Source organism: Ambystoma mexicanum, chromosome 12 (assembly GCF_040938575.1).
Source record: "Ambystoma mexicanum isolate Mex_15411 chromosome 12, UKY_AmexF1_1, whole genome shotgun sequence".
NCBI classification, from domain to species: Eukaryota; Metazoa; Chordata; class Amphibia; order Caudata; family Ambystomatidae; genus Ambystoma; species Ambystoma mexicanum.
In genome coordinates this window covers 1,093,125,141-1,093,197,229 of record NC_090936.1, presented here as the reverse complement: position 1 = coordinate 1,093,197,229, position 72,089 = coordinate 1,093,125,141, and the positions used below count along the sequence as shown (strand labels likewise).

The window sequence follows — 72,089 nt, the reverse complement described above, 5'->3', positions numbered from 1 at the left end:
GTTAAGGGTCACTAGGGTCCACGTTGGAATGACACTGGTATTGCTGCTGGTCTCCCAAGCTAAGCAGCCCGCAACATTACCCTGCGGACGCAGTCACTGCCCATGTTCTTTATGTGTTTTACTTTTTTTGGCGGGGGGGGGGGGTCATCTGCCGTTGAGTTAGAGTTTCTGGCGTGAAGGGGGTGTTTTACGTTCGAGGTGCGTACACGATTTTTTGTGTCTTGCTGCAGAGACGTACTGTATTGGGTTGCCCATTCTCTCTGAGCACAAATTGCTGTCCCACTATTCTATCAGTATGTCGAGGCCCTTGGGGGGTTAACCACTAAATGTAATGTCTTTGAATATAAGGGGGGGTTACCAACAGTAATACATTTCGATTGGTAATTACCCATGCTAAATTGCATAAAGTGAATGTGTTATGCCTACAAGAAACTCACATCCCAAGGGACGGCACGCGCCCACTGGCTAAAGGCTGGGGGTGCATAGATATGGGTGTTTCTTTTCATCACTGTCTCAAGGGGTGGCAATTTACATTCATCATTCCTTAAAATTTCATTTACATGAAAGAATATGTGACACTGAGGGTCGATATGTGTTCCTCGCTGGTGAATTCCTTGTTTCCAAAATCTTGTTTATCAATATTTATGCTCCTAATGTCGACTGACCAGATTTTTTCCAGAACTGTGCAGCCATGTGCAGCCATGCTTCATAAATTGCCTACATATGAAGTGGTATGGGTGGGTGATTCTAACGTGGCACTGTCCCTGGATTTAGATTGGTCACCAGCAACACAAATGACGCTTCCTAAAGCTGCCGCCACCTGAGGCGATATAGGTGACTCACTTGAATTGGTAGATATTTGGAGACATATGCCGGTAAAATAGCTCAGCAGGTTGAGCGCTCACTGCTGCGACCTGAGCGTGATCTGCAGGTCGCAAGTTCGAATCCTGGCAAGGTCAACTCAGCCTTTCATCCTTCCGAGGTCGATAAATGAGTACCTATTTCGGTTGGGTGATATTGTATGTAAATATGTGCTCTGTAAAGCGCTTTGGATTAAGGTGCTATATATAAATAACACATTATCATTATATGCACCCAGACATAAGGGTATTCTCGTTTTACTCTAGCGCCTATTGCAGGTCTTCCAGGGTTGATTATATCCTGTTGCCTACCCCCCTTGCCGGGCAGACACAGTTCACTGGAATACTGCCAAGGACACTCTCCGACCACTGGCCTCCATTTCCATCCCATATGCAGCACCACATCCCTTGGTGGCACTTCTGCCCCACACCCTTTAAGACACAGTGTTCCGGGCAAGTATTCAGGAAGATATTCTTGAATATTTTCTCACTAACACCGACTGGGTCCCCGACTATAGAACGGTTTGGGAAGCTTTTAAGGTTTTCATTAGGGGCTGTTGTATCTCCAGAGAGGAGGGTGTTTTCAAGTCAGTGAGGATGACCCTACGTCGTCTACAAACAGAAATCAAAGAGAACATAAACAGATGCTGCGTAAGGGCCCACAGGTTGAAAAGACACTGACTGACAAGAGACGCGCACACCTCGAAACCTCAGATAGAGAGGACATATATCTTTGGGACCGGATCCTGGTGACAAAATATGCAGAGGGTCGGCAGACCCAGCCACACTCTGGCCTGGGCAATAGGTAAGGATAGGGGACAAAGTGGGATACTTGAGGTTACTGACCCAAAGGGGAAGCCAGTGTGTGACTTCAAGGATATCAACAAGCTATTTCGGGATTACTAGAATAAATTATACTCATCCCAACAAACGTTCTCACTAGAGGAAATCCAGTTGTATATCGACAGAGTAGCCTTTGGTTGGTTGAATCCCTCCATCGCTGACCTGCTGAATTGACCTCCCACGTAGAAGAGATTTGTATGGTAATACCGGACCTTCCGAGTGGTAAAGCCACCAGCAAGGATGGCATCTCGGCAGAATTCTACAAAAAATACGCCAATATCCTCGACCCACATCTCTGTCGCATGTATGAATTCTCTGTGTCTGCTGGCCTTCTCCCAAAATCCACCAGGACAGCGGTAGTTACACTCCTACTTAAACGTAATAAAGATCCTCGATACTGTATGTCATATAGGGCCCTGTTGCTTATAAACACGGATAATAAAATACAACATACTAGCCAAATTACTAGCTAATAGACTTCTTCCCCATATGAGCGCCTTTGTTTTTCCGGATCACGCCAGGTTTATCCTAGGGAGATCTGCACATAATAACCTCAGACGACTCTTTTCTATGTTATAGCGTTAAAGAGGACGTCCCTATTGTAGTGGCAGCCCTTGATGCTGAGAAGGTCTTTGACTCAGTCGAGTGGCCTTTTCTGTTTGAAGTCCTGTGCAGATCTGGACTTGGCCTCCACTATATCCAATGGATTTGTCTACTATATCCCCAGGCCATGATATTGACAAATCAGCCAGTCTTCAAAAGTATTTTCCTTTCCCGGGGCATAAGACAGGGTTGCCCCTTCTCCCCCATTCTATTCGCTTTAACGGTCGAACCTTTAGCTTGCACTATAAGGGAGTTTCACTCACACAGGGGGTAAAGATCCATTCACGCATCTGAACCATTTCACTCTATGCAGAGGATATGCTACTGTATGTTAAGAACCCCAGACAAAACCTACAGCCCTTGGTGCAGGAAATATCCTTATTTGGTGGATTCACCGGGTTAAGAATTAACTGGTCCAAGTCCGAAATCCTGCCACTGACTCTGACTGTACATCACACGATGTCGTTACTGAACTCCGCAGGTGCCCCGGGGGTATGAGGTACTTGGGTATTACGTTCTACACCTTCCCATCTAAGCACTTTACGGAAAATTACCTAGCAGCCCTGGAACAGCTGGAATATAGAGTTGGGGTCTGGATCTGTCACCCCCTGTCCCAGGCTGCAAGACTAGCCTTGGCCAAGATGGTAGTGGTCACAAAGATGCTTTACATCTTCAACAATGTGCCCTTGATCCCCCTTCCTGGTACTGGAAGCGTGTCCGTTTGCTGCTATCTCGGTTTGTGTGGGTGGGAGCTCAGGTGCAAATTGCACTGGACACCTTGACGCTACCCTATGCCGCCAGCAGTTTTGACTATCCTGATCTATTCTGATACTTTCTTGCTGCCCAGATTCAGTATGGCGTCTGGTATTGGTATCCCTCGACAGAGATGCTGCATATTAAACTAGAAAGAGCAGTAGCTTGGCCTAACGACCTGAAAGGTATGTATGGGGAACACCCAAACGCAATCCCAAGGGGGCGATACAAACCATCGATGTGACACGCTGGGCATGGGACCAGATTGGTGGCGGATCTGGTGTAAAAGTACATTGTCTTTCTGGCTTTGCCCTGTACTCGGTGCACGGAGTCCCTCTCACTTAAGAGGGGATCTTCAAGACACAGTTAGAGAAACTGGACATCCATTGCTTGGGGGACATGGTACAAGTCGGCAAATTCGTACAATGGGACATTGTGAAGGCCGGAGCACTTAGAACACTGTGACTATACTGCTTTACTTTAGATCAGAGGTCTTCAAACTGTGAGGCACGCCCCCCCAAGGGGGCCCGGCCGCATCCCACAGCATGAAATGTAAAAATATATATATATTTTTTTTAGATTGGAGGAAATGGGAAGGGGCAGGTCACATGGTCAGACTGGACCATAAAACGGTCTTAGACACCAATGAAAAAAATGGCCAGCAGTTGCAAATGGATATTCAGTCCTTCAGTCACAGACTGTTTGAATAGTACCCAAGGGGTTGTTTTTTGTTCAAATGTAAACAAATTGTGATGTTTAAAGAATATTTAGTCATCAACAATGGTCAAAACTACTAGCTGCATAGTGAAGTAAGTCCTCAAACTGGCCCACATTAGCCAAAAAAGTGGAACATTTTGACTGGCCTACACTAGCATTTTGCATTTTTGGTACAGTCATCGCCCTATTGCCCTATAGGCCAGTCCAAGCCTGCCGACTCATCCATAATGGGTGAAGGGGCGTCCACCCACTGGCCACCTCACCCATTATGGAGGAGCCGAGGAGCCAGCCCAGTGAAACACTGAGCACTCCCTCAGCTGCTTTTTCCAGCTGAGGGAGTGCTCCTGGGCTGGCTGAACTGTCAAAGGGAAACACTGTTTGCCTTTGACAGTTCATTTCCCCAGCCGCACATGATCACTGAGCTATGCAACGCTGGGGGTGTTTTGCTTCGCCAGCCTTGCATAGCTCATTGGAAATGCTGTCTGGGGCACTGCATGTATGTGTGTGCAAGGGGGGCTCCTGCGCCTCCTCGCACATATGGGCAGAGCAACCTGGAGCGGGGCATTTTAGCAACCACGCGCAGGCCACTGCAGAAGGTACGTTTATGGTGATTTATTTTTTATTTAAATGTGTATGGATGTGTTTATGCTTGTGTAATGGGACTGTGGTGGGAGCAGGATGGGCGGCAGCACTGGGATAGTGGTGGGAGTAGGGTGGGGAGAGCCCAGGGTCTGTACTGGGAGTAGGGTGCGGTGACGGCATGCAAAAGTTCATAGCGATTTCTACATACTGTCCATCTGGCACTTTTAGGGGGGCCCGGCCTGCCCAAACTTTGCTCAGGGGGGGCCCAGGCCAAAAAGGTTTGAACACCACTGCTTTAGATTGAGGGAAACACTCCAAGGTCTGTGGGAGGGGTTCCCTATGACACCAACTCCCTCTCCCTTGGCCCAATATGTGACAAATCCCCCCAAACTCACCAGCCTCCTCTCAGCACTGTACAAACTTAACACGTCACTACGGCCTTCCCCACCGGTTCCGTGCAGAGCCAGATGGGATAGGGCGCTGGACATGCTCCCGTCTGATACCCAGTGGCATCAGATCTGTAACTTGACCCGTGCTATATCCATGAACACCCCATTCCGACTCACACAGTTTAAATAGCTACATCAGTCCTACCACACCCCTGCACAACTTCATACATTTTACCCAGATAGAGAGGCCTTATGGCCATGGTGTAAGGTTGACCCATCTTTATATATGCATATGGTATGGCACTGTAGACATGCAGAGACTTTTTGGGAAGGGTGTGTATGAAACCATGAGTAAAATGATCCCAGACAGTCCACAGGACTCACCTGTGGCTTGGATGCTGGTACTCTTTGAACTCCCAGTTAAGAAGGAAAGGTAAATGTTGGCCATGGCATCTGTGGTAGCCAGAGCATTAATAGCAAATGCATGGTAAAGGACAAGATCACCTACAGAGAAGGAATGGATGCATAGGCTGAAAATGTGTGGAAGCCGGGAAACCCCTTACCTTTCATCCCCCCCCCCCCCCCCGAATCACGACCAGCGCACTCTTGGGCCCCACTCCGGTCATATATCCTCATGGTCAAGTCCCTCCCCTCATTGTGATATGTCACACCTGGACTGACAGGATCGACTAGTCACGAGGCAAATTGTAAAAAGCCCTAACAACTCTTCCCATTGAGTCTAAATGTGTGTTTCTCAGAGATTCTACTCGCACTTATACGCTTTGCACAACTGTACCTGCACCTGTTGTTGTGGGTTTTGGGGGGAAGGGTTACGTGGGGGGGGGGGCATAGGGCTACTCAATTTGTTGTTTGGTTAAAATTGCAGAAAAACCTGAATAAAAAGAGACTTTAAAATAAGAAAGGGCTGCCTGCTGCGTGTGAGAGCTGGGGCGTAATGTTGTTGCACCTTTGATGGGCCCAGCCCCACCTTTTGTGGTAATAATGCCAGTGAGCCCCAGCTCCCCTGCTTTCTCCAGCCCACCCCCCCTTAGGCGAGGGGGGGCTCTCATTAGGGTGCCACGCCACCTAACGAGAGCCCCGCTCAATTTATCATCCCACTTAAAGCACTGCGTGTACCTCCTGCTTATTCTGTCATGATTGTCGCCTGCCAATGGGTTCTGTCACCTGGGGTTTCATGGAGAACATCCAGCGGAGTGTTCTCTGATTGCTGGGGGTGGAGGGTGGCTCAAAGTCTAATCTGCTTTGGCTTTAAAGCCAGAGTTCTGTTCACCTACCTGAAAAGCTAGGATCGCGTAGATATAGAACGGTTGCCAACCCAAGCAGAAGGAGGCGAACTGGGACCACTCCTAACCTCACCATGCACTACCATCACCCTGGCAATCCGAGGAGGGAGAAACGTGTGTGTTCTAAGCTCTGGCAATGTCCAGCAGAGGCTAAAGTGTACAACCCAAGGTCACAGTCTTGGCAAGGAGCTGCTGTGCTCCATCAACGTTCAAGCTCTACACCCTGGAAGGAGGCAGCTGTGTTGGTCTGTCCCTCCTCTGAGAGCAGTGCCCTGTGACTGGCATCTGTTTCATTGGGAGTTCCCAAGCGTTTTCTACGGATACTCATAGTGTTATGGGAGACTAGATGACCTCAGGGACTTTGGTTGGGATCTTCTGGGAGTTATATGCATAATCAAGCCTTTCCCAGCCTTCTCTTCCTGAGACGCAGTTACCGTCTCCAGTTGACATATTTTTAGGTATTCGTGTTGACGCTCGAGACCCAAGCAAGAGAGAGAAACAGCAGAAGGACAGTATTTCCATTCCGCAAATGCTCCATGCACCAAGTACCCCCTTTATAAACTGAGGGTCAAATGCACAGATCTGCAGCTGCATGCACTATTATTATTATTATATTATTATCATTGTATTTATTGAATGCGGACCTAGCTTCGAGAAGCAACGGAGCGGTAACAACGGAACAGATACATAGCGGGGGAGGATACAGAGGGGGACAGAGGAGGGGTACAGCTGTGCCCGGTGGCGGGGAAGAGAGCGGCGGGCGGCCTCTAGCGAGTCAGGTGGCGTGAGGGGCAACGTGATGGCCTAATGTCAAGGATGCCTCCACTGCAGTGCTGGAGTCAGAAGATTGCAAGGGGGTTATCACTCCCCCCCCGTCTTTGTCCCCCCCTTATGCCCAGTGTGCTCCCAAGCTGCCGGCTGGAGTCCCATTATTCGCCCCCACTCCGGCACCAAAAGCTGCCTCCGCTACTGCTCATCTGCACGGATCTGGGGTTTGACTTCATTGTCACCAGCTCGCTGCCCAGCACTTAGCCTCTCATCCTTCTGAAGTTGGTAAAGCAAGTACCATTTAGTTGGATACAGTAAATATTTGTTATTTTTCTTCGGTGCCAAGGTACCAGCTGCAGGTGAACGTGCACTCCTACTTATGCGCCAGTTATGTTATATATCCTTTGCGGGTTAAGCGTGCTAGTCTGTGCAAAAAACTGATAAGAGAACTCCAAGTGCATTTTTTTATGAAACTTGCCCATAGTCCTCCCTCAGGACTACATCTCATTTCTGGACTCGATCCTTTAATTAAGAGCTGCGGCTAGGCTGAGGGCGTCAGTACACCCGGCTGCAGGACCAGGGTGGCAGAGTCCAAGCCTGATCTGAGCCCCTTGAGTGGTGGGAATATGTCAGTGGCACGTGCTTCTGAAAACAAGAAGACATGCACTGTGTGTTCCATTGGGTGTTTTCTTGTTTGGGCAGGCCAGCTCCCTCATTAGTCTGTGTGATCTGTGCCCTAATTTCCTCCAGCATTGATGTGTAGAAATGGGATAGGTCTTTGAAGAGATCTTGGCTTTGTTGCTAGTGATGTGATAAATATCTACAGCAATTTGAACAGCTCCCTTGGATTTTTTTTTCACAGAATGTGTTATTCAATCGAAGAAGGGATTTCTTGGCATTCAAGATTGTTTTGCGGTGCGTGGATCTGGCGTGTTTGAGTTGAAGATGTGCTTGGAGTTTGCTGGCTTCCCTTGAGGTCATTTCCAGCATGAGCGTCTTTTTAGCTTGCAAAGGTTTCTGAAAAACTGTTTTTTGTGGGGACTGCCTTTGCCCCTCTGTAGTCGTGCACAGGATCCCACAGTGCGGACTATGCCGTGAGCTAGGACTTTTCTAGTGTTTCTGAATCTTCGTTGGGTTGTGATAGATTTTCTTTTAAAGAATCCTCGAATTGTCTCAATATCAGTTTATCACAGGATTTTAAGCAGGTGTTTTATTTCTGCATCTTAATTCCAAGTGCAGGTCCAGGGATCGAAATTGGGATTTGTTGACCAGGAGTAGGAGCTACCTCTGGGCAACCAGGAGCTTGTAGCTAGTGCACAGGAAATGTAACTTTGCGGCAAATGCAAACTCTACCTTTTGTTCATTCTGGCAATTTCGAACCCTGTAGGGGATTGAATGTGTTAATGAATTCTTGGATAAGGCCAATGGAGCTATTCTCTGCTCTTACACTGGATTCGGGGAGCAGGAGCGAGGCAGGACTGAGGTGTGGGACAGTGCAAATGCTTCCCTCTTTCTTTTCCCAGAACTGCTCTGGAGCTGCAGCTTGTAGAGTCGCCAGATGTGCCTAGCGAGTCCAATACAATGGCCTCATGACCTACACACCAACCTCCATGTCATTCCGGAGATGTTCATCCAGTCCTGCTTTTTCCTTCTGCAGAAAGGCTTGCCTTGTGCGGGATGAGTTGGGCAGAGACAGGTAGGGTTTGAGGGTATGCTTCGGGATGACCAGGACGGGTTCATCTTGGCAATGCTGGAGGAACATACAAAGGGAGGATTGTTCACAGTGTCATTTTGGTGACCCTCAACAGAAGCATTTCGCTTTACCAGCATTTTACTGCCAAATGTGTACTTTCCAAAATCTCCATTAATACTCTTCCAAAAACATTTAAATATTGCCACATTGCGTATTTACTCAAAACATCACATTGTTCCATGTGATAGCCTCGCCAACAAGTTTCTGCGCCTGCACATTGCAGCGTCAATAGTTTTTCCTCTCAATCTCTTTATTTACGAGGGGGTCACCCTAATAGACCCTCACGTTCTAGCCACGTTGGATTGCAGGCCCCGCAACACATCCCTGCATTTTGTTTTACTTCCCGTGCTGCTCCTTTTCTTTTGTGCAGCAGCATGCAGTCCTCCAGGGACTCTGTGCAGCATGCAGTCCTCCAGGGACACTGTGCAGCATGAAGTCTTCCAGGCACTCTGTGCAGCATGCAGTCCTCCAGGGACACTGTGCAGCATGAAGTCTTCCAGGGACTCTGTGCAGCATGAAGTCCTCAGGGGACTCTGTGCAGCATGCAGTCCTACAGGGACTCTGTGCAGCATGAGGTCCTCCAGGGACTCTGTGCAGCATGCAGTCCTACAGGGACTCTGTGCAGCATGCAGTCCTACAGGGACTCTGTGCAGCATGAGGTCCTCCAGGGACTTTGTGCAGCATGAAGTCCTCCAGGGACTTTGTGCAGCATGAAGTCCTCCAGGGACTCTGTGCAGTATGAAGTCCTCCAGGGACTTTGTGCAGCATGAAGTCCTCCAGGGGCTCTGTGCAGCATGCAGTCCTCAGGGGACTCTGTGCAGCATGCAGTCCTCCAGGCACTCTGTGCAGCATGCAGTCCTCCAGGGACTCTGTGCAGCATGCCGTCCTCCAGGGACACTGTGCAGCATGAAGTCCTCCAGGGACTCTGTGCAGCATGCAGTCCTCCAGGGACAGTGTGCAGCATGCAGTCCTCCAGGGACTCTGTGCAGCATGCAGTCCTCCTGGGACTCTCTGCAGTATGCAGTCCTCTGGGGACTCTGTGCAGCATGCAGTCCTCCATGGACTCTGTGCAGCATGAAGTCCTCCAGGGACTCTGTGCAGCATGCAGTCCTCCAGGGACCCTGTGCAGCATGAGGTCCTCCAGGGACCCTGTGCAGCATGAGGTCCTCCAGGCACTCTGTGCAGCATGCAGTCCTCCTGAGACTCTGTGCAGCATGAAGTCCTCCAGGCACTCTGTGCAGCATGCAGTCCTCAGGGGACTCTGTGCAGCATGAATTCCTCCAGGAACTCTGTGCAGCATGCAGTCCTCCATGCACTCTGTGTAGCATGCAGTCCTTCAGGGATTCTGTGCAGCATGCCGTCCTCCAGGGACACTTTGCAGCATGAAGTCCTCCAGGCACTCTGTGCAGCATGCAGTCCTCCAGGGACACTGTGCAGCATGAAGTCCTCCAGGGACTCTGTGCAGCATGCAATCCTCCAGGGACACTCTGCAGCATGAAGTCCTCCAGGGACTCTGTGCAGCATGCAGTCCTCCAGGGACTCTGTGCAGCATGCAGTTCTCAGGGGACTCTGTGCAGCATGCAGTCCTCCAGGGACACTGTGCAGCATGCAGTCCTTCAGGGATTCTGTGCAGAATGCCGTCCTCCAGGGACTCTGTGCAGCATGCAGTCCTCAGGGACTCTGGACAGCATGCAGTCCTCCAGGGACTCTGCGCAGCATGCCGTCCTCTAGGGACTCTGTGCAGTATGCAGTCCTCCAGGCACTCTGTGCAGCATGCAGTCCTCCGGGGACTCTGTGCAGCATGCAGTCCTCAGGGACTCTGTGCAGCATGCAGTCCTCCGGGGACTCTGTGCAGCATGCAGTCCTCAGGGACTCTGTGCAGCATGCGGTCCTCCGGGACTCTGTGCAGCATGCGGTCCTCCAGGGACTCTGTGCAGCATGCCATCCTCCAGGGACTCTGTGCAGCATGCAGTCCTCCAGGCACTCTGTGCAGCATGTGGTCCTCCGGGGACTCTGTGCAGCATGCAGTCCTCAGGGACTCTGTGCAGCATGCAGTCCTCCAGGGACTCTGTGCAGCATGCAGTCCTCCGGGGACCCTGTGCAAGATGCGGTCCCCCAGGGACTCTGTGCAGCATGCAGTCCTCCGGGACTCTGTGCAGCATGCGGTCCTCCAGGGACTCTGTGCAGCATGTCGTCTTCCAGGGACTCTGTGCAGCATGCAGTCCTCCAGGCACTCTGTGCAGCATGCGGTCTTCCTGGGACTCTATGCAGCATGCAGTCCTCCGGGGACCCTGTGCAGCATGCGGTCCCCCAGGGACTCTGTGCAGCATGTAGTCCTCCAGGGACTCTGTGTAGCATGCAGTCCTCCATGGACTCTGTGCAGCATTCGGTCCTCCAGGGACTCTGTGCAGCATGCAGTCCTCCGGGACTCTGTGCAGCATGCGGTCCTCCAGGGACTCTGTGCAGCATGCCGTCCTCCAGGGACTCTGTGCAGCATGCAGTCCTCCAGGCACTCTGTGCAGCATGCGGTCCTCCGGGGACTCTGTGCAGCATGCAGTCCTCAGGGACTCTGTGCAGCATGCAGTCCTCCAGGGACTCTGTGCAGCATGCAGTCCTCCAGGGACTCTGTGCAGCATGCAGTCCTCCAGGCACTCTGTGCAGCATGCGGTCCCCCAGGGACTCTATGCAGCATGCAATCCTCCGGGACTCTGTGCAGCATGCGGTCCTCCAGGGACTCTGTGCAACATGCCGTCCTCCGGGGACTCTGTGCAGCATGCAGTCCTCCAGGCACTCTGTGCAGCATGCGGTCCTCCGGGGACTCTGTGCAGCATGCAGTCCTCAGGGACTCTGTGCAGCATGAAGTCCTCCAGGGACTCTGTGCAGCATGCAGTCCTCCGGGGACCCTGTGCAGCATGCGGTCCCCCAGGGACTCTGTGCAGCATGCAGTCCTCCGGAGACTCTGTGCAGCATGCAGTCCCCCAGGGACTCTGTGCAGCATGCAGTCCTCCAGGGTCTCTGTGCAGCATGCAGTCCTCCAGGGACTCTGTGCAGCATGAAGGCCTGCGGGGTCTCTGTGCAGCATGAGGTCCTCCAGGGTCTCTGTGCAGCATGCAGTCCCCCAGGGACTCTGTGCAGCATGCAGTCCTCCGGGGACCCTGTGCAGCATGCGGTCCCCCAGGGACTCTGTGCAGCATGCGGTCCTCCGGAGACTCTGTGCAGCATGCAGTCCCCCAGGGACTCTTTTCAGCATGCAGTCCTCCAGGGTCTCTGTGCAGCATGCAGTCCTCCAAGGACTCTGTGCAGCATGAAGGCCTGCAGGGTCTCTGTGCAGCATGAAGTCCTCCAGGGTCTCCGTGCAGCATGCAGTCCTCCAGGGACTCTGTGCAGCATGCAGGCACTCTGTGCTTTGCTTCTCTTCGCCAGTGTTCCCCCCATTTCCCCCACACCATTCCTATGCCCTGCCCCAACCCACATCCGTGTCTCTCCCCTCTGCGCCTTATTCTGATACTTGGCTACCATCTTGACCGCTGACGCCCTTTTAAGTTGAGAGGCCAGGAGTGATGCAGGAGAGGGTTTCACAGAGAGGGCGGCTGTGACCAATGATGGATGCGACACTGATGCCCTTTGTCCAATCTTTCTCACTGCCAATACATGTGCACTGTGATTTTCACATATTATATATCACAGTGGATGCATGTCTGCACTTTGTCACATTCACTTCGCCAGCACTCACTTTGCCACATTTACTTTGCCACATTTACTTTGCCAGCCATTTACTTTGTCAGCACTCACTTTGCCACATTTACTTTGCCACATTTACTTTGCCAGCCATTTACTTTGTCAGCACTCACTTTGCCACATTTACTTTGCCACATTTACTTTGCCAGCCATTTACTTTGTCAGCATTCACTTTGCCACATTTATTTTGCCAGCCATTTACTTTGCCAGCCATTTACTTTGTCAGCATTCACTTTGGCACATTTACTTTGCCGCATTTACTTTGCCAGCCATTTACTTTGTCAGCATTCACTTTGCCACATTTACTTTGCCAGCCATTTACTTTGCCAGCACTCACTTTGCCACATTTACTTTGCCAGCCATTTACTTTGTCAGCATTCACCTTGCCACATTTACTTTGCCAGCCATTTACTTTGTCAGTATTCACTTTGCCACATTTACTTTGCCAGCCATTTACTTTATCAGCATTCACTTTGCTACATTTAGTTTGCCAGCCATTTACTTTGCCACATTTACTTTACCAGCCATTTGCTTTGCCAGCATTCACTTCACCAGCACTCACTTTGCCACATTCACTTTGCCAGTCATTTACTATGTCAGCACTCACTTTGCCACATTTACTTTGCCAGCCATTTACTCTGCCACATTTACTTTGCCAGCCATTTACTTTGCCAAATTTACTTTGCCAGCCATTTGCTTTGCCAGCATTCACTTCGCCAGCACTCACTTGGCCACATTTACTTTGCCAGCCATTTGCTTTGCCAGCATTCACTTCGCCAGCACTCACTTGGCAACATTTACTTTGCCAGCCATTTGCTTTGCCAGCATTCACTTCGCCAGCACTCACTTGGCCACATTTACTTTGCCAGCCATTTGCTTTGCCAGCATTCACTTCGCCAGCACTCACTTGGCAACATTTACTTTGCCAGCCATTTGCTTTGCCAGCATTCACTTCGCCAGCACTCACTTGGCCAGATTTACTTTGCCAGCCATTTGCTTTGCCACATTTACTTTGCCAGCCATTTGCTTTGCCAGCATTCACTTCGCCAGCACTCACTTGGCCACATTTACTTTGCCAGCCATTTGCTTTGCCAGCATTCACTTCGCCAGCACTCACTTGGCCAGATTTACTTTGCCAGCCATTTGCTTTGCCACATTTACTTTGCCAGCCATTTGCTTTGCCAGCATTCACTTCGCCAGCACTCACTTGGCCACATTTACTTTGCCAGCCATTTGCTTTGCCAGCATTCACTTTGCCAGCACTCACTTGGCCACATTTACTTTGCCAGCCATTTGCTTTGCCAGCATTCACTTCGCCAGCACTCACTTGGCCTGATTTACTTTACCAGCCATTTGCTTTGCCACATTTACTTTGCCAGCCATTTGCTTTGCAAGCATTCACTTCGCCAGCACTCATTTGGCCACATTTACTTTGCCAGCCATTTGCTTTGCCAGCATTCACTTTGCCAGCACTCACTTGGCCACATTTACTTTGCCAGCCATTTGCTTTGGCAGCATTCACTTCGCCAGCACTCACTTGGCCTGATTTACTTTACCAGCCATTTGCTTTGCCACATTTACTTTGCCAGCCATTTGCTTTGCCACATTTACTTTGCCAGCCATTTGCTTTGCCAGCATTCACTTCGCCAGCACTCACTTGGCCACATTTACTTTGTCAGCCATTTGCTTTGCCAGCATTCACTTTGCCAGCACTCACTTGGCCACATTTACTTTGCCAGCCATTTGCTTTGCCAGCATTCACTTCGCCAGCACTCACTTGGCAACATTTACTTTGCCAGCCATTTGCTTTGCCAGCATTCACTTCGCCAGCACTCACTTGGCAACATTTACTTTGCCAGCCATTTGCTTTGCCAGCATTCACTTCGCCAGCACTCACTTGGCCACATTTACTTTGCCAGCCATTTACTTTGCCAAATTTACTTTGCCAGCCATTTGCTTTGCCAGCATTCACTTCGCCAGCACTCACTTGGCCACATTTACTTTGCCAGCCATTTGCTTTGCCAGCATTCACTTTGCCAGCACTCACTTGGCAACATTTACTTTGCCAGCCATTTGCTTTGCCAGCATTCACTTCGCCAGCACTCACTTGGCCACATTTACTTTGCCAGCCATTTGCTTTGCCAGCATTCACTTCGCCAGCACTCACTTGGCAACATTTACTTTGCCAGCCATTTGCTTTGCCAGCATTCACTTCGCCAGCACTCACTTGGCCAGATTTACTTTGCCAGCCATTTGCTTTGCCACATTTACTTTGCCAGCCATTTGCTTTGCCAGCATTCACTTCGCCAGCACTCACTTGGCCACATTTACTTTGCCAGCCATTTGCTTTGCCAGCATTCACTTCGCCAGCACTCACTTGGCCAGATTTACTTTGCCAGCCATTTGCTTTGCCACATTTACTTTGCCAGCCATTTGCTTTGCCAGCATTCACTTCGCCAGCACTCACTTGGCCACATTTACTTTGCCAGCCATTTGCTTTGCCAGCATTCACTTTGCCAGCACTCACTTGGCCACATTTACTTTGCCAGCCATTTGCTTTGCCAGCATTCACTTCGCCAGCACTCACTTGGCCTGATTTACTTTACCAGCCATTTGCTTTGCCACATTTACTTTGCCAGCCATTTGCTTTGCCAGCATTCACTTCGCCAGCACTCACTTGGCCACATTTACTTTGCCAGCCATTTGCTTTGCCAGCATTCACTTTGCCAGCACTCACTTGGCCACATTTACTTTGCCAGCCATTTGCTTTGCCAGCATTCACTTCGCCAGCACTCACTTGGCCTGATTTACTTTACCAGCCATTTGCTTTGCCACATTTACTTTGCCAGCCATTTGCTTTGCCAGCATTCACTTCGCCAGCACTCACTTGGCCACATTTACTTTGCCAGCCATTTGCTTTGCCAGCATTCACTTTGCCAGCACTCACTTGGCCACATTTACTTTGCCAGCCATTTGCTTTGCCAGCATTCACTTCGCCAGCACTCACTTGGCCAGATTTACTTTGCCAGCCATTTGCTTTGCCACATTTACTTTGCCAGCCATTTGCTTTGCCAGCATTCACTTCGCCAGCACTCACTTGGCCACATTTACTTTGCCAGCCATTTGCTTTGCCAGCATTCACTTTGCCAGCACTCACTTGGCCACATTTACTTTGCCAGCCATTTGCTTTGCCAGCATTCACTTCGCCAGCACTCACTTGGCCTGATTTACTTTACCAGCCATTTGCTTTGCCACATTTACTTTGCCAGCCATTTGCTTTGCCAGCATTCACTTCGCCAGCACTCACTTGGCCACATTTACTTTGCCAGCCATTTGCTTTGCCAGCATTCACTTTGCCAGCACTCACTTGGCCTGATTTACTTTACCAGCCATTTGCTTTGCCACATTTACTTTGCCAGCCATTTGCTTTGCCACATTTACTTTGCCAGCCATTTGCTTTGCCAGCATTCACTTTGCCAGCACTCACTTGGCCACATTTACTTTGCCAGCCATTTGCTTTGCCAGCATTCACTTCGCCAGATGTTTACTTTGTCATTGCAGAGAGAGCGACGCCCTGCACCCTCCTTCTCTTCTACACCACGTTCTTCTCCTCGTTACTCTTTGACCCCAAACCTAACCTTAGATCCATCACCACGTCCATAGCTATCTTCACAGTGTGAAGATGTAGCCGAAGTAAAGGCAACACAACGTAAATGTCTGGCGGAGTGAATGTACGAAAAAGTAAGTGTAAGTGGCGAAGAAAAGGGGGATACCGTGCGCCGCATGCAAAAGATGAAACACTGCTTATCGCTCACTGCCTCGCCACTGCATACATCTCGTCACCTCCAGTTTAGTGCATAGTGTTATCTTCCCCTACCTCTATTACAATGAACAATAATATCCTTAGAAATGTGTCTCCCTGCCGGGATCCTGCTCCGTCAGCCCAAACTCCCTTGAAGGGGTCATGGCGCGAGCCCTCACCCCCTCCCCCTCAAGGTGAACCCAGGGAAGAGTGCCATCTTTTATTTCCTGTGCCACCCACCTAGAAGTGGACCCAGAGGATGGCCCCTCAGGGTGAGCACTTTCCCCTGGACGGCCTCAAGCAGGCCATCACTTAAGCTGACTTCCTCTGCAGTGCACTCACCACCTCTAACAACCATAACTAAAATAAAGTGAATCCTATCACCACATACAAAACAACCAATGCGCTCCTGCCATACACTTAAATATAAGCATACCTATACAAGTATACAAAGGTGCACCATTATACACACTTACACATGGGGGTGGCTTCTGCAGTCACCTCAGCACAGCGCCCCAGGTCACTTATTGGGCTCTGGCACAGTACCTTGTTACTTTTCATGACGGTGGTGGTGGGGGCGGCCTGCACTTCCCTGATGCCTCTGAGGGGCTGGGCTGGCCCCCCTACCCCCCCACGTTCTGTCATTGTTATGGTTTGGTCTGGTCCAGGGATCGGTCTAATTACTGTGGTGCCTCTTGCCCATGTGCAGGGCCTGGCCGCCGTCCCATGCTCCCCCCTGGGTGTAAATAGCCATGGTTTGCCCGCTTCTCACTGAGTGTGAGTGCCGCTGGCAGGCAAGCTGGCCCCAGTCCTTGCATGCACACGAGCTGTGCATAAGATGAGGAGAAGCATAAGCAGGAGTAACATCATTGCACCTAACAGTAGTAAACATAATCAATACCCAGAGACAAAATGTTGTGGCAATAAAAAGGCTGTAGGTTTTAATAAACAAAATACCAATAACATTGTACGTATTATGATTCCCAACAGCAGGTGTGCTGCTTGGCATTGCTCCATGCTTTTGGGCACTTGGGCCAGGAAAGGACGTTTGTCCTTTGCCACCAGCGTGACTTTAGTCTTGAAGTTCCACATTCCAGGCCCGTGCCAGTGGGACCTTCATGTTATTTGGCTGGTGCTGCACCCTGTTCCTGATGGCAGCTTCCTTCCCGGCCAATGCCGCCACACCTGAGTGGGTCCCCGGCTGCTCAGGTTCCCCAAAATAACCTCTATCTACATCCCCTCTATGCTAGGGCGCTGAGGATCCCTGCTGCAAACATTTCCATCCCCTTTATTGATAGGTGTATTCTGTCTGTGTGGAAAAGATCTGGGTTGGTCAGTGATGTAACCCTTGCCTAATGAAATTCAAACCCATGCTCCTTCAGAACTTGTCAGTGCCCTTGCTGAGTTTCTTTTGCGTTATATCTATGTGTTGGATATTGCCCCACTCCATTGCATTCTGGGTAGTATTGCTGTAATAAAAATCTCGGTGTCTTTCCAGCAGTAGAGTATGCGCGCGAAGGATGATCATATATATCGTGTGCTAGCTGTTTCGTCCCTAATTACACTAAATCGTTGCCCCCCCAGGTGTTGTGTATTTCTTCCCACTGCATGCCCGGGGCGCCCCACCAAGCAGTGATGGTCTCTTTGAATGGTAAACCTTGCCTTGTGTCCTCACTCCATCTTCCTGTCCTTGACACAATGGAGTGTCCTGCGATCCAGGTAGACCTCATCTGTCAGAGGAATGTGTTTTGTTAGATTAAATTGGGCCTTATGTATCTTTTGTAACAACCCGAAGCCCAGCCCCCTAGCTGCTTCACTGCTTGTGGTCCCAGGCACCCTCTCCAGGCTGATGCGCAACCCCTATTCTAAAGGCGTGTGTTCCATATTCTGTGGAGATCCAGCGTGCCTTGGTGATGGCTTTCTTCATGACAGCCTGGAATTGGAAGCGACTGAGAGCTTTCCCATCTCTGTGGATCAGTTACTGCCCCCAAACATTCACTATTTCTTTCACTGTTGCCAGGCACTTAATATATTTTTTGATGTTTTTGAGGCTAAGGCATTGTTGGCCAGGCCTATTAACACGCTTGTGGTGGCTTCTGGCTGTCTGCCTGGCGGCACATCCCTTGTGGCACTCGTCACTGAGTTGCGTTTTGCTGCTCTGTGTTTTCTTTTGCCGTCCCACTGTTCGGTGTAGTCTCCTCTGCCAATGTCAGTACACTCCACACTACTCTGGCACCTCTGTTGTCTGCTCGTTTGCGTCCGGTCTGAGACATCTGAAAGCTCCCACTGTAGGCAAGACTAAGCATCCGCAACATCATTCTCTTTACCCGCAGTGTCTTTTGCTTTTAGCTCTATATTGTGATTCAGAGCATATTTTAGTTATTGCTCTTAGGATATATAAAACCAGTGGTTCTCCTGTTAATGATGTTGACCACCGCCATGTTGTCCGACCAGACTGCTCACATCTCTTGACTCCAACTCCCCCGCTGTCCTCATCCTTCTTGATCTCTCTTCTACATTTGACACATTGAATCATTCCATCCTCATAAAAAGGCTCCATGACATCCTTGGACTCTCAGAGCAGGCACTGGATTGGCTTACCTCCTTCCTAACTGACCGTTCCTCCAAAACCATTCTGGGCCCTTTCTCCTCCCCTTCTTCCTCCGCTACCTGTGGCGTCCCCCAGGACTCCATTCTTTCATCCTGGCTCTTTAACATATACCTTTCTCTGCTTGCACGACTCATTTAATCCTTCTCCCCCAACTTCCAATGCTACGCTGATGATACACAACTTTTCTTCAAACTCCCCACTGATGCCCTTGCACCCTGCTTCATCCCTGAGTGCCTCTCTGGCATCCAGGCCTAGCGCACTGCCAATGACCTCTGACTCAATGCCAGCCAAACAGAGATTCTCCCTATTGAGTCCCCTGCACCATACTTCTTCCCTGCACTCTGGCCTTCCTCCATTCCCCCCCTTACCCCGCCATTGCAGCTAGGAATCTCTGAGTCATCTTCAACTCCTCCCTTTCCTTCATCCCTCATATTCAGGACATTGTCAAGAAGTCCCACTTTCAGCTCTTCCCTTCCTCGCCTTCCCTCAGAGACTCAATGTCACCTGTGCGCTGATTCTCTCCAGGCTAGACTACTGCTAAAGCCTCCTCCTTAATCTTCCTTCCTCCACCCTGCAACCCCTCCATCTAACCCAGAATAGGGCAGCGAGACTTATCCTTGGTCTCAAGCCCAGGGACTGCATCTCTCCTGCCCTACAAAGCCTTCACTGGCTTCCGGTCTCAGCATGGATTGAATTCAAATCCCTCTGTATCATACACAAGGCTATCTGGAGCCGGGGACCACTCTATCTTCAATGCTTCCTGACCAAATACTCTCCTTCTGGACTCCTCCGTTCCTCTGGCACCAACTCCCTGCGTGTTAAGCACTTTGCTAAACAGAGAGCTGGCGGGTGATAACTTTCCTCACTGGCTCTCTCCTGTGGATCAGCCTCCCTCTCCCTCTGTGTCTTGAGCAAGACCGCCTTAAATTCCGGAAAAGCCTCAAGGCCTTTCTCTTTACCTCCTCCTTGTCCTCCTCTTCTCTTGCCTGCTAAGTTTACAGCAGCGTGACTGATGTGCAGGGCCCTTATGTGTCCTCGATGCCTTGTCCCCCACATCTCTCAACCCAGCCCCTGTCTTTCTACTGCACTTACTTGGCTCACCCACTTAACGGTGATTGCACTTACGTTCTTCTCCTCCTAGCACTTACCCTGAACACGTCTCCATGAGCATCAAAGAATGTTATCCCTCCCCCTGCCCCTCTGAACACTCACAAGGCATAGTAGGTTTGTCTCCCCTTCCCTTATTCTCATTATTTGTTTGTACTATTATTGCAATTATTTATCCTTGCTGTAACTCATTGTCTTCCCCTGCCCCCACCCTGTTTGCCCTGTGGGCGCTTTGAAACAGTTTTTCTAATTGTATAAGCACCTAATAAGTGACCAATAAATAAATAAATAAATAAAACAAATACAATGGGGAGGATTCCAGTAACGTTATTTTCCTGGTCCACCCTTCCCTGTGCCATGCCTGTGGCCAGGGCCCAGCATTCCACTTCATCTCCAAAGATGCCCCAAAACCCTTACTGCCGGCTGCATCTGTAAATAGTACTCTACTTTGTTCTTAATTTAAGGGCTTGCGTCGTATCACTGATCCATTGAATTTCTTTGAGAACTCCTTCCATGTTGCTAAATCTATTTTGACATTATTGCTGATCCTTATATGAACATGTGGCTTTCTAACACCTTCAGTTTTTAACTCCAGGTTTCTTGAAAAACTCTTTCCTTGTGGTATTATCCTAGCTGCGAAGTTGAGCTTGCCTTCTAGTGGCTGGAGTTCCTTCACTGTCCCTTTTTCCTCCTTTATTAATGTTGTAATTGTCTCCAGAAGACCTTCAGCCTTGTCTATTGGGATCCACCATTCTCCTTGTATGGTGTCAATTTCTATCCCTAGACAAGATATGATGTGCGCTGGGCCTGCGGTTTCCTCGTGGGCCAGTGGCATGCCCCATTCTTCTGTAAATCTTTCAAATCCCCCTGAAGCCTGTCTACAGGCATCAGAGTTTTTGGGGTCAATAAACAGAAAATCATCCAAATAGTGGATGGTGGAGGTCTCTGGTGTGGACCTCTGGTAGGCCCATTGTAGAAAGCCGCTACATTTCTCAATGAAGGCGCATGAAATTGTGCAGCCCTTTGGGAGGCATATGCCGAAAGAGAATTTATTTTCAGACTGAAAACATAGCCAGGGTTGTGAGTTTGGTGCACGGGTAGGAGACCTGAAGGCGGCTTCAATGTCTGCCTTGGCCAGGAGGGTCTCTATGCATGCTTCCTTGATTAGCCTGGAAGGTAGGACAGGTGGTGAATTAACCTGTATTATCTGTGCTCCTTTTTGGGAACCAGGCCCAGTGGGGGACAAATGAACTCTGGAAATGGTGCATCCTCCCAAGGGCCACTCACCCTGCCCAGGTCTAATTAATTTGAGTAGTGTGCTTGATGACGTGAGTGTGGTTGTGTGATGCGTGGATGCATGGAATGTATGTGTTTGAGTAAGTGCTAGAATGATAATGGTGAGATAACCTGTGAGAGGTGGGCAGTTACATTGAGACTGTAATAAATACAAAGAATACAACGATTTCCTTAAAAAAAAATGGAGTGATGGGTTCAGTCTTGGAAAGACTAGTAGCCCTGTTTATGAATACACATTTGGGTCCGGGTTATTTGAGACATCTGGCAAAGGAAAGTGGCAAAATAACCTTTTTTCTAGGTACTGCAAAAGGAATGCCAAGGACCTTGCAAACACTTGCAATTTTACAGTTAATCCTCTTTCAATTATCAATCAGGGGTATTTGAGTTAGACCAGTAGGCGGCAAATGTTGTGGGTTCAGGAGGTGACATTTGCAAGAAGGGTGTGCAAATAGCATGTTTCTTTATGACCTTAGTGAATGACCTGTGGGATTGCCCTCTTGCCTCTCTGTCCTGGCTGGGTAGATGACAGGTTTTCCGGTATCCTGACGGTAATTCCGGCGGATTGCCGGGAAATGGCCCCTATCGTGTCTGCCGCCTGATATCCCGGTATTACCGGTGCTGGTGATTCCGGCATTTATTTGCCGGTAGAGGCCAGATCTACTGGCAGGACAGGCCTGTCGGTAGATCTGTGACCACACTGGCAAACCTGTGTTTCCCCGGTCTAGAAAAAATGCTGTCGGAATTGCCGGCATTTGCACCAGAATTATTTTCAGACCAGGGAACTCTTAATGAGCTCCAATGACTTGTATTGAATGTATGGAGGTTCCCTAGCGAGCCACCAGTAGGGGCCCGTGACTGCTCTTGCAACCAGAAAAGGTTGCCACCCAAGACATGGGTATATGTGGTAACAGTCAATTTCCACAGATGGCAGAATTCCTTGCAAAGGTCCCGCATGAAAGGTGCAAGTTTATTTGCACCATGAGGATTGCCGTTCTGTTGCTTCATTATGTTCCCACTGTGGCATGTCTGAGATGGCTTAGCCAAATGCATTGTAGCCAGTGTGAACTGGTCTGAGGAACTGCATTGTAGCTAGTGTGAGCTGGTCTGAAGAACTGCATTGTAGCCAGTGTGAACTGGACTGAGGAAGTGCATTGTAGCCAGTGCTGAGGAACTGTATTGTAGCCAGTGAGAACTGGTCTAAGGAAATGCATTGTAGCCAGTGTGAACTGGTCTGAGGAACTGCATTGTAGCCTGTCTAGGATATATCGTGGGATGGGTTTTGATGTTGCATGTACATGGGAGTCCGCTGAAATATGAGCAATTTGCTCCTGTAGCACCTTCTACAGCCAATCGGTAATTACTATGAGCCCCACTTTAAAAGACACAGAGGGACCACATACATATTAAACAGGAACATGGAAGTGGCAGCATCAAATCACAGGGTCTTGAGAAAATTGTAAAGTCATTAGAGCATGTCTTTAGGGTAGAGGAGGAGTTACAGCGACCAAGGGGTTGTATACTAATTGGCCTTTTCACAATTGACCTCGGGAGAATTGACCTCGGGAGAATTGATGTAATTTAGAAGGTCAATTAGGACATATATGCAGGGGGAAACCCTCTGAAACCCCCCATTCAATCCCCTTATATTATTTATAATCTAAAACCAACCCAATACATATATAAAATAACTAAAATAATATAAAGGTCAAGTGTGCAGAAGGTCAATTAGGACCATTATAATTAGGTCAATTGTGCAAAAGGTCAATTGTAAAAGGTAAATTTGGGTAATACCGACCAAGGAGACGGGACCATTGGGCAGAATCATTGAAGGAGGGAGTTTCAAGTGCCCCAAATGATATGGTTTACGCTACTTCCTCTTTCAGGAGACTCTAGTATTAGTCTGGCACAGCCACAATCAGTATTGCTGTGGGGCAGGGTCCCAATTTTTTGTCCGTGTTTGCGCATGCACTTAACCAACCACATGCCCATTTGCATGCCATTCTTTCACATTCTTTACCGTGCCACAGACAAAAATCTCAGAATCGCATAGAAATAGACAAAGAAAATCTAATGAATGCACACATGTCCTGGTCTACCTCTCCACAATCCTCCAACAATACCAACCACACAGCCTCTTAAGATTGCCTACGGAAATCTACTTGCCATGCACCCATCTAGGCACAGCACATATTGGTGACAAACCTCCACCTCGATGGACCTCCACTCTGGAATGGGAGATAACCCTCCGCCTTCATGGACCGCCACTCTGGAATGGGAGATAACCCTCCGCCTTCATGGACCGCCACTCTGGAATGGGAGATAACCCTCCACCTTCATGACCGTGAATCTGGAATGGGAGATAACCCTCCACCTTCATGGACCGCCACTCTGGAATGGAAGATAACCCTCCGCCTTCATGGACCGCCACTCTGGAATGGGAGATAACCCTCCGCCTTCAATGACCGCCACTCTGGAATGGGAGATAACCCTCCACCTTCATGGACCGCCACTCTGGAATGGGAGATAACCCTCCGCCTTCATGGACCGCCACTCTGGAATGGGAGATAACCCTCCGCCTTCATGGACCGCCACTCTGGAATGGAAGATAACCCTCCGCCTTCATGGACCGCCACTCTGGAATGGGAGATAACCCTCCGCCTTCAATGACCGCCACTCTGGAATGGGAGATAACCCTCCACCTTCATGGACCGCCACTCCGGAATGGGAGATAACCCTCCACCTTCAAGGACCGCCACTCTGGAACGACCTAACCCTACATTGGAAACACAAACAGGAAGTCCTAAAAGCATGCCACGGTTTGGACACCCATCTCTTCGTATTAGTCTGCGGTCAGTAGGCACTTGGGTCATCCTAGGGCTTCTTGATCCTGAATTCCCTTCTCCCCTGCTCTGACCCTTGGCTTTCTCTACCACTGGCAAGATACCAAAAACTGGCTTTTCCAATTTGCTCCCTTGGTCGACCCGCCGTCACAACGGCTTGTACACCCCTCTTCGATGGGGTTACAGCCCAAGCACATCTTCAGAACGGCTTCTGGACTCTTCTTACTTGTGACTATTTGACCCAACTGTAATTGCCTACATGCAAAGCGCCATGATGCTACCGACAGCAGTTTGCAGCACTATGCAAAATCCTAAAATAAATCAATACATTAACCCACAATTAGACTATTGTTATTTTTTCCATTGGACTACTTCTTAGGTCATTTACTTCAAACTCAGAATGAGGGGTGCAAGAAAGGCTTCCTCTGAGAAAATTCTCCAATACTTACTAATAGTGATTATATCTACTGCACTGATAACGTTAAAATGAACTAAAGTGAACACAGTTTCAAAACAAGTGCTACTCAAGGGGACTGGTCGATCTCATGACCTTCGTGTCAGTTGTATATATTGGGTGCATCCATCACATTTCAATATCTCCCTGTCATCTAAAGCTGGATGAGTGAAGTGTAGGCAACATTTCTGATTGCACACATTTCTGCAAGCTCTTGTAAGCTGCAAGCACCTACGAGAGCATCTGGTTGCATCCCCAAGGAAGATACAAGACCTAGATGGGTGCCCTTCCCAGACTATTAATCCATGCCCTTCTGTCAAGCATTGCATGGAAACACATGGTGCTATTATTAGCCTGCATAAGTCAGAGCAGCCTTAACCACTCCTGCCCAAAACCCCACTGTTCCTCTGCCCGCTGTGGGGGTTCATTCCGACCAATAACTGTGGAATGTCAGACATTCATTATGTCGACCAGCCGACCAAGCATTCCATGAAATAGGATCTGCCCCGAACAGTGCACCGCGTGTGACGTTATATCACTGATGGCAGCACAGACTGCGAAACATTTGTCATCTGATTTTTTAAATTAGCTGAGCGTCTGTGTCTGTTTGTGTGTGCATGCATTTGGTGACAATTGCCACTCTCCCATGCATGCTTCACAGTTAGGCGAGATGCCTCAAACACGTGCTGTGATTGGCAAGGGCCTGCCATTAAAGCCAGGTGCGGCTGAAGAGAGGATAGGCCTGGCTTCATGGTGTTACCTTGGGTGTTGATTTTTAGTTAATAGATTTCCGTAGTGTTTATTCACTTAACCCCTACGGTATTTCGCAGTTAAATGTATGCCATGGAAGGGGGAGTAGAATGGACAGCGAAGATGAAGTAAGAGTTAAATTGAGGATGTCTATAAGAGAACTTGTCAAAGGACTCAACAAAATAGCACTAGTTCGGCGCTAGTTCTACGTTGTGGTTGTTTGGCATTCTTATCGGGAAAGGGCACCCCACTCGTGGAACAGATAGCATGTATGATGTGGAGGAGACCAGGGTCGTGGGTCAATGGTACTAAGATAACATTTCAGTCAGGTAATGAGGTCTAATGAGATGTTTGGCCTTGCCGTGCTCCACCCATCTGCGGTCCTCTCTGGGTATCCAATGTGGGCTCCTCAGGAGCCCTATCATGTTCAGTTTAGGATCTTCATCGCCAATCAGACCTGCAGCTGCATTCTGGAGACCCTCCATTTTTTTCCCTAGCTTCAGATACATTCTCTCATGTAAAGTTTTTACGTTGCGCCGCTTCGTTGATATCCGTAGCAGGTCTACTGTGCTCCGATTTTCTAGCGGTAGCTCAGCTATTGCATGTGCTCGAGGACGTGCATGCCCAAGGGAATGGCTGACTATGGTTAACTGGACATCCAGTTACAGTGAGGCTCTCTAAGAAGCACACGCATTAGAAACAGAGTTCTAAGCTTTCGCTTACGAGGCGTAATGTGGTCAGCATGGTTAGGACTCTGGTGGTTTCTCCTTGACTGCCGCAATGACTGACGTAGAGCTTAACCTTTAGGCTCAAGGACGCAAAGGTTCTTGGTTTGTATAGTGTCTCAAATGGGGCCATAACTGCAAGTTTCAAAATGTAACAAATCTTGGATTGGCACAGCTTCTCCATATGCTTTTAAGATTTTCTCTCCTGGTTCTAGTAGGAAATGTGCTTCAGGATTTATGCAAACCGATTTACAAAAGAATCTCATACATTTTAGGACTTCTTCTCCAGGTTCCAGAGTACATCAGCCTGACCCTACAAAAATTCCTATGCATTTCAGGAAAGAAATGATCCTGGTTCCAGTATGCGGCATGTATTGAGTAGGTTTCATTAACTTTCTCCACCAGTTCCACTACGGCGTGTGTATCAAATTCACCTTACGAAGGCTCTCATATATGTTTAGGAACTTTTTCTCCCATGTCCAATATGCAGTGTATACCATTTTAGCTTCACCAAGAATCTGATATGCTTTAGGAACTTACTTTCCTGATTTCATTAGGTGACATGAATTATGAAGATCTCAAATGCTTGGTTTTCTCTCCTCATCAAAACGATTGCAGCACCACACTGGTGCTATTGGTGCACTTCTGGCACCAGTCAAAAACGTATTATTTTTCTTTTGTTGTCCCCTGGCATGACCTTGTGGAGGAATGGCTGATGATTTGTTTGTGATGCTATATCTTTCTCCCTATGGTGCTGCCTGAAGCGATTTTTGAACTGCTCAGACAGTAATTGAAAGTAATTTCCCAGTACCCATGGCTGCGGCAGGTGAGCCATCACCAGGAGACATCTTTAAATTAATGTACTAGTGCAGTCCAGCGGTCTTACTATTTCAGGAATGGCAGCTGTCTGTGCTCACAGAATCTACTAGAATGATCATAAAATTACGAACCTGCCTTGGTCTGGTGTGTTCTGTAGCTGGCCTCCCCAGGGTTCTGAAGTACAACACACAGGGATCAAATGGTTATGGAAATACCTTTTCCCAGTTACTGGTTTTGGAAACTCCCTCATCCTGATGCCAATCAGATGGAAACAGTGTTCTTTCCCCTGCACCTGCGCAATCTCAAAGTCATCTGGCCTAGTAGGATCGCTGTCTCTGTCTTCCCTCTGTTCCCCTCCCTTGCCTCGTCACGCCTTGAACCACTTGTGTAGGCGCATTATAAATGCCATATCATCTCATATCATATCATATTATTATTATATCGTATCATTATGGCGTTATGCTCATGAAGATGTTCTCATGAGCCGAAACTCCATTGCTTCACACTGGATCTTCATCTGGCACTGGAATGAAATGTGGGCGGCCGCTCCACAGGAGGACCAGTATAAGATTTTCATAGGAGAAGATATCTTTCTCCCTGCAGTATCTCTGTTGGATAACTCTGCCCCTGTCTTGTGTGACTTCCAGACAATTGAGAAGCTACATTTCCCCACTTTTTGTGAACACCATAGGGAGAAATGGCAGTTAAGAGTGAGGTGTGGGATGAAATGTCGTCCATTCAGCAATATGGAATGTGACAGGAGGAGTCTTTCTACACTTTCAACCATCACGTGTTAGCCATTGAGTCAACGTGGCCACATAAATAGGCTTGTGGGCTACGAAGATGGCAGCTATCAGTGAGAAGAGTGGGAGCCCATAAGATGCTTGTCCAGAAAACATACCAACCCCCAGATAGGCATCAGTAGACCATGAAAAAAACTGGTCCAGAAATGTCATCTTCAACATTCTGGAGGCATTGGTTGTAGGCAAGCTCTGTAATGTCATGTCTCCTACCTGGTAAAACATCTGCCTCTGGTTTCATGAGGGTGAAGTCTTGTTTGTAAATTTCTCTGATAACATGTTTCCCAATATTGTTTTCTTTCTATCAGCATATCTAGCATCTCACGTGTGATTGGCACGTTGATGTGCTATTTGATAACCGCTGTCAGAAGGTGTTCGATGAATTGGCTTTCACCTTTCTTCTGGCAAACTCATGCTTCAGGAAACCATTTCAAACTTGGTAAAGTAATAAGTTGGGTCGTTTCCAGGTGTATGCTTTTTAGAACAGAGGCCAATACTCTAGGCTGTACCAGTGTGAAAGCAAGTGCCTCTGGGAGCTGGTTTGCTATGCCTTTCACCGTGAGTTTCTATGCTGTCTTGTGACTGTATTTTGCCCTTCACCAGAGCTTGAGAGTATAGCTCCATGCTCAGGTTTATTGATGGGACTGGGGTTTTTCATGGTTTGATGCATGCATTCTGAGGACCCTTGTGGTCATAATGCCTGCATCAAGATTGGGAGCGGAGTCATGATGGTAGTCAAGATGACTATGGAGAGCACCGGAAGGGAGACGAGAGAGAGGTTTCAGGCACTGCATTTCCTCAAATCACTTAAGAGAAGTATCCTCCACTACACTGTCCAAATCCTTTCTTTCACTGCGATAATTAAACTTGGAGAGATGAAGAACATGTGAGTGGCTTTCCATTAAATGGTCTTTCTCTGTTTGTGTACCCAGGGCCCATCGGACCCTCCCCTGGAAATGACGAAGGACTCAGCCATGGGGCAAGTTAGAACTGTCCTTTATTTTCCAAAACAGACAGGGAACATACAGGAATTCAAAAAATCGCCAGAAATCACAAATCCTGAGCTCGGGCCACAAACATTTATCCCATAATGATGCCACAATTCTAAACCCTTCCCAAAAAACCTAAGAACCAAACCCATTGGGTAGCTCGGGTAATAACACCTATGGAGATCCCTTATGAGTTGTTAAATTGGACTTCCCATGCCAGGTGGGTTTGCCTGAGACTTCCCCAAAAACTATCTATTACATTGTTGCAGGGTCGCAGGACTACCAATGGCCCTTCCAACCTCACACTCCGTCCAAGGATTTGGGCATCCTGATTGACTGGAGTGGGTCTCCTCAGGCCTCGGAGCCTGTTCTGTTCACAGTGCTCAGTGTACCTTTTCAAGGTAATGAGAAAGACGGTGTATCCCCATTGTTGCCACTGACATAGCCACCTAGCCTGAGAGAACGCCTGCCAACTGCAATGTTTGGTGGACAACGCATGTATCAATTCTGTCTGTCTTCACTGGAACGGCTTCTCTTCCCACCGTGGGTAAATAGCCAGTGTTCGGCTAGACTGAATCACCTGGGTGAGGACCGCAAACTGAGCTTTTTGGTCTGCAATTACTGAGGATTTGATTCCGTTAATTTGCAGGTGGCACCCTACCCCGGGAGTCAGGAATGTTCCTGTGATCCTTGTCCTTGACTGCGAGCATTGGCTCTGGGCTTCGCGCTGCAGAGTTTGCATCTCTTCCCTTATTCTGAGGCCTGTGTCTTCATGTAAATTCACTACAGTCATTCTATGGTTTCCCCATATATTGTATAATTTTCTTTAGAGGTTAGTAGTACTCGAGCCCTTCCCGGTTCCTTATACGTTCCTGTAGCTCCATATGTTTAGTTGCAATAAGCGGTTGCAAGCTTGCTCCAGGTGAACTTTGCTTTCTTGCATTTCTGCATTTGGCTAGCGAAAAAGTCAAGGGTTCTGACAGTATGTATAGGCATCTGTCCTCTATCTACAGAACGGTGTGCGTATGTTATTCATGTATGCATGTGTGTGTCTGTGAAACTTAATGCATGTATGCGATTTTACTTCGTGATTAACGCTGCTATGTTGTGACGTCAGCACGGTTGGATATTTATCCTTAGTCAACCTGGTCCAGTGATGGGGAACCTCTATCCGCGAAGACAGCAGCTGGACAGGGTTTGAACGGTTGTGTAAGAGAATATCTGCTCACATACGTGGAATGCACTGGTCCACCTGGGGGTTGGCCAAACAGCGACTGGCATCTATCGTTTCTCATCCTTTGGGTTGACATGCGCGTAGGGGACACAAGGGCCATTACAGGGACCGTCTCATCAGTCTCCCATCTGGTCAACCTGTCAACCACTTCTCCAAACCTATTCACCTTTTCCCCCGGGAGCCGAATCTTCGTCACTCATCCCAGATGTCCATAGAATCTTGCATGGTCATCTAAACTCCATGTCACTTAACAGCAGTCTCCTTCCGGATTGTACCAGACCCACTTCCCCAATTACTCCTTGTAGTCATTGGGGTCCTCAAATACTACTCTGGTCGGGAACAGTGGACACCGTGTTATTTGCCTCCTTAGGGTATTTTGCGCCACTATTAACTTGTCTTCTTTGGAAGTTGTTTCTACTAATACTTTAATTCCTGTAGTTTTCTCTTTTGTTTTTTGGCATTCTGTGATACATACATTGATCACACACAGTGTCAGGGGTACTACAATTACTGCCGCCAGCAACACTTTCTGTCCGTTGGCCACCCATGTAGGTATCCAGGAGAAGATGTATGAAAGCCAACCTTCATCTGTGCCTTTTGCTTCTTCCTCCATTTTGGCATGCATTTGTGATAATCTGGTAACTGCCTCAGTGAGTGTTCCATCATCATTTGCTGGGGAGAATGTACAACAAGATAATCCAATCATGGCACAAACTCCTCCTTCCATTGCTGTCAAGAGAGATCCAGAACATACCTATTCTGGAGGGCCATCAACCTCACTGCTTGGAGCTCTTCCTTTATGGCATTGAAGCCGTTGTTCGTTGAGTTTATTGTTTGCATCAGCTCCTACCTTGTAATCTGGAGCCATTTTTCATTTGTGTACGTCTGTACTGCAGAAACAACGGATGCAAAGAACATCTTTGTTCTTCTGAACAATCAGTGCTCAGGTGGTATGTCGTCCAGAGAGTTTTCCATCGCTGACGATATGTAGTTCCCTCTCTTCACCCTAGTTAATTTTGCCGACCTCTTCTTTATTCCTGCACCATCCATTTTAGGGAATTCATCTGTTTTGGTGGCATGTTGATGTGCACTAATGAGCATACTCTTCCCCATATGGGTCGCAACTTCTCGTATGCCTTGGGTTGCAGGCCCAATAATGATCCATTAATACTGCTGTGCCCACTTTCATGCCGGGATCCTTTACTGTCTGCTTGCATTCCTTGTTCTCTCCAACCTTTACTGCTCTGTCATTCTGAAACATAATGCTGCTCCTTTTAGTAGTATTATGGGCATTGGTCCAGCTTCATTCTCCACCCAGGTCAGCAACTTCTTACTTGCTTCCCAATCCTTCAGTCATTTGCCATTTTCTTCTTGAACCTTACATACTAGAACTGTTTTTATTTATTTATTTATTTGTTGTATTTGTAGAGCGCACTACAGCCCGCAGGCATCGAGGCGCTGTAAAAGAGCGCAAGAAGGCTTAATTCAGGGTTACAAGAATGCGGCCCAACAACAACAAATCTTAGTACAGGTTACTCAGTGACATATACAGATATACATATAGAGGTACAGGTGCAGAGTCATACAAAGAGCTTGGTTTTGATGGCTTTTGGGAATGCTGAGTGAGAGTCAATTGCTCTAATGTGTGAAGGGAGGGCATTCCACAAAGTGGCGGCCATGCTCTGGAAGCTGGTCCCGCTTGCACTGACTCTGCAGGTTTTAAGTACAGTGATCCTGTTGTTGTAGGCTGCCCTGGTTTGCCTGGCGGGACTGGGTTTGGAAATTCTTTGGACCAGGTAGGGGGGGCCAAGTCATGGACGCATTTATGCATCAGGGCAAGGATTTTGAATACAATCCTTTCCTTGACTGGGAGCCAGTGGACCTGCCTCCTGACCTCCGAATTTTGGTCCCTTCGCAAGTGGCAGCCCTAAGGGCGTTGTTTTGTACTTGTTGGAGTTTGGTAATATTCTTGCGAGAGGTCCCAACAAAGAGGGCATTACAGTAGTCCAGTCTAGACCCAATTATTGCCCTAACAATGGTGAGGCAGTTTTGTTGGGATAAGAAGGGTCTAGCTGCATTACGAAGTTTAGAGTGGAAGGCTGAGGAGGATGCCAGAACTATTAGGAGCGTATGTGCCTTGCTCCCCACTACTCCTTCTTTCCATCCTTTGACTGTGTGTACTTGGCCATATACAAGCATCTGTGGTCTTTCCCATCATCCTAGTTCTCCTCCTAGTTCTATGGGTTCCTTCTGTGGACATGGCAGTTCCTTCAACATTATTGTTTTTGTCTCTCCTTTCTGTGGGCCGTCAGTGATATATTTTATAACCTGGTCTTTTATACAGGAACTGTCCATCATGTTTAATGTTTTTATATCGCTGTCTTCATATGGAAATGTTGCTTTAGACATCCATCTTAAGGTTGCTGTTTTTCAGTGGATCCGTCCTCTGGTAGTACACATTGATAGGTACATAGGCACTGTGCGCTTGCTGCTGGTATTTCAGTTGCCATAAACATTTTGGAGGCACTCATGGCGTAGGGGATGAGAAAGCAGACATAGCAGCTCTCTCCAGATGTCTGTTTACCTACTTTAGTCATGTGCTTGTACCACCTGTTATTGGATGCTCAAGCAGTATAGGTGAGGTAATAAACAACCCCTCCTATAGCTACATCAACACTGCGTCTACCTCTCCTTACGGGTATGGCAGTTCTTACCTCCCGACCTGACATGGTAACCATACCTGCCGGAATTGGGGTAGTGTTAGTAGGGGTCACAGCTTTATTTTCTATAACAAAAGACATTAGCCAAAAAATAAGGGCAAAGATACTGAATGAAAAGAAGACCCAAGCCAGCATGATCACACTTTTAATAATGACTTACTCTGCTTCGGAACCTTGTGTAGCCTTGAAGATATTGACGAACCACCTGAAATGCTATAGAAATGTGTTATTTTGTTGTTAGTACTTAGTATTTTAAGCTCCACATTTGCAATGTTGTTCTATGGCAATAAGGAATAATTGTTCCCAAAAAATGTGTATCATAGGGTCACCAAGTACTTCAAGTATGGAAGGATTTCCTCAGCGAAGATGTGGGTATGGAAAACACAGAAAAATAAACTAGGAGAGGGTCTTCTCACATGGTTGGCTCTCCTGACAAAGAGGACAAATTGGCCTTGGAAGGTCGCGGGGTGAGGGTCATCGGGAAGCATGGGACAGTGGAGGGATAACAGTCGCAACTTTCACGATAAATGCTTTAAGTGTACAAAAAGAAAAATAACAATCAAACAGTGTATCCTCACTCCCTATCTCTCTCGCTCGGGAGCGAGTAATCATGGATTGACCTCAGCTGGGCTGTGATGCTCCTCTGTGATCTTTTGTTCCCCCTCGTGTGGAATGTTGGCCCTTTCGCTGTTGTTGCTGGCAGAGGCAGCTGCTTGACAGGACTTGACATCCCCAAGGTAGTTCCATGCTTTCCTGCCCCTTAGCTTTATAGCGAAATCAGTTACTTCTTCTGATCGGATCCTGTGAATCTGGGTTTATACCAAGTTCTCGTAAAATCTTGCAAGAGGACTGTGTCACCAGGATAATGTTTTGGGGCTTTCAGTCATTCCTCGTTGGTTTCTGTATTGCTGCTTTGTTCCTTTCCTTTGGGCCTCTCCCATTGAGCCTGCAGTTGGCGATAAATAAAAGAGGCAATAGCCATCAAGGCAGCAGTGTAATCGTACATTTCTTGTCCCAATACATCATGAAGGTTTTCAGCTTAGGTCAGTGCCCTAGTGGGAGGAGTATGGGGAAGTTGCATGCATCGCACGGTTACCATCTCATTTGGGGTTAGTGGTGGCTGGACCCTGGTTTGTTGCATAGTGCAAATAGAGCCACGGGTAAACAGTGTAGCCACATTTTCTTTATTTTGGCTATGTTCTCCTTGAGCAGCCCATTGAGGTGCTCGCACAACCTGTTTGCTGGGCAGTTGAAACGCCCAGGAGAATTTGTGGTGTATTCCTACCAAAGTGGTGATGTGATGGAACATCTCATTGGTGAAGTGAGGACCGTTGTCAGACCGCAGGACTTCACACACTCCCCATCGTGGGAATATTCATTGGGAGAATGGACACAGAACCACTATCCTGTAGCGGTAGCCATGGCATACTTGGAGCATGTCAACATGGTCGACATGAAGGTGTTGTAATGGACCTATTGGGCAATGTATGACTCCTCTCACTAACTTCAATGCATGGCCTGCTGTGAAACATTTACAGACAATGCAATTGGTCATGAATTCTGCCACATGTTCCGCCAGGTTGGAACAGAACCAATCTTCTCCAATATGAGCAGCAAACAATCCTTCCCATATGGGTAGGATGGTGTAACTGTGTTATTGCAGTGTGTAATAATGATAATGGCATCACTACCTTCCCTGTGCTTTCTTCCGCCAAAGAGCATCTGTTGGAGATATGGAACATCCCCATCTCAACCATAATCACTTTTCCTCTTTTGGTGCAGCTCCCTCCAATTCCATTATTTGCATCACTGGTAATGCGTTGTACCCCTCCTTCAGCACCATTGTTTGTACATAGTTACATGTCTGGGATGAGCTGTCCATTTATAGGATGTCATCAAAGTATGCTGAGCACCTTTCTTCCGTGTCTTCTGCATCATTGCCCCTGGAGACGGGATCCTCCCACCTCGTGTGGGCCTGACTTTTCGTGACCGCTATGCTCATTGGGGATTGGCGTGCTTCTATCAGTCTACCCAATAGGAGTGTTTGCTGCACCGGTGACCCATCAGCACGTCAGAAGCCCCTCCTTAGCCAGTGTGACAGTCCAGAATGTACTGTAGACATATCATAGGCAGAATCTGAATCTACTGTTGCTTCCTTGTTCTTGCTTCACTCCAGCACCAGTATTAGAGCTACTCGCTCCGCAGCTTGTGCTGAGTAATGTGACATTAAGCTTGCGCATACTATCACCTCACTTGTCCCGTCCTCTTATAGCTTCGCTACTGCTGTACCAGTATGTCTTTCTCCCGTGGTCTGGTCTATTATTGATGACCCGTCAATATAAAGCACTTCTACCCCCTCATGTGCATTCTCCTTTACCCTTGGGATGTTGTCATGATTTTCTATGTTTATGGCATAGTCATATGTCACCGGGTTCATAAGTTGGCACCTCACTATCTTGATAGCTGGGTTTGACAGTATCACCTCATATCCCAAAGCTCTTTGTGTTGTTAATGTGCTCTAGTATTGTGAAGAGAGCATGCGCCATGAAAAGAGTGGTGCTGCATCCATTAGTAATACTTTCTGATTTCTCCACTGCAAATGCGGCAGCAGCTAGTGCCTGATCGCAAGAGTAGTGTCCTCTCATCACTGGGTCTAGTTTCCTGCTGTAGTATGCTAATGGTTTGTGACCGATGGTTGTTTTCTGTGTCAATACTGTGGTCATTGCTACTCCATTGGAGTATGAGAATAGGTCAAATTGTCTTGATACTCTGGGATCCCTAACACTGGAGCTGTGCATATAGCTATTTTGAGCTCCTCAAATGCCTCAGTCATTTCTTCTGTGCGCTGTAACATACCCTCCCTGCTTTGTGCTTCTTTCAGTGTGCGTAACAAGGGTCTTGTGCATGTGCTGTAATAGTAATTGGTTATTTATAACGCACTTAATACCCAGAGGTTTCTAAGCACGGTCCCGGGAATGAAACCTGTGTTGCTCCGCGTCATCTTGCTTCCAAGGCGAGAGGGTTGCCCCTGAGTTATGCTCCCTGTAGTCAAATACCCACATTCTGCAGTAATTACAGAGGCCTAAAAACTGCTGCATCTGTTTTATGGTTGTGGGTTTTGGTGTCTTGTCAATTGCCTCTGCTTTTTCTGGTGACACTCTTCGTCAGTCTTGTGATATCAGTTGTCCAATATATAACACTTCATTTTGGCAATATTGCAATTTGCCTTTGTCTACTTTGTACCCTTTCTCTGCTAGTGCAGTCAATATGTACACAGAATCATTTCTACACTGTTTCTATTTTGCTACGGATCAAGATGTCGTCTACATATTGTGTAACAACACTTTGTAACTGTTCATTGCCTAAATCCATCTGGAGGACCCTGTTGAATATGGACGGGGACTCACAGTAAGTACCCTTGTGGAAGACAAGTGTGTTTCCACTTCTTATTTCTATATAGAAATGAAGTCAGATCTTGTGAGTCTGGATGGAGTGGTATAGAGGAGAAGGCATTCTTCAAGTCTATAACCATGAAGTGGGTAGCTTCCGTGTGATTGCTATACACAATTGTCACTGGGTTCCAGTCTAGTGGAAATTCTGCCTTGACAAAGTGGTTCAAAGGGCGCAAATTTTGTATGAAAATCCACCACCCCACTGTTCCCTTTTCCACAGGTTATACCACTGTGCTGCACAGTGACTCTGATGTTATTAAAAATGCCTTGCTTAACTAGGGCCGCAGTAGTCTCGTCAATGCCCTCATCTGCCACCCTCGATGGAGGGTATTGCTTTGCTCTTGGTAGAAAATCTCATTGCTTAAGTTTTATCTTTACAGCTCCTATTCCCTTCAAAAGCCCCAAGTCATGGGGACTTGTGGTCGATAAGATACTGGCGACCTAGGCAAAGTCTTCCTCAAGAAATGACTGTGGTGCTTGTAGCATCATCACCATTTTCTGTGGTACCTCTCTATAGTGTATTTTCACCCAATATGTGATGCTAATGTCGAACACCACCTCATGATCTAAGCGGTTGTCTTTGAACAATTCTTCATCAGTTACAGTAGTCAACCTATACCCTTCTCCCACTGCAATCACTGACCTCCATGCTCGCTCGGGTTCATCTGTCCCATGTACTGTTATTCTGTCCTCCTCCACTATCACTACCTCTAGTTCTAGTGGGATCACTGTCCCCTCTTGCTCGTCTAATGGTAGTTCTGGTCTAAATAGTTACTCATTTGGAAGGCGCCATATCTTTCCCTTGATCTCGGGAGTCATGCTATTATTACCTCTACTTCATGTTGGAATAGCTCTTCATCTGCTGAATCTCAAATGTTAATGTGCTTAAATCTGCCATTTTGTGAAACATAGACCCCTCTCCCACTGCCTAGGAGTCTCAAATCTAGGTGTTTCAGACCTGCCATTTTGTGAAAATAGGCCTCTTTCCCACTGTCTAGGAGTCTCAAATCTAGGTGTGTTTAGACATGCCATTATGTGAAACATAGGCCTCTCTCCCACTTTCTAGGAGTCTCAAATGCGAATATGCTTAGATCTGCCATTTTGTGAAACAAAGGCCTCTCTCCCACTGTCCAGGAGTCTCAAATCTAGGTGTGTTTATAGCTGCCATTTTGTGAAGCATAGGCCTCTCCCCCACTATCTGGAGACATACAGAGGTAGCACTGATCCAGAGAGAGTCCAGAGAGAGTCTTAACAAAGTCTCAATGCCCTTCGTTGACAAAATCGAGTGTGTAATTTCTATCTGCTCCATTTCTCATGTCCCATTTCTAACCTTTCTCCTGATATACAGACCACTTTCCTACAGTTCAATCTTCACCAACAATCTTGTGGTTGTGGCTGCAAACCTATCTGTGGATCACCACTATCTGACAATACTTAAGAATTCAATATCTGGCTCGAGAAGAAAGACAATTCCATCACGAGATCCCTTTTAGATAATCTCACAACATCTCAAACAAATGTTTAAGGGTGGCCCATTTAGCGGCCCACACACTAGATGGCCTTTCTTGCAATGAGAATATAATCAAGGTTTGCTCTCCTGACCACATATCAAACCCATTCACAATTCATTGAACCTTTCATAGGACTAATGACCTTGACCTTGTTTTGGAAAGAAGTGTGAATCAACACTCTATTGGAAAGTTTTGAAGCAGACAAACCAATCATTACACTCAATGAAGCAACAAATACATTCACAAAGTAACTGTGCCTTCTTCATAAATGGATTACCCCTACCTTAGATGGCAACCTATGAGGTCAGGCATGTGGATGGGTGTTGAGAGGAGTGGTGTGGCGTCAGTGCTAGAGACTCGCTATGTGCGCAGCATGCCCAGGTTTGTCGTAGGTCTGCGCTGCATTCTGGTGTTGAGGCGTAGTCTGGGGTAAGTAGGCAGAGCACTTATGTGAACAGCACAACCACATTTTGACATAGTCCTTGCTGTATACTGATGTGTGTGGAAACCCATGCCTGCGGCCTTTGGAGTGGTGTATTATACGTACCTTCCGCCATTGATGGTGCTTTGTTGGTAGGGCGCCTGCTCAGGTACTTGCTTCTTCTGTTCGCTCTTGCGGCTATAACCGTACTACTGTACATATAAAAGAATGTATTATATTAATCCAAAAAAAGAAATCCATGAAATTAACTTTTGGTCATATGAAATAAAAAATGGTTTTAAGTTAAGCAAAAATTATATAAGGAAGAGCTGAGTTCTTGAAATTGAACTCAGGAGAACCACTCCCAGGGTCTACTTGTTGATAACTTCTTAAAACTATTTCAGTACACAGTTGGATGACAAGCAGTGGGAGTCAATCTGCTGTCAAACATCAGTACTTAAGTGTGCAGTTATGTTCTTGAGGATTTTTTTTTTATAGTTCGCCAGTTATCACTGCACTGAAGCTTGCCCCGAAAGTGGCACATTGTGCCCCCACCAGGTGCATCGAAACCTTAGTCTGTGGAGAGATTGAAAAGGCTTAATAGGACTGGAAGACTGAAGGGAGAGCAGAGTTGAAAAAGCATTTAGATGTAAGAGAGAGGATAAAAGGCAAGAGAGGAGTTTGTCATAGATTGCATAACTGCTTAGTAAGTGACGAGAGGTCAAAATATACAGATTATTGAGCACATAAAGCTCCTGAGAGCGAGTGTGTAACCCTTGAGGGCAATATTCAGTACTTGAAGTACTGAAACTAGTCAGCAAGTGGTTGCATGATGGACTTGACGTGTACTCCAGCGTAATCTTCACGTATAGAATGAGGCTTGTTTGTCTGTTAGGTGTTTTGACATAACCTGACAATACCCAGATAGCAACATGGGTGTAATTTTAAGGGGGGGCAAGGATGTTTCCCCCCAACTTTCGTGGCACACCATTGTGTCCCCCTCATTTAGCAGAGGTCCCTTTCCTTTAGATGTCAGGTCCCCTGCAACATTTTATCAACAAAGGTACTCCACCGTACAGCAACATGTGGGATTGCCCATTCAGATGTCAGCCTTGAGCGATCCCGGCGTAGACTGTGTGGAAGATGAACGCACCGGTGACTGAACTGCATTTTAGAATTCTTGGCAACTGGCACTCAAGATTTCTAGCTGGAGGTCAGATTGGCAGTGGAGGAGGTAGCAGGCATCATGGACCCAGATGACCATCTGCTCAATCTTCTATTGGGTGCCCGCGCCCCCCACTCAGGGATGGGAGTTTGTGTAAAGTAATCCCTCCTAACAGACAATATTGGCAGCCATATTGTCTATCTGGCTTCATTGTGGTAAACGAGAAGTGCCAACTAAACCAGTGTGATTGTTTAGGGTACCGCCAGTCGTGGCCCTTGAAATGCTCTCACACATAGTAAGGAACCTCCATGCAGTTTGCAAAGACTCGGTCACCGCTTTTGGACAGAGATATGGAAATGTGATGCTATGATGTGAGAGGGAAGACGAAGGGAGGTGGACACAGTGCAAGTTGGTGTTTTGAGATCAATGCATATTTGCACTTCATAACTTACATCTACCAATTAAGTTGTGAATCCGAAAAGAACTCTGGTATATTTTTGTAAATAGGATTATTTTGTCCCTTTTGCATCATCCAGTTTATGTATTCGAAGTATACAATAACAAATGATCAGAAGCAACAGTTTCACTTTCATATGTGAATCATACATTTCTCAATGAAACTGAATGTTATTCTGCATCTGTTTTTTTAACATACATTTTTGTTAGGGTTTAACTTGTCTCCTATTAATATATTCATCTTTGGGCGGAATATCTGAATTTTTACCACAATTTGCCCCAATGTCTCTTCTAACTCGAAAAATCTTTCACCCTTTGAATGTATCGACTGACATCTGTGCTCTTACTAATGAGTAAATAAAGGCCATTAATAATAATGAAACCAAGCTCGACACGTTGAACCATCAATGATAACCTTTTGCATTATAAGAGGACGGTTCCATGTCATTTCATCGCGGGATGGTTTTTTTACCGCTGATTTTTTTTAACAAAAAACTCATCACATTTTGTTTATTTTATTTTTTGGGGGGGATACCCACCAAACCCCCATCCCCTTTAATTTCTTTTATATTCCCATTCACCCACACCCAATTTCTATATTTTTCTACCACCCAAAAAAATGTTGATGAGTTATTTCGACAAAAAGAAAAAACATCCCGCGATGAAAGGACGTCGTACCAAGAGGACTAGGCCAGATTCTCTAAACTTTGTCCTTGGGCAAAAACTATTGTGCAAATGAATTTGGCTCCAATTTTGCTGCCAGGGTAATAGGGAATGGAGCAAACATGTACAGCCCCAATCAGTATTATCTAAAAAATATTCTGGCAAAGGCATACATGAAGCAGACTGATCTGTTTACTACTTTTGCTGTCTAACATGCAAAGAAATATACTTAACTATGCAACAAAAATAGTTGAAAAGTGATTCATTTTTGCTCTAGTGCAAACGGTTTTTAGATAACACGGATTGTGACCAAATTAGATAATACAGATAGTGACAATCCCGGTTTTCTCTGTATTATCTAAGTATTTGCTCAGTTTTTAGTACAGGTGCAAATGTTACATAATCTGGCCCCAGGTCGAAGAAGTTACAATGTGTAATGGGGGATGACGTGGGTATCACCAGGTGCTGGTACTATCAAATCACGTGTTAATATCAGGAAGCTGTATGTTCCCGCTTAATGATGGCGTCCAAGGGAGCTGACAGACCCTTACAAGGCTTTGTTATGCAAGGCAGACATGGACAAACTGCCCAGCCTCCATTGGCCTTTGCACCACATCCAGTGCTCGTCCAATGACTATCCGTGTCGCAAATACTGCTGGGACATCGTGTGTACACATGGCGGGGCTGGACCCACTGCTCACCCACCTATTTTTAACACGCTTGCTTCATGAGCAGGCAGTCTTTGCATTCAGGCGTGAAGGTTGCCTGGAAGCATTCGCACTGTCTGGAGAGCTTGGAGGTCTGGAGAGCCGTGACCTCACGCTAAATGACGCCACTAACTGGAAAGCCGCACCGAGGTCAAAGGTTACTGCTGCAGTTATTGGATAGGAGTTAACAGGTGGCTACTAATAGTATTCCCTGATCTTTGCATCGGTTTGAAAAAGACTTCCACACTCTACCAGGGCTATATGTGCACAGAAGCCCTCGTTTACCGTGCAGCAGCTCTCTTTAATTGTCTAGCAGACTGACTAAGCCGTTATTTCGGGTGCTTGTCTCAAGGCACGGCTAGAGCTGGGTCCGGGCTGGGGCCATGTCCTCAGGGACCCTGGGTTCAATACTTTTTGTGGCTGGTCAGAGTATCTATATGGCCACCCTGACAGGGTAGAGTGGGCTAGTTTTGTAGACCAATGTGGAACAGTTTGAGGTATTCAAATTTCTATAAAATTATTTTTTGTTTTTTTATACAGGTATGCAAATACACACACACACACACACACACACACACACACACACACACACACACACACACACAAACAAACGCACACACACCTGCATGCCGAAACATCTGAGGAATTTTGGCAGTTGACAGTAGAAGTGAGGCCATTGCTTTGTGGCATTTTACAATATATATATTTATTTAGGCACCATTATTATAGCTGTATATTTCTGAGAACTTCAAATTGAACCTTGAATGTAGTCAAACGGGGACCGCGACACAATCCATACGAGGGAGGGCTGTTGGTGCAATTCAGTTGTTACAAACATGGCGAACAGAGGACAAATAGGAAAACACCCTTAGTGCAGAAAGTGGAGCAACTTGGCTTAAAATGTTGGGGTGGGGACCTGACATCTAAATGAAAGGGGGCCCTACCAAATGAGTGGAATAAAATGGTGTGCCGGGGACAAACACCTCCCCCCGCCTCCTAAAATGATGCCCATGCAGATATTGCCATAACATTATTGTTACTTATCATTATTATTATTATTCATAAAAAATGTATAGAGCGCAAACTAAGGCTCAAAGGCCTCTAGGCGATAAAGAAAAGCAGTAGCCGCTATGCACCCAATTATCAGGCAAACAAATTGAACTACTTTTACAAAGGTATTAAAGAGCCCACCCTGACTGTCAGGGGAAATCTGACATCTCGGGAGGATAGCTCAGGGGTAACGCGCTCACCTTGGAAGCAAGACGACACAGAGCAACACAGGTTCGAAACCTCTGGGTATTAAACATGTTATAAATAACCAATAATATCATAATATATATATATATATTCACTGAAAAAAGTTGTTAAAGGAACGTTATGGTTAAGTTGCACTCATAAAAACCCATGAAATTCAATGAAAACACTTTGTTAAAGGGACGTTATGGTTACAAGGAAAACCGAAAACCTCAGAAGTACGCCAGTTATGGTAAGCTAAGCAACCATAACTCGCGCCACCACCGTGCCCTGCTAAGACTTACACCCAGGAGATGAAAGATGACAGCACATACTTGGAAGAATATTAGAAAAACTGCTATTTATTGGGGAGAGCCAGCTATCAGGCAGCTTGGAACATGGGCTTGTATCGGCAGTTCAAGCCCGAATTCCTAGCCACCTGATTAGCTGGTCCCCCACCCAGCGTACTAATGGACAATTGTATATTAGAGAAAAATATAATAGGACAGAAACAAATACTTTTCCTGGCATAAAATAAGGACAATAATCGATGAACCTTTATAACTATCTCCAGTCTCCACAGTCCCCTTTCCAGGCCATTTATCATTAAAAGACGCGGATCGCACGTGCACACCATCTGCGTCAGGGCAGTTCTTCTACCCTTGTAAATGTTATACTTGTAACACTCCCTCAATGCCTGCTTTCAAACAGTCACGCATCCATCCACCAATCACTTCAGAAAACTGTGCATATAACCCTATGACCATAATAAGCTTCCACACGCCAACTGCCAATTAACAATTTTTTACAAATCTTTTGCATCTGCATTTCCCTTATGCAAAAAATTTTCCACAATGCTCCTATAAATGCACATATGCATTGTGCAGTGAGAGAAGTGCATAAATAGAAGGGGCAGTATGAATGGGCAAGTGCTCATGGGAACCCAGGAGGCAAATGCCAAGGGATGCCAAGGTGGGACGCCACTGGCTAACTACTGGAGCAGAGGAGTCCCAAGGGTGGGATGCATCTTAACCGTAAGCATCCCTTTAACAAAGCATTTTCTGTCAATTTAATAGGTTTTTATAAGTCAGGATGTTTCATGGTGTTATATCACTGTATATAAGTTTTTAATAATTCCTCTTTTTCATACATATGAAAGAACTATAAACCGACTATAAGAAACATATTTTTCGCAACACATGCTTTTGTCTGTTGTTATCAGCAGCGCATGCTGGGGATAGAAATCATTCTTCAATTGTCTCTGGCATAAGGCTCCTCCATGACCCCATCCAAACCAAACCACCCTTATTATTCACTGCACCTAACCTGCAGCGTTGTTCAGTGTCCACTATACCATAATAATTTGACCAATGGCCAGTGCTCATGGCTTGCAGTCATGGCCTGTCGCCAAATCCATGGGGCATTCCCAATAAACAAATCAGAGTACATATTTGCTTTTGCCAAAGGCCAGGCCCACCACCCACAAACCAAATGTATACTACTCGTTTTTCTACTTACATTCTTACACCGTTGAAAAATAAAACACAAGACATATTTCCAAAAACATGCTTTCAGGTCCTTGCTAATGCTCGTCGCGTAGGTTTGTTGTAATCTAGTCCACCACTTCAGGCTGTAACCGTAAGCAGAATATTTTTTCCTATTCAAACTTACCACTTTGGCAATGGCGCATGCCCCAAAAAGAAAATTACAGTACACATTTCTCCAATCCCATCCAGCACTTCAACCTGTACCGACAAGCAGATTTCTTTTCTCCCTTCAAACCTATCCCAATTTCGAAAAACGTGACCACACAGCCGATCCCTGGTGACCATGCCCACTTTCACCCCATTGCTGGTTCCTCGTGGTCATGGCCAGTAGCCAGAATGTCCGGGTCATGGCCCTAAGCCATGCCCCAGACAATCTGACCACTGCCTGTGGCCACAGGCTGTACCTCAGTCACCAAAGGTATATCACTATTTTCTGTACCTATCATGTGACACTTTTCAAAAAATAAAACACTGGCACATTTGTAAAACCATGATTTCAGGTCCTTGCCAAGGCTCCTTACACGATTTTGCTGCAAATCCGCCCATGTTTTATTTTTTCAAAAGTGTCAAAATGTACGTACATACAATAGTGAAATCACTTAGCCCCCATTTGACAAATCCATTCACACTTTGGACAAACATTCAAGGTTGGGTCTATAATTTTTCTGAAAACCTTTGTTCACCTTCATCAAACGGCAACAAAGTTATAAGTCATCTAAAGATGTTGAGACCCCCCTCTAATGTTGTTCCCTCTTGACAAAAAACCACACTTTGCAGAACCATTCAGAGTCAGGTCTAGAATGAAATTCCAAAATGTCATGCAGTTTCATTGAGAGGCGCCAAAGTTATAAGACATTCAAGAACTGATTTTCACCAACCTGTAATGCACAAATAAGCATAGATGTCTCCGAACATCTCTGATGGTCACGAACATCACAAGACTGCCCCGGAGAGAAGAAACACGCCGTTTTTTTGTTTTTTTATGGCGATATCCCATCCCATCCTCATGCCCCTTCACCTCCCCAGAGATTATTTAATTAGTTTGACAAGTGCAATGCTGTGTTTTTCAATATGGTTAAACACCATATTAAACACCAGCGGCTGTCCATAGATCCAACATGATGGGCATTTCCAAAAATCTGACACACTGCACGCTTTTTGGCATCCAATCAGCGGGTGTGTCCGATGTCTGCAGACCGAACTCCTTCCTGTGGGCCAATCGGAGGTCTGTCTGCAGACCGAACAGGGAAGTGAGTCCACGGACCGAACCCAGATATCACACATTTATTCATGCACATTTTTCATCATTTTAAATAAAACTACTCAACGGATTTACATCGAATCTACAAACACACGCTATCGGGAGCAAGCTGCTGAGCTTGTTGCAAATTTGACGAAAATCTGTCCATCGGTTTGGGCTGTAGGGGTGAGTAAATTTTTTTCCCATTGCATTTTTGGGGAAAAACAAACATTTTGGGAATCCCACTATAACTGTGCACCCCCTGCACGAAACCTCACAAAACTTTGCAGAATCAATCTGACAGGGCCATATACTTTATTTAGTTTCATTCGGATTCGTCCAGGGTGGGCAAAGTTATAAGCCACCCAAAAAGTGCTCTTCCTATGTGTTGAGCAACTTAACCATAATTACAGGTCTGCTACCACAGGCCCTGTAATATTTTCCACAATTCATAGCCGATAGGGATAATATGTTTTTTCTGAAAACTCAAGTCAATAATGTCTTAGGATTATTGAAAAGTTTGCCTGATACTGCATTGCGAAGGGCAAGCGGGGAAATGGGTGAACTTTTCTTTATTCTTACTGTAATTTAAGATTCACTGTAGAAACAACTTTTAAAGCTCCATTGTTTCCTCATCTAAACAGAAGCCAGGCATTCAATCAGTTAAGTGAAATGTGGCCCTAAGATTACTCATTGCCTTTGTCCACCCATTACAAAGGCCCCTCCTGATGAGACTCAGGATCACGTGGGTCTCTGTGGAACAAGCATAGTGAAACAAAATTACAAGAACAAACATACAACTTATCTGCATCATCTTGTTGAATCCTTTCTTGGATTCACTACCAAACTAGCAAAACACAAACCTAATTTTAATAACGGGAATAGCGATCCTCCATTGCTTAATTCATATACACAAAAGTGATCAGTCTTCATGACGGGAGTCTCTAAAACATTCCCAAGGAACAACGGAGCATACACATACATTAATAATAAATGTATACATTGGCTCTGGCACAAAAAGGGTTGCCTGGGCATTATGAGATCAGACATAATGTTGAAATGGATGGACCCCAGCCGGCCCATAAGACTGAGGGTCTCCAAACAGCCCTTTAAGATGAGCAGCAGCACCCTCGAGATAGATGAGGATGCAGATTTGTACTCTTGCACCAAATAATAATGACAACTCAATAGTTTGGCGAAGGGAGTCCGTTTAATGAAAAGTACAAAAAACGGGGAGTTCAATGAACATCAGCAACCACTCGATATTCCTTCACGCTTAAACTCCAATTAATTTCAGAAAAACAACAAGATTTATACCAAAAACCCATCATCATTGACGTGTAATCTTAAAAACCTAACATGCAACTTGATTGGTTATAGGAAGGTAACTTTAACATAGGTACTATATCTGTATATGGTAATGGGGAGAGGGGATTGGATAATATCAGGTGGGGCAACTAGGCCCTTCCTTCAAACTGGCCACTGTAAACGTCACAAAAAGTACGACGTCCCATTGGCTCTACTCTCTATAGGACCCTACATTACATGGTCCACTATCATTGGGTTGGCATTGAACCCACACATACTTTTCCACTTGCGCTAGCAGCATGCTGAATAATTAGCCAGGTGCAGGGAGTAAGTAATTACCCCAGCTTCCCTCCAATTTATCACCTTGGTGGCTGTGTGTCAATTACTGCCTTGTAGTTTGGCCTTGAGCCTGCTTCTTGGTCTGAGAAAGTTAAGGAGTATGGGTACTGCAAGGCTCCATGCGTAGGTGTGAAAGTCTTATCCCTTTCAGCCTGCCTTGCCACATGACTAGGACACCGCCATATCGGCCTCTTCGTCATGCAATTTTGTGTATTTCATTTACTTCTGCCCATCGTTTACCATCTGCGGCTTATCTCGACCTTACTGAACAGGAGACTCTTGTTATTTTTCTCTTTAACTGTAGGCATTGCTAGCCTATTACCTTCAGCAGGGTTTCTTTCCGTCTTTAATTCTTGATTCGTTTGTTGAGGCCCTCTCCTCTTATGACCTTTAGTAACCTCGATTCGTTTCTGCTCATGTGCGTAGCAGATTTTCCCTCATCTATGTAGTGCTTTTGAGGAAGATATGTATAGTTGGCGCTTGCCACAATCTATTTTACTACTAAGCATAAGCAAGCTTCACAATTTCTTTGCTTCTTGCGGTTTCCTGCGTATGTACACGTTTAAACTGGCTTAATGTCTTCATTGTGCATATGGCATAAGTGTCTTCATCTTGAAATCAGCTGTTTCATTTTAGGCCCAAGATGTCACGTATCCATGGTATTTAATCTCTTTATCAGCATTCTTAGGTCATTATATACTCTATATGTGCATCAGTCCGATTTCTCATGACGTCACCAGTCATCTTCTTTTAGTATCTTTTTGGCTTCTTCCGGTATTCCATTCTGACAAATGTCCTTGTGTCGTGTCTGTGGATAGGATTTATCATTGGGTACCTTACTGTCCAGGTTTGCTTAGGTGTTGGTACTTAAACAAGTGCTGTTATTCTGATAGGCACTGTGCAGAGCCCAACTGCGGCTCTCTGCTGATTTATTTGTTCTCCATACGTCCCATATTTTGGCGTGAACGTTCCTGGCATTTCGAAGGGGGTGGCTGGAGTCCAGATGACACCTGGTACTTCCTCTTCAATGTCGGCTAAACGTTACCCGGATGTGAATAACTCGCAGTGGAATGTAAATGATGTTGTGTTTATAGAAGCATTGTTAGCAGAGGGTTTACTGGCTATCAAATTCTTGTATTTTAAAAATTATTTATTAAGTGTCTTGGTCAGATTTGACCTTTACACTACAAATAAAACAAGATTCATTTTTCACAGTACAAACATTTCATAAAAAGGTTATCAAATTCAAGACACTGCCACCTAAAGGTTCAAATATCCAACTGCGACAGTAGTATCCTCATGAAGGTTGCTCTAGCACATTTAAATCATCCCAACTTCATGTAAAGAATGTGTAGAGGAGGTCCCAAACACGATTCACACCCCCACCGCCCATTTTGAGGTGCCAGGAACGTTCACGACGAAATATGTGACGTATGATGAGCAAATAAACCAGAAGAGAGCAGCAGCGGGGCTCTGCCCAGTACCTGTCAGACTGACAGCACCTATTGAAGTACCTGCACCTAAGAAACCTTGGACAGTAAGGGACCCATTGAGAAAACCATATCGACAAGTGTGACAGAATGAAGATGGTTAAAATGCAATAACAGAAGAAGCCAAGAAAGTCCTAAAAGAAGACAAATGGTGACGTCACAAGAACCCGGACTGACTCACATAAAAAAGATATGACGACGTATGAATGATGAAAAGAGACGAAACACCATGGATAAGTGACATCCTGTGTTTAAAGCGAAATAACAATGTCAAATGTTAGATGCTTATGCCATGAGCGTGATGCAGATATTCAGCCAGCTTACATGTGTACATATGCAAGGAACCGCAAGAAGCTTAGAAAATTGTGAGGCTTGCTATAGCTTAATAGTAAAATAGAGTGCGGCAAGCACCACCTATACATATCTACCTCAAGAAAAAAACTGTATATAAGTATACTTCCACTATGCACAAGAGCAGAATTGGCCAAAGGTTACTTAAGGTCTCACAAGGAGAGCTTCGCAGCAGGAAAATCGAGAATTAAGGACAGACAGAAAGTCAGATGAAGACAAGTCATGCCAAGAAGCCAAGGTCGTACCAGCTGAAGTAGGCCAATAGTAGATACATTTAATGAAGAGAAGAACAGAGTATCCTATTCTGAAAGGTCAAGATAAACTACAGGAGGCAGATGGCAGACAAAATTAAATCAAATGCACAAATTACATGGAAAGTAAGACGACTTTCACGGTGTCGGAATCACGTGAACGAGCCAGAAGAAGGGATGAAACTTTCACACCTATGCATGGAATTGTGCCATGCCCAGGCGCCTTCACTTTTCCAGACCAAGAGCAGTCTCAAGGCCAAGATACAAAGAAATAATTGACACATGACCACTGAAGTGATGAATGATTGTTGCAATAATTGGAGGGAGACTGGGGGAGCGGACAAGCTCCCTGCACCTGGCCGGCTATTCTGCACGCTGCTAGGCTGGTGGAAAAGTATGAGTGGAGTTGATGCCAACCCAATCATAGTGAACCAAGTAATCTAGGGTCCTATAGTTAATAGAGCCAATGAGAGGTTGTACTTTAGTGACGTCTATGGCAGCCATTTTGAAGGAAGGGCTCAGATGCCCCACCTGACACTGTTTATCCAATCCCCTCACTTCGTTACCATATACAGATATAGTACCTATATTAAAGTTACTTTCCTATAACCAATAGAATTTCATGCAACATTTTAAGCATTACACGTAAGTGATGACAGGTTTTCAGTATAAAAGATGTGTTTTTTATTAAGTTCATTTGAGTTGTGAAGCGAGAAGGAAGATCGAGCAATTGCTGATGTTCATGAACTCCCCATTATTTGGACTTGTCAATTAAACGGACTCCCTTTGCCAAACTATTGAGTTGTCATTATTGATTCGATGCAAGAGTATTAATCTGCATACCCACCCATCTCACGGGTGCTGCTACCCATCTTAAAGTGATATTGGGTAACCCCCAGCTTTATGGGCCGGTTTGGGTCCTAGTGCACATTTGGTAGCAGAGGATGTTTTATCGACGATCGATTATAGAACACACACATTGACCGTCGACATAAATAACTCTAGGTCCTTGGCAATATCACAAGTCCTTTGCATTCGGCTAGGTAGATCGAGAAGCTCCCCGTAAATAGTGGCTAGAGTAAATTATAAAATCTGCAGTTGAGGTCTGAAGGAACCTGTGTTTTCACCCACAAATCCCTTCCCACTTCTACGAGCAGCCTTCCGGAAGAAAAGCAGGAGAGGCGATGACAAAGGCGGTGATCCAGAGGATCCAGAGAGGAAAAACATGCGAACGGTGAGTGAAAAAGACTAAATGCTTTGGCAAAAAGTTGCATGCCTTAGAACAAGTAAGGGAAGGTAACGGAGGGAGGTGGGACAAAAAATAAAGTCAGAAGTAGAGTAGAATATATATATATATATTCAGTAAAAAAAACTTTGTTAAAGGGACGTTATGGTTCAAAGTAAAACCGAAAAACCCCTGAAATTCGGCAGTTATGGTAAGATAAGCAACCATAATTCGCGCCACCGTGCACTGCTAACACTAACACCCAGGACATCAAAGATGACATCACAAATGTCATTGATGACATCACTGATGACATCACATGTGCATTTACTTTTCATGAAAACTCTGTACAAGGGATTCTTATAATGCTGACCAAAAACTGTCAAGGACCATTGGGATAAATATCATGAGCTAATTAGTGCATTAAGCAATGCATTGATATAAATAGCATTCTATTATGAAGTTCTATCCAGTATACTAAGCTACTCATGGACAAACATAGGCAGTGTGTGCAGCACATGATGAAGGTGCAATATTCATAATCTTGCCATGTTGAATACTGAAATGATAACTGCTTTCTTATTAGAGTTTTGCGTACTGTGAAGGTACCGTAATTAGCACCAAGGTCCCTTTGCGGGTCCAATCCTTAATGGCTGGTAAAACCAGCCGTTAAGGTGGGAACCCGCAAAGGGACCTTGTAATCAGGCGCTAAGGGATTACCGGTACCGGTACCCTTACTGGTACCGGTAATCCCTTAGCGCCAGGGTCACAATGAGGCCCCTTGACTGTTACTGAGCAAAACCATGTGGCCTAGATATGTCAGTAAAGGAAAAAAAGGTGGAGCCAGACATGTGATGTCATCAGTGATGTCATCAACGACATTTGTGATGTCATCTTTGATGTCCTGGGTGTTAGTGTTAGGAGTGCACGGTGGCGCGAGTTATGGTTGCTTATCTTACCATAACTGCCGAATTTCAGGGGTTTTTCGGTTTTACTTTGAACCATAACGTCCCTTTAACAAAGTTTTTTTACTGAATTTCATAGGTTTCTAGTAGCGAAACTTAACCATAATGTCCCTTTAACAAAGTTTTTTTACTGAATTTCATAGGTTTTTAGTAGCGCAACTTAACCATAATGTCCCTTTAACAAAGTTTTTTTACTGAATTTCATAGGTTTTAAGTAGCACAACTTAACCATAACGTCCCTTTAACACAGTATTTTTACTGAATTTCATAGGTTTTTATTAGTGCAACTTAACCATAAAGTCACTTTAACACATTTATTTTTGCTGAATTTCATAGTTTTTTATTAGTGCAACGTAACCATAACGTCCTTTTCAATGGAAGAAGACCACTAGCATCCTAGGTTCTCAAAGTGGGGACCCGGGGTGGTAAAAAAAAGATTTTTCTTCCCAAACCAGGACACCGCAGGCAGGCGTCCCGGTGTAGGAAGGAAAATCTTTTACCAAGATGGACACCAGGGAAAGGGAAGGCAGGGTGTATAGAGAGAACACAACAGGGCATCGGCAGGGGGTGAGGAAGACTAGGAGAGAGACACGGGGCATGAGTGGGGGGTAACACGAGGGAGACACGGGGCATGAGCAGGGGGTGGAAAGAAGGGAGACACGGGGCATGAGCGGGAAAGAAGGGAGACACGGGGCATGAGCGGGGGGTGGGCTGCGGGAGGGGTAGACACACGGGGCATGAGTAGGGGGTGGGCGGCGGGAGGGAGAGACACACGGGGCATGAGCGGGGGTGGGTGGCGGGAGGGAGAGACACACGGGACATGAGCGGGGGGTGGGCGGCAGGAGGGGTAGACACACGGGGCATGAGCGGGGGTTGGGCGGCGGGAGGGAGAGACACATGGGGCATGAGCGGGGGGTGGGCATGAGCGGGAGGGGGAGAGACACACGGGGCATGAGCGGGGGTGGGCGGCGGGAGGGAGGGACACACGGGGCATGAGCGGGGGGTGGGCGGCGGGAGGGGTAGACACACGGGGCATGAGCGGGGGTGGGCGGCGGCAGAGGAGAGACACACGGGGCATGAGCGGGGGGTCGGGGGAGGGGAGAGACACACGGGGCATGAGCGGGGGGCGGGGGGGAGGGAAGAGACACACGGGACATGAGCGGGGGGTGGGTGGCGGGTGGGGAGAGACACACGGGACATGAGCGGGGGGTGGGCGGCGGGTGGGGAGAGACACACGGGACATGAGCGGGGGGTGGGCGGCGGGTGGGGAGAGACACACGGGACATGAGCGGGGGGTGGGCGGCGGGTGGGGAGAGACACACGGACATGAGCGGGGGGTGGGCGGCGGATGGGGAGAGACACACAGACATGAGCGGGGGGTGGGCGGCGGGTGGGGAGAGACACAGGGACATGAGTGGGGGGTGGGTGGCGACTGGGGAGAGACACAGGGACATGAGCGGGGGGTGGGCGGCGGGTGGGGAGAGACACACGGACATGAGCAGGGGGTGGGTGGCGGGTGGGGAGAGACCCGGACATGAGCGGGGGGTGGGCGGTGGGTGGGGAGAGACACACGGACATGAGTGGGGGGTGGGTGGCGGGTGGGGAGAGACACACGGACATGAGCGGGGGTGGGAGAGACATACGGGGGTCGGAGAGACACACAGGGCATGAGCGGGGGTTGGGCAGGTTCATGAGACGAGCGGGGCACGAGTGGGGCATAAGCGGGGGGTGGGCGGGAGTTTGAAAGACACACGGACATGAGAGGGGGTGAGCGGGAGGGAGAAAGACACACGGACATGAGCGGGGGTGGGCAGGAGGGAGAAAGACACACAGACATGAGCGGGGGTGGGCGGGAGGGAGAAAGACACACAGACATGAGCGGGGGGTGGGCGGCGGGTGGGGAGAGACACACGGACATGAGCGGGTGGTGGGCGGCGGGTGGGGAGAGACACACGGACATGAGCGGGGGGGTGGGCGGCGGGTGGGGAGAGACACGGACATGAGCGGGGGGTGGGTGGGAGGGGAGAGACACACGGACATGAGCGGGGGTGGGAGAGACACACGGGGGTGGGAGAGACACATGGGGCATGAGCGGGGGGTGGGCGGGTGTGAGAGACAAGCGGGGCATGAGCGGGGCATGAGCAGGGCATAAGCGGGAGGGAGAAAGACACACAGACATGAGCGGGGGGTGGGCGGGAGGGAGAAAGACACACGGGCATGAGCGGGGGTGGGCCGGAGGGAGAAAGACACACGGACATGAGCGGGGGGTGGGCTGGAAGGAGAAAGACACACGGACATGAGAGGGGGTGGGCGGGAGGGAGAAAGACACACGGACATGAGCGGGGGGTGGGCGGGAGGGAGAAAGACACACGGACATGAGCGGGGGGTGGGCCGGAGGGAGAAAGACACACGGCGTTCGTGTGCAGGCGGCAGATCCCGCTCCTCGGCCCTCCGCTGACCACCGTGTGCCGATGGCGTGAGCGGGGGGCTGAAGGAAAAGGGAAGACACGAAGCATGAGTGGGGGTCACAAGAAGGACACACGGGGCATGAGCGGGGGGGTGGGAGGAACAGGAGACAGACACGGGCATGAGCGGGTGTGGGGGACTTACTGTGCAGGCGGGATACAAAGCCTCTCATGCAAGGAACAAAGATGGCGGGCGTCTCTGAAGCCAGACGCACTGCACGTTTTCACTGCATCCAATGAGAGAGCACTTCAGATGTCCGCAGACATCACGCAAGCTGCTTGCCCAATCACCGACCTGTCCGCAGAGCGAACATGGAAGTGTGTCCGCAAAGCGAACACAGATATCACTAATTATTTTCACTTACATTTTTGCCATTTTTTAAAAAAAACTACTGGATGGATTTACACCAAATAAAGCAAAGCATGCTTTCGGGACCAAGCCGCCGCTCCTGCCGCAAATTTGGTGTAAATCCGTCCAGCGGTTTGGGCTGTTGGCGTGAGCAAAGTTTTTTCCAAACTTTGCAAAAATCATTCAGAGTGACCCAAATACTTTTTTTGCAAAGTTTGGTGAGGATTCGTCCAGGGAGAGCAAAGTTATGAGCCGCCCAAAAAGTGCTCTTCCTATGGAAACAGCAACTTAACCATAACTACATGGCCAATAGCGTGGCCATGTAATATAAGGGGAAGGTAATATTGACTCGAGGGTGACTGAGCAAAGCATAGAGGATACCGGGAGGATACCCGAGCTAGACAGAGGATACCAGGAGGATACCTGAGCAGAGAGAGGGTATACCCAAATACCTACGCTTTAAATATAGCGGTTAGAAGAAGCCTTGCTACATATACTGGGAAAAAGTTAGACAAACGCCTAGCTGGTTTAGAGCTTTGCAAGATGTACCAAGAGGATAAAATGGAGGAACCACCGGTAGATTGGATACTTAACATATACACAGAGGGGGTGAAACGCCTTCTGTGCCACTCACCCCATCTGAAACAAAAAGCAAAGCTAGTAAAGACTAAGAATTATATCCATTAAGAGAACTTAAAGCAGCCACGGGATATAGCAACCCGGCATATGAGTCCCCTACGCAAAGCAGTGACGAAAGCCCAGACAAGGACAGAGACAGAGATATCACCTCCAAAGTCGTGAGGGACAAGGAGAGGCGCGTGAAAGCAAAAGGAGATCAGGCACAAGCAAGTACATCTCTAGATACGAATAGAGAGGGAAAACGATGGAAAGGAGATGAGGACAGAACTGATGAGATGGCATTCACACAGAACGAATGGATGGGAGGTCAGATTCAATTGAAGCTCAATGGTAAAGGCTTTGAGGATGTGAGACAAAAGGGAGAGCCAGACGATTCACAAAGAAAAGAGAAAGAAAAGGAAAAAGGATTGAGAGATGAAAGGATCAGGAAAAAAGATAGACAGAGACGAGAACAGCTGTATCCTGAAAAGCAAGAAAGGAAACGCGATCATAAGCCAAGTGCAGCTAATGATCAGAATAGGCAGGAACAAGGGAGAATAGAGGAAGAAGAGCAAAAGATAAGGGAGAAGAGAATAAAAAGACAAAGGGATGAGGAAATACGAAGGGCAAATGAACGTAGAGATGCAAATAAACACGAAGAAGATAGGATCAGAGAGGAAGCGAGGAAGCACAGAGAGTTTGATGATGACATAGAACGTAAGCGAAGACAGAGAGCACGCAATCTTGAATATCTGGAAAGAGAGGTTAAAAAACCAGATCCAGTAGTATAATGGGAAGACATAGAAGAATTCTTTCCTAGGTACGATTCAGAACCAGGCACGTCTAGGGCTAATATCGAAGATGAGTTCGACACCAGAAGCATCAGAGAGATGATCGATGGAATATATGATGAAATGGGGCTAGAACAAGTACCCCAAGGGAGAGGGGAGGACGAGCGCCTTGAGAGCACTCAGTTGTATGACACTGAGTACGCCTCCCGATGTAGTAGAAATAGAGAGCTGTCCCTAGATAGGTTGACACTAAACTGAAACAAGGAAGATGAGAGGAGTTACACGATTTGGGCACAGGCAATATCAGATGCAGAAAGAGAGGAATATGAGGAAAAGGTAGAAGAGATAAGATGCAAAAAACACTTCTCAGGAGGAAAAGGGATAAGATGGTCAGATTCTAGTGAGTCTGCACCTAAGACATCAGAGTCAGCCACACAGTTAGACCGATACGAAGGAGCATCTTACAGTCAGAGGGAGGTGTCTCCAGCACCCTATGTGAGCCGACTAAGGACATTGCCAGGTAGATGGTGATGGGGGACTATCACCCCTGCAGTGGATAGAAAAATGATGAGAGAGGAAAAAGAGTGCCATGTATTACAATTCCCGTTGCTCGAAAAAGAAGGAACGAGGCCACAGTATATTCCATGGCCACACATAGACTGAGAAAATCTGAAAAATAAGTTTACAATGTTAACATCGGGAGCCAGAAAATAGATAAATGAGCTGGAAAAAATGACAGACGGGAACACCATGGCCATACAAGATATTAAGGATCTTTTAATCGTCATACTTGGTGATCGAGTTGACAACGTGTGGACACGTGCAGGTTACCCTGCCGTGACTTCAGTTAACACTGCACACAATGGAGCTCCATTTAACAATTGCAGAGCCATGGTATGGAAAGCATTACGATTGCTATACCTGGATACGTCTGACATGGGAGCCATAACGACCCGCAAAATGAAAGAGTCAGAAGATCCGTTGCTTTACATTCAGAATTTCCAAGACGCACGGGTGCTGGAAATGAGGGAATCTTGGGGGAAATCCATACCCTTGTTTTACCACATATTATGCCCAGGGCTGCCAGATCAGGTACAGAAGCAGCTCAAGAAATTGGTAGGAATCGAGGCCAAGCCATGGTCTGAGATACAATTGACCATAGCTAACTATTGCAGACTTCTGCAAGTAAAGAATCGCAAGAAAGAGACTAAACGAAAAGCTGAAGAGGCAAAGTTAGTGCAGGCGAAATTGTCAAAATATGCCATTGATGGGGCAATGATAACTAGCACAGATGGATCAAACATACAGCATGTCAATAATCAACAGCAGGTTAATCAGGGCACTAATGGGTTCTACCCCAGAGGGAGAGGCTTTCGAGGAAGAGGATGGCAGAGTAATCAGGGAGGTTTCCAAGGTAATCAGGGAGGTTTTCAAAACATGCAAAGTGGCAATCAAGATAAGGCAAATGGGCAATTAATCAGCCACTGCTAATATGAATGACATGTGGGATGACAGGGCATCTAGCGTGCACATACAGAAGTCAAGGCATGGTGCAAACAGACCAAGGAATCAGAAGAGGAATGGTGACTCCACCTGTGTTTTTACAGCAGGGTGGAAATGGAGTTGCACAGAATCACACGGTGCAACAGCAAACGCCAGGAGAACAGCAAAGCTTGAAACCTCAGAACTTAATAGGTTTTCCACAAGGACAGTCTCAACAGTCGCTGATGCAACTATCACAGACAACAAGTGCAGGACAGGCATTGAACTCTGGAATGAGAGCCAACACTGGTGATGAAGGAAGTCCATTCACACAGCATGGGACAAGGTTATATATGGACTAGGACAGCTTACTGGTTCTATCCTATCAGTGACACCAAACCCTCATGAGGAACCAAGGGTGGATATCATTATAGGGGATAGAGAAAATTCCTTTCTAGTAGACACAGGTGCAACGCGCTTGTGTATACGTAAAGGCAAATTTTCTTTGTCCGGCAATGCCATAAATACACAGGGCTTCACAGGAGCAACAAGTCGTGTTCCTTTACAAATTAACTTCCAGTCTCTATAGGAGAGTGTGACATGAAGGTGCCATTGCTATATTCAAGGCAGAACCCAGTAAATATATTGGGCCCAGACTTAATGACCAAGTTAAACATGACAATCTCGTTCACGGAGAAGGACAGAGTATGTTCGACTCCAGTAATGAATTATTTAAATGGCTGCAAAATGATTAGAGCATACCCGGGACAAACAGTTATGAGAGCTGTCCCATTGGAACCAGAAATATTCGCGTATGGGATACGCAAACAAATGGCAGGGCTACCAGGCCTTGCAGAAAGAACCATGAGAACCCCAGATGAGTTTCTATTTAGGCCAAGAATACCTATGGACGAGGAAAAGGGACAGTTATTTCCCTTGGCAATACACACAGCCATAGTGCGAGGGAAAATGGCACTGATCGATGGTTGCGATGATGAAGGCAGACAATGGTGCACAGTAATCGCCATTGAGGAAGGGTACAGATTGACTGACGTCACTGATGACGATCTGTTTGACGAACAAAAGGATGTTGAGGAAACAACAGTTGAGATAAATCTCATTTTTTTGGTGAGGATGATCAAAAGAGAGGTGCCCCAGAGAATGTTGCTGGCACAGAACCGTCCCGAATATTTTGATGACGACATGGCTCAGGTGCCTGTCTCAGTGTGGACCACAGGCCCCTATGAAGTAGGCTTATTGAAAGGAGTCTGAGAAGTAAGGATTAAATTGAATCCAGGAGCAATTTTGCCAAAAGCACGACAATATCCCATGTCTAGGGAAGCAGATGAAGGTATTTTCAAGACAATTCCTGCTATGATGGAGCAGGGCATCTTAGTGTCGTCAGAGTCGTCATGCAACACCACGGTTTATCCAATTCAAAAATCAAAGCGAGGGTCGTGGAGACTAATTCAAGATTTACATCCGATAAATGATATTGTAGAGGCCGAGTTCCCTCTAGTCCCTAAACCGGCCACAATCCTATGTAATATGCCTGTTGAGGCTCAATATTTCACGTTGATTGACTTGAAAAATGCATTTTTCTCAATTCCATTGCACACAGACTCACAAGATTGGACGTCATTTACATTCATACCGATGCGTCTGAAAAGCACAAGGTTACCCCTGGGGTACGGTGAGTCTTACAATATGTGAATGACATCTTAATTTGCAGCACAACAGAGGAAAGATGCAGACACGATTCTGTTCAGCTATTGACCATATTGGCTGAGAAAGGATATAAAGTTGACAAAGAAAAGTTACAATATTGTCAGCAAGAAGTGCTGTACATAGGCCAGCTGATCTCGCATGAGGGGAAAAAGGTTACCCCTGAAAGGGCTGAGGCCATATTGAACACAGCCAAGCCACACAATAAAACAGATGCAGAGTTTTTTACAACTTTGCAATTATGTCAGGGCATGGGTCTTTGATCATACACTAAGCCCTTGGTACAAGCCCTGAAGAAGGCACAGGGGACGAAAGAAAAAAATGAATTATCTGAGACCATGGAAGAGGTCTTTATTGAACTCAAGAAAGTCATTTGCACGTCACCAGTTTTAGGGATTCCCAACTATGCAAAGGAATTCTACCTGTTTTCATGCACAAATGGCAGTGTTATGACAGCAGTACTCACACAGAGAATCACATTGGGGTACAAGCCCCTGGCATACTACAGTGGGAATTTGGACCCAGTGAGGAGAGGTAATTTCCCTTGCGAAAAAAGTTTAGCTGTCGCAGCATTCGCGATAGAGAAGGATACAACCATTGTGATGGGATGCTCAATGACGTTGTTTGTCGAGCACACATTATTTGCCTTTCTAGAGAAACCAAAGGGCACATTGACATCTCAGAGAGCTTCTGCTTATGAAGTGATCATATCGAATTCATTGATTAAGATAGTTGGATGCAAAATAGTGAACCCAGCTATGTTCATAGCGGAGCCAGTCATTGAAGGAGAGCCGATCCATGACTGTGCAAATTATGAAGAATTCTATGATGAGATTCCCAGAGTGAAAGAAAACGCATTGGCAGAAGGAGAAATTGTCTTTGTTGACGGTTCTTCGAGAATCGATCAAAATGATGGGCAAAGATATACCGGCACCGCTGTGATGAAGCACACAGCAAATGCAGAATTTCGAGTACTCAGTGCACGATTACCAGCTTACTATTCAGCATAGGCTGCAGAATTACTGGTGTTGCTACTCGCCATTGAGAATAATGCAGACCAAGAAGTGATGGTGTACAGTGACTCCGCCTATGTGACATCAACGGTGCACGCAGGCTTAGCGGGCTGGAAAAGGAGGGGCTACCTGCGAGCGGATGGCACACCAGTGCAGCACGCAGCCTTATTGGATAGGCTCATTAAGGCACTACAGCTCCCAGTGGGCATAGCGGACGTAAAATGCGCCGCCCACACGAAAGGGACAGATTTTATCTCACATGGAAATCGAGCAGCAGACACAGAAACCAAGCGCGTGTCCCCCAAAGACGAAGTTGTAATGGATGTGGAAACAACTGATGTGCATGAGAGAATGATTGTTGCACAAAGTGAACCTGACAGTTATAGGAACATGGGGCAAACCCAGTTAATGGAACTCCAAGGGGAAGCACCACAGGAGGAGAAAAACCTCTGGAAGCGTGAGGGTTTTCTTTAAACCCACAGCACTGGTAAACCGGTTATGCCTATAGCCCTATTGAAGATAGCAATGGAGCAAATGCATTATCCAGCACATATGACAAAAGAGAATCTAGCAGCAACGGTCGCTGAAGACTGGTTCATACCGAACTTAGTGGAGCATGTTGCATTTTTTATGATGAAATGTATAATCTGACAACAGTTCACGGCTGGGCACACACTAAGAGTAATTACAGGAGTCATCCCAAGGCCAAATGGATCTTTTCAGCACTTGCATGTCGATTATGTTGATATGATTCAAGTATGTAATGGGGTACAGGTACCTAATTGTTGTGGTGTGTCCATTCTCTAGATGGATAGAAGCAGGTCCATGCACACACCCAGACTCTACCTGTGTGGCCACATTTCTGGTGAGAGAGGTATTTCCCAGGTGGGGAGTATGTGAAGTCATGAGGTCAGATAATGGTCCTCACTTTGTTAATGCAGTATTTGAGCAGATCAGCTTGCTGCTTGGTATAAAGCACAAGTTCTCGTCGGTGTATCACCCACAAGGTAATGGGAAATATGAGAAGCTCAACGGCTTGTTAAAGAAGAGGATAGACAAGTTGAAGCTTACTCTAAAAAAGGAATGGCTACACTGCCTTCCATTGGCACTTTACGCACTCAGAAACCAGCCTGGTTCTAACCATCATCTTATGCCGCATGAAACAGCAACAGGCAGAAGGATGCATACTCCATTGACACCCCGAGCTAGAGCTAGATGTGATGCCAAGCCAACAGGAAAAATCTTAGGGTCTGAAATGCAAAATTATTGTCTTACTGTAATTTCAGGACAGATGCAGCAACGACAAAAAGGGTGCAGGGCAGCACAGAACACAGAAGGCAATACTACTGCCGACCCAATTCAAGGACTATGTCTACCACCAATCTTTCCTGGGTCCTGGTGAGAAACCACATGAGAAAGAAGTGGGACGAGCCAAGGTTCAATGGTCCATTCAGAGTGGAGAACGTTACTCCCTCTGCAGTCAAGCTAGAAGGAAGATGAGCTTGGCTCTTTATGGGTGATATCAAACCATACATCGGAGAAGGCCCCCTGCCTGCACCCCAACGCGTAGAGACTACAGACGACGGGGAAGAACCACAGCACGTGCAGACGAGATCCATGACAAGGAAAAAGGACACATGACCAGCAAAACAAAGATGAGAAACTCTTTTGTAAATTGTGGCTTAAAATTGGACATTTCCTCTGAGCAAAAAAGGGGATAATGACATAAAAATACGTACACTCTGTGCATCCTAGTTGCAGGGTGAAGAAGAGAATTGCATGTATAAACCACAACCTATTCTGTTGACTTTGAACTTTGGACTGAGGCATGTTGAAGCCTTGATAAGAAAAGGATATGCCAAATTTTGATCACACACAAATTGGATGAAAATACGATATCAAGAATCGTTCCAAACAGAAGCATTATTTGGACTCACTTATGGTGTCCCACTGTAGCGACCTCACTAAAGACATTCTGAATTATTTTGGCCTAGTCTTGAGATCATACCCGTCACTAGTGGGAAGGCTCACTAGCATCACTGAATTTCTTCAAGACCCTGAAAACGAAAAGACAATAAGGAGGTTGCTCACCGTGATCGCCGAGCAGTTCCTCCTGCTTCCGGAATACAGAGAGGAAAAACAAATGTCCCAGGCAGAAGAAGAAGCGAATAGGCTTGTTAGCATACTGTTCTTTCACTTAATTGAAGACTGCCCAGAACTTGTTGGGAGACGAACTGACGTCTTGACATTTCTCTGAGATCCTGCAAACACAGAACGTTAGAACATACTCCTGGACGGAATCATAATCCAGGTTGCTCTTGAAGCTCACCAAAATCACAGAATCTTCCCCCAGTGCAACAAGGACAAGACCAATAACCCTGTCACCAGAAGATAGCAGATCGGCGAGCAATGTCTTTTTTCACCTAATTGAGGACTTTCCAGAACTTGTGGGGTGGCCTGCCAGTGTTGACGTCCTCACTTTCATGGGAGGCCCAGCAAACGCTACACAGATGAGCATGCTCCTGCATGTATTGTGATGTAGGTTGAACTGTCTAATCATCATCAGAATTTCTGAAGGAGACTGTAAAACATTCCGCTGAGGGACAGATCGAGAATGTGTTGCCAGAGACTTCACTCTTGTTTATACCATCAAGGGCACAACATGTCGTTCGGAGTGAAACAGATAAGAGGAACAGACTGGGAGCTTGTGTATTTTGAACACATACAGTAAAAGAAGGACTTGCTAAACTTATTGCACTACAGAAAAGAAAACTGTATCCAGAGACAATAAGACAATACAGTGTCCAGACAAAGGGGGAACATTGTTCCAGTACCTGTAACCGACAAGCAAAGACATCAGAATCCAAAGATATTGTTGCATAGAATATATTACCGTAGTCTTTTCCGTAGATGATACAGATGGGGAATCAAAACAGCAGCATCGTCGTCCCTCAAGGGGAAAGACAGACTTATTGTTTCAGAACAAAGTGTTGCCGCCTAACCTGCAAAGGCATAATGTACCTATGTATTGTATTTATCATTGTTCTACTGTCACTGACAATTTGAGCTGCATTTTATATTGGTGCGCAAAGTGTTCCGATTTCAGTGCACCCACCTAATGATGTACGCATGACACCCACAAAAGTACCCAGACCTTTTATAGTCCTTCCAGTTGCTAGACAAGCTGACAAAGGGGTGAGTGAGCTTGAAATGTATGTGATTAGCCATGAGACACACACACATTTGGTAACAAACAAATTTAAAAGCCGGCGACAGGGTCAGCAGAGCAAGCATGAGAAAAAGTTAATGAAAAATACACACACACAATCAGTGAGTACACTTGCACCAGGTCTAGTGTCAATGACTGCAGAACCACAATCCAAAGCATGAGAGAAAAATAGACTGCCTACTAGTAGATGTTCTACTACAAGTGAAGTAAAAAGACAAATGGAAAAAGCTGAACTTTTAAAGAGACAAAAGGAGGTGGAGAATAAACCAACAAAGACAGCATCAATAAGAACACATGTTCCAGTGAAGGGGACACGTACAGGTTCTACACTACAGCCATATACTGGGCCAATAGCGGAGAGTATATGGAGATTTATAACCAAGAGAAAAAGGATGCAAGAGGAGAAGGAAAGGATTGCCAGACTTCCACCTACTCAATTAGTACAGATGAAGAGACCTGACCCATGGATTGAAGTACCTGAGAATGCTCCAATGTGAAGAAGCTAAATGGATGCTATTAAGGATGTGATGATAGCAAACTACACAAAAACCTTGAGAATAAAGAGGAGCATACAAGGAGATGACAATGAACTAAACGATTACCTGGGCAGCACAGCACACTTGGGAAATATCATATGGTACCAACACATGAAAGAAGTTGGACGACGATATTCAGAGGGGGAATGCTTTGTTTTCTTTCCTACCTTACAACATGGGGAAGTCAAAGATCTTTGTAGCTGTGGAAATTGATGTCCAGACAGCACACTCTCTATCACACGTAGCAATGTGCACGACCAGAGGCCAGTTCATGGGAAGTGATGCTTCACTGAAATGGGCAACTGAAGCCACTGATCCAAATGAAGATGATTATGTCCAGGACATAAAGACAAGAAACAATGGAAAAACAACAAGTCTTTGACCCTCCAGAAATGGTACACGGTATTGCAGTGATCATGGATCATTATTGGGCATGTGGCTCCAAAGCATATATCAGACTGCCGAGAAACTGGGGAGGTATATGCACAATACTAAATGTCCATGTTCCAGCACTGTTGATCCCAAAAAGTTATCTGAATATTGACAGTTTCCCGAAAGCAAATGCTCACCTGAGGAAAAGGAGATCTGTGGAACTGTTGAGCCCAATGAAGCCAGAGAATTACTTTTCTGCCAAATCCATAGAAGCTTTTGACATAGGCTGTTCAGTCAGACTTCTTCAGTGTTCACAACAATTTTCATGCCGAGAATTCAAGTTGGAGCAAATAATAAATGGTTGCAGATAACCAGAAGGGAGTTGCTGCAGACCATCAACATGACCATAAAAGGATTTAATGTGATCAGAGAAGAACTGAGGGCAATTCGACTAATGACTCTACAGAACAGGTATATCCTTGACATGATCACAGCTATGGATGGAAGAGTTTGTGCAAAAATTGGAGAATCGGGCCACCTGGGGGCGCGGGCAAGATGGCCGCCTGAATCTCAAGCTCCCCGTATGGCCCCGGGAAACCCACAGATAAACATGCCTTAAGTGCTTTTTAACCCCATCTACCAGCAATCGTTGAGGAGGGGAACCGCTGTGGACTACCCAAAAGCTTGTCCGGACTTCGGAGATGCCCCCGTTCCCCAGATAGCGACCTGTGAACGGTGACCCCCCCTGTGCCTGAGGGAAGGCCCGGGGCGGGAGCCGTGCATCACCTGGCCGCGTAGTGGTGGGAGGAGTCGATTTCCCCACCCGTTCTGACTCGTGCACCAAGGCCTGAGGTGCGGTTGACGGCTCGGGCGGGCCGTGCAGAGATCCCCATCAGCGGCTTGGGCCACACGGCTGTCGGCCCTCGCCTCTCGGGACATTCCAGAGGAACCCCCACGCCGGATGCGGCGGGTCATCCGACCCCACCAGAGAGGAGGAACGGCCCGCGTGATCAGCACACAGGGCCCAACGCCGGGCAGGCCTTCTGAGAAGCTCTAACAGCTGCCGGCGACCAGCTCATCCATTACTGGACAGTGACCTGCCCCCATCATAGGAGATACAGAGGAATTACCACTATACCTGCCTCGGTCCGAGGCTCCAGGGGAGCCTGCGCTCCCCCCATCGCTCCCACCACCAGTGATTCGTCTGTGCCCGGGCGATGCGGTGGTGCGCCTCAGAACCATCTCAACGGCCCACACTTCCACGCCTGACCACCGCCCCAACGGCCTACCTCCCCACAGCCCCCACGGGGCTCCAGACTAGTGGCAGAGGTGCCCATCCGACCACCGGAGAAGGCTCAGGCCGTCGCGGGAGCGCGCGTAGGCCGCTCCGCCACCCGTCACCCGGAGGACACCTCAGGAGAACCCTATAGCTTGGTGCGATCGATATCCCATGAACTGGAGGGAGACCCTTGCGCAATACCATTACATGCCTGGGAACCCCCGACATGGAGACCGCCCCAGCAGCCTCTCAACCACCGGACATGAATACCATACAGAGCAACATCCAAACGATCCTAGAAGAGATTAGGGGTATGAGGACAGACATGGGGGCCAAATTGGCAGACCTCACGGCCAAGGTTTCAACACTGGAGGATCGGGTGGAAGGGGTCGAGTGCAACCAAGCATCAACGGACATCCTCGAGGCGCAAATGGAAACTAGATTTCAGGAACTGCAACGCTGCGAGGAGGACCTCCGGCTCAAGGTCGACGACATGGAGAACCGGGAGAGGAGAAACAGCTTGAGAATTTTTGGCCTTGAGGAGACGGAGGGAGAGACCCCGGTTGGACTTGAAAGCAAAATCCAAGACATCAGCAGAATTGTCCTGGGGTCGGACTTTGGGGAGCCTATCCTGCTTGACAGAGTCCATTGGGCTGGCAGGGGGGGTAGAGGCCCACGCTCAGTGCTTGCAAGATTTCACTACGACAAGGACAAGGCAAGGGTGTTGGAGAGGGCGAGAACCTTACGGGATATTCAACATGGTAACTCCAGGGTGACGATTTACCAGGATCTCTCGACTCTCACTCTCCAGATGCGGAAAAAATGCGGCACTATCACCAGGTGGCTACAAGAAAAGGCTTGGCGGATTTACAACCAGCTATGAGCTGGGGGCAAATCCACCGCGATTTTGCTGATTTTCGGCGCTATTACTGCTGGCGGTAATACCCGGAATTTAAGGATGTAGAACATCTATAGAGTGATCATGACCATTCATTCATGACCTTTGACCCATGGCAGCATATACCAGGTTGCAAGCAAAAAGTGAATCCATAGTGACGATGCAATTACATCAAATAGCACCAAAAGGGTAAAATGGTAATTACTTGCTCATTCTCGGGCTCTAAGTATGCTATAGTGTAGGCTGGTACTACTTGTCAGAAGCCTACCCAGAACATTCCCTGGTATGTGATCCTTTGGAATTTTACGACAACCTAGTAACTATTAATCACCCCTTTTTACAGAGCCTTGAGTCCCCTTAAGGAAACCCCTATGCCATTCCTTTGGTTGGTTTGACAACGAATGTAGACAAGCTTAGAAGAGCCCCTTAAGAGGAATTAAAATCGATCAGGGGTTGCAATGCTACTTTAGTTGTGGAAAAAATGAAAAAATATAAAGAGCTTCTGCAGAAAGAGAAAGCGGAACACCCCCTTAAACTATGGGAAGCCCAAAAAACAGCAGCACAGAATAAATAGAGAGATTTTTGGTACATAGTTCCTCAAGGTAAGAACCCGGTTATTAATTCCCAGTGCAATATAATTAATGAACCACTGTGGTCCGAACATTCCAAGTCTTTTTTTTTCTGATCCAACACATGTGGCAAACGATATTCTGTTCTTAGTGGCATCAAAACATAGGCCTGATGTATCTTTTATTTCAACAATTGCTATGGTAATTACTTATGATGAGGTGTTTAAGGCCCTGTCATCTAAGAAGGATGGGAAATCCTAGATTATATTCTGATAGATTTAAGAGTAATACAGTAGATTGGAAACCATATTTAGTGATACATTTGAATGTAATTAATACAACTGATATAGTCCCAAATCGTTGATGAGGAGCTTTAATTGTTCCAATTTTCAAAAAGGGTGATCTTCTACTTAGTAATAATCGTTCCATAATCGTTCCATCTCACTCCTTGATTCCTTGGCTGAATTATATTCTAAAATTGTGGTGACAAGATTAGAACATTGGGTAGAGGAAGACAATGGGCCTCATTCCGAGTTTGGAGGTAGCCATGGCGCTGTTAGCGCCATGGCTGCCTCCAAACCCGGGTCTGGTCTGGTCTGGTGTGGCTGAATGGGGACTTATCGGGTCATTCCGACCTTGGAAGACCCGGTAAGTCCCCATTCAGTACACCATTCCCCATTCCATTGAGCCCCTGGAGGGCTCAATGGGAATGGGGAAGGCGCTAATTGCAGGCCAGCAAATAGCGGGCCTGTTATTAGTGCCCTAGTCCCTTAGCGGGACCCGCAAAGGACGTGTGGTCAGACCACACGTCCTTTACGGTTCCCGCTAAGGGACCAGGGCAGGGAATTGGGTGGTAAGGGTTTAATGGCACCAGTCTCTTTACCGGTGAACGTTAACCCTTACCGCCCAACTCAGAATGAGGCCCAATGTATTATCATGTGTTCAAGCAGCCTTTAGGAAGAAATTACTACTGATCAGCCATTTACACTTCTCCTAATTTCGCAAAAATGTGTTTACTTGAGGAAGCAGCCGATATTTCTTGTGTTTATTGATTTGCAGATGGTCTTCCATACACTACCAGGCATTAAACCATGGTGCATCTTATTGCGCCTCCAGATTCCAAGCAGCTAATTTTATGCAATACGTTGCTTATATGATAACAACTTTGCCTCAATTAGATGGGACATGTTGGGCGAATGTACGGATTCAAAGTTGATAAATGGCATCAGACAACAATGTGTTCTGGCTGCCTTACTACTTTTGTAAATTTCACCTATAGTGAGAGTGAGAGAGAAAGAGAGAGAGAGAGAGCAAACTAGATCAGCGTATGATATTCTGGGTACATACTATTCCAACTATAGCCTTGACATATTCCTTCTACTCCTCAAGATGTGTCGTGAAAAGTCACGAACTATGATTCGCGAATGCGGTTCCCTTCATTTGGTGCCAGGCCTATTTTCTGTGCCAGTCTGATCTTGCCTGATAACCTGGAATCTGACCACCTAGACACAAATTGGAATGTAAAGTCAAGTCACGCAGTGTTATGGAGCCAGCAGGGGTATTGTATGATTGGGCAAACAGACGTCCCAGTTTTTTCAGGACAGTCCCAGAGTTAGGCCCTCTGTTTCCCCGTCCCAAGAGTATTTTTTAATTTAAAAACCCTGTACCAGTTTAAGGGGAAAGGAAGGGTGACAACTGTTCCAGTCCTAGCTCAAATGCAGGGAAAGATTACAGCTTCACAATCGTCAACAATTCAACATTACATTTACAATCCAAATAAAGATTAAAATGGATTCGCAATTTAACACTGTCATTTCAGCCAGATCTCTGCCATCCCAGAATGGACTCGAACTGCCAACCTTTCAGGTAACAGCCCCATGCATGAACAGATAGCGCCCCAGAGAATTGCTGATAAATTCATCCATACCAACACCTGTAACAGCAATCAGATAACATGCTTAGATTCACAGCCAAATGTGCACAGTTTATATCAAGGACCAGTGGGATCAGGCGATGGGGGATGATGGCAGGTGGATAACATAAGTGGGAGGGTGTAGTCCTACTTTTATGTTTGTGCACGGTCCTCTTTGTTTGTTATGAAAATCTTGTCACCCTACACTGCATAATATGGACTTTCTGGGTCAGAATATGGACTCTGTGTTAAAAGGCTAGAGGACACATTCAGAGTGAGAGTTCTCAGATACAGCGAGATGTCACACAACTCTGGTGAACTTGTTGATAGTACTTACAGTTTCTAAATAAATGCCAAAGATTCTGAAAAAACACAGAGTTATGCATGAAACGTGTTGGCAACATGACAAGTTTCACTTCAAGAAATTGATGAAATCATGGGATTAAAAAATAGTTGTTGCTCACATTGTTTACCGTAGAAATTAAACAAGTATGAAAAACAACTGGCAGTATTTTACATGGACATGTCGTTTTGTCGATACCATCTCTTGGACACCCGGACATCCAGAGATGCAACAGAGGAGGGCAGTTCCTGGCAAGTGAAGGACAAGCCAGGAAGACAACCAGAGTGTTAGGAGTTTGTAAAGAATAATAAAGAGTTCCTGTTTTTTGTGGTTGACATTGCAGCATACGCAAGATAGCATTGACCGCGAGATGTTCTGTTGGTCTCCAGTTATCTCAAGACTTTGATGCGTTCTCAGAAACGACGAAGTGAGTAATACCCCTTCCTATAAACACCGCGGTAGGGGGAGATAAAGCAGCTCATTGGCCTCCAGGCAGGCTCCATTTATGGAGAGATGAATAATTCCTGGATAGAGTCGGGCATGTGACTCTCTTTAATGCTTGTATCAATGAAAGATGTATCCGGGAAAATAAAACTGGAGTTCTGATAAAACTCCAGTGATTGGGTGACATGCGACATTGGTTCATTTGGGAATACATCTCCATTCACACTGGTGAGAAACAGACCACTGGCACAGATGGCGCTCGAATTCTTTGGCTCGTATTAGCCAGGGGTGGGGGGGGGGGTGGCGCTCCGAGTTTCACATGCAGTCAACAAGCCTTATTCAGGTCCACATGCTTGTCTGTCGTATAGCCATGCATCCATATATGTGCGCCTGTATGAAATCAGCTCATGCGTTTCCCGTGGGAATGCTCGTAGGAATATAATAAGAAATGATAATAGCAAACCTATCATTATAATTGGTTACTTATAACACGCTAAATACCCAGAGGTTTCTAAGCGCGGACCGGGGATCAGACCTGTGTTGCTCTTGCGTTGTCTTGCTATCAAGACGAGCGCGTTGCCCCTGAAATAGCCTCCCGAGACAATAGGATATCCTTGTGCTATTTTTCCATAGGATGTTTGCAATAAAAATAACAATGGGCCTCATTCCGAGGTTGGAGGTAGTCATGGCGCTATTAGCATCAGGACTACCTCCAATACCGTTACCGAGTCCGCCCTCGTTCAATGGGGACTTACCGGTCTATTCCAACCTTTGCAGGACCGGTAAGTCCCCATTGAAAAAGCCATTCCCCATTCCCATTTCAGCCCCCATGGGGCTCAATGGGAAGGCGCTAATAACAGTATCACAAATTGCGGTACCGTATTAGCTCTGAAGTCCCTTAACGGGCCCCGTCCATAACACCTGGTAAAACCAGGCGTTAAGGAAGGGACCCGCTAAGGGACCTCGGAATAGGGCGCAAAGACATTAGCGGCACCAATGTCCTTAACGGTGCCCGGTATCCCTTTGCGCCCACCTCGTAATGAGGCCCAATAACTTGTTTGATATTTGATGCAGCAGTTCTTCAAAACAAACAATAAGGCAACTTCACCTTATTATCACTGGCGCTTCTCAGTTGGCCCCCAATCCTAGGGGCTGAAGACTTCAAAAATATACTTCCCTAAAATGTTAGTACTCCACTTATTGAATATGTTTAAACACTTGTTAAGTCGGTGTGGTTATAGCCAGGAATGTTTTATTCAGATTCCCATTCTGGAGAAAATAGCACTTCTTTACAATATACTACGTTGGGCGATCATCTTAATATGCCATCAGTGTACATTTTGCCAATGCATTTCGGTGAAAACCTTCATCAGGGCTGTACATGGGCTATTGGTCGCATAATAAAGTTCTTAAATTTTAAATATACATTATATGGAACATAATTGTCAACAACAGATCATGTCATGTTTCAAATGTAAAACAAATATAATGCATCAGCAAGTTAACACATACCATTAATTGTGATGTCCCACGGTATGTTCAAAAGTTGAGAAAAAGGAACAAAAACAGAAAGTGCAATTTTGTTTCAAAGCTATGTACTCAATAATCTCAGGTTTTAAGGAACATAAATTAGTCCTACCTGATCGCATCAAATTCTGTTTTTCAAGTGCGTGTTTAAACGCTTATGGCAATACTGCCGCTTCTGATTCTGATTTACAAATGCGTATGGGAACGAATGTACCAATGCTGTTACTGCTGGGGAAACAGACATACCATTAGTCCTATTTTCATATTGCACCAGTTATTTAATGTAAACATACAATATAAGAACACGTATAATCATTTGCTACATAATGGGAACTTTGCGAATTGAATCTGAACAGTACTGACAGCTCTTCTGTCATTGTACTTTCCTTAGCGACTAAAGCAACACGAGGTTGCTATGGAGACATCCCCGTCCCAGGGTGAACACCCAGGGGTGGGGCGTGAGGCGTACGTGCTCTGGCTCCCCAGCTGGACCACGGCGCCCCGCAACCATCTCCATGGCGACACTTAAATGCAGCTCTCGAGCCCGCGCGAGAACGCATCTTCGCGGCTTGCAGAGCTGCAGTCTTACTGAAACGAGAGGTGAGCGCCGACGCACAAGCGCCGGTTTATTGAATGTATTAGATACAAAGTGCGAGTTGAGCTAAAGGTATGTCTGTTTCCCCAGCAGTAACAGCATTGGTACATTCGTTCCCATACGCATTTGTAAATCAGAATCAGAAGCGGCAGTATTGCCATAAGCGTTTAAACACGCACTTGAAAAACAGAATTTGATGCGATCAGGTAGGACTAATTTATGTTCCTTAAAACCTGAGATTATTGAGTACATAGCTTTGAAACAAAATTGCACTTTCTGTTTTTGTTCCTTTTTCTCAACTTTTGAACATACCGTGGGACATCACAATTAATGGTATGTGTTAACTTGCTGATGCATTATATTTGTTTTACATTTGAAACATGACATGATCTGTTGTTGACAATTATGTTCCATATAATGTATATTTAAAATTTAAGAACTTTATTATGCAACCAATAGCCCATGTACAGCCCTGATGAAGGTTTTCACCAAAATGCATTGGCAAAATGTACACTGATGGCATATTAAGATAATCGCCCAACGTAGCATATTGTAAAGAAGTGCTATTTTCTCCAGAACGGGAATGTGAATAAAACATTCCTGGCTATAACCACACTGACTCAACAAGTGTTTAAACATATTCAATAAGTGGAGTACTAACATTTTAGGGAAGTATATTTTTGAAGTCTTCAGCCCCTAGGATTGGGGCCAACTGAGAAGTGCCAGTGATAATAAGGCGAAGTTGCCTTATTTTTTGTTTTGTGTTACTTAGAGGTCCTTGTGCTATAGGACCAGTTTGAACTGGCAGCTCCAGGTTAAAACATTAAACTATCAATTAATAGTTCTAAACATCCATTACAAATGGAAGAGTAGTGTGGTGCCCATTTTTCTTGATGCAGCCGTTCTTACCATTTCAAGGTACTATGTACTGCTATGACCCAATGTAATGGTACTGACTGCATTGGCCTGGGGATGATAAAGGCTTAACCAGCCCAGCTGCGATGTGAGCCTGGGACCTGCGGGCTGAGTGATGAGAGAACTGAGGTTTGACAGACTTCCATCTGCTAGGGGAACCGGGTCAGATTTGTTTTTTCCAGGGTTAGGCCGTCCAGTGAATGGATTTTGCATAAATGTTAGGTCTATCAAACTGCCTCACTTTCC

General features: G+C 46.5%; 1 protein-coding gene across 1 annotated transcript; it reads right to left on the bottom strand.

The window, feature by feature from the left end:
- Positions 1–13,985: 13,985 nt before the first annotated feature.
- On the bottom strand, positions 13,986–64,542 carry LOC138514726 (uncharacterized PPE family protein PPE62-like). Its single transcript, XM_069630124.1, has 3 exons — positions 64,500–64,542; positions 30,320–30,409; positions 13,986–14,902 (listed from the first exon to the last, which is right to left on the bottom strand). The coding sequence occupies exons 1-3, from the start codon at positions 64,540–64,542 to the stop codon at positions 13,986–13,988; spliced, it is 1,050 nt and encodes a 349-aa protein (XP_069486225.1).
- Positions 64,543–72,089: the final 7,547 nt, after the last annotated feature.

Bases quoted from the DNA above. Each gene is read 5' to 3' on its own strand.
- LOC138514726 (XM_069630124.1), bottom strand. From the start codon at position 64,542: ATGGGGGGAGCGCAGGCTCCCCTGGAGCCTCGGACCGAGGCAG. The intron at 30,410-64,499 runs GTATAGTGGTAA...CATTCTCCCCAG, and splicing joins GGAGCCTCGGACCGAGGCAG to CAAATGATGATGGAACACTC. The intron at 14,903-30,319 runs GTTGGCTTTCAT...AAAGTAAATCAG, and splicing joins AGCAAAAGGCACAGATGAAG to GCCAAGTGAGTGCTGGCGAA.